The 63,053-nt window shown below is 41.5% G+C and overlaps 3 protein-coding genes across 15 annotated transcripts; 2 read left to right on the top strand and 1 right to left on the bottom strand.

Moving 5' to 3' along the window:
* Positions 1-8,442: 8,442 nt before the first annotated feature.
* On the top strand, positions 8,443-16,564 carry LOC133707952 (stress response protein NST1-like). Its single transcript, XM_062133413.1, has 4 exons — positions 8,443-9,232; positions 10,032-11,603; positions 11,894-13,078; positions 15,562-16,564. Exon 4 carries the CDS (start codon positions 15,573-15,575, stop codon positions 16,449-16,451), a length of 879 nt encoding a protein of 292 aa, XP_061989397.1. The 5' UTR covers positions 8,443-9,232; positions 10,032-11,603; positions 11,894-13,078; positions 15,562-15,572; the 3' UTR covers positions 16,452-16,564.
* Positions 16,565-21,621: 5,057 nt separating this feature from the next.
* LOC133711877 (uncharacterized) lies at positions 21,622-26,526 on the top strand. Its single transcript, XM_062137958.1, has 3 exons — positions 21,622-23,406; positions 23,512-23,850; positions 23,950-26,526. The coding sequence occupies exons 1-3, from the start codon at positions 21,622-21,624 to the stop codon at positions 26,524-26,526; spliced, it is 4,701 nt and encodes a 1,566-aa protein (XP_061993942.1).
* A 10,288-nt stretch (positions 26,527-36,814) lies between these two features.
* LOC133710852 (probable LRR receptor-like serine/threonine-protein kinase At1g53420) lies at positions 36,815-40,780 on the bottom strand. 13 transcript variants are annotated; one of them, XR_009846904.1, is made up of 9 exons: positions 39,993-40,780; positions 39,798-39,859; positions 39,636-39,701; positions 39,401-39,498; positions 39,001-39,216; positions 38,834-38,899; positions 38,642-38,679; positions 37,740-37,835; positions 36,815-37,109 (listed from the first exon to the last, which is right to left on the bottom strand). XR_009846904.1 is itself a non-coding variant. In XM_062136991.1 (7 exons), the coding sequence occupies exons 3-7, from the start codon at positions 39,042-39,044 to the stop codon at positions 36,941-36,943; spliced, it is 375 nt and encodes a 124-aa protein (XP_061992975.1). In that variant the 5' UTR covers positions 39,045-39,216; positions 39,401-39,498; positions 39,993-40,779; the 3' UTR covers positions 36,815-36,940. The 13 variants fall into 13 exon arrangements, 1 of the variants encoding a protein (XP_061992975.1); XR_009846903.1 differs by having other exon boundaries at positions 39,806-39,859; XR_009846896.1 differs by having other exon boundaries at positions 39,587-39,701; positions 39,993-40,779.
* Between the last annotated feature and the right edge of the window lie 22,273 nt (positions 40,781-63,053).

Here is a 63,053-nt window from a genome sequence, read left to right as displayed (position 1 = left end):
TTGTATAGTAAAAATCATTTTACTTACCCATGGACCGTAGTTGATCAAGTCCATATGATTTTAAAACAAATATTTATTCCATAAATATTTTCACGCAATTACGACAAAATAAGGTAATTAAATTTATTCGGTTCGTAATATGAACCACGTGAGGTTTACTCACCTCTAAATTCCCGCTGCGTCTTCTTAACAGCTCAAAAACAACGATCCGAAATCGTTCACCAATCAATCCATCAACCACCTAGTCAAACACGATCTTAACTTAGAAATCATTCATAGACCACACATATACAGAAATCCAACGGTCGGATTCTAATTTAATGATGATCCAACGGTCAGATCAAATTTATATGATGATCCAACGGTCAGATCCTCACGGATCGCCCTTAGGATCATCCTCCAAAATTATCACGAAGATCCAACGGTCAGATCTTCCTGAATCGCCCTTACTAACATCTCCACAAAATTATATGAAAATCCGACGGTCGGATTCTCACGAATCGCCTTCCGAATCACTATTTCTCAAATATACGAAGATCCAACGGTCGGATCTTCGCCCGTGACCTCACAAAGTCACCGGGACAGTCATACGATCATCATATCAAAATTATAGGTTCATCTGACGGTCCTAATTCCACAGATCATAAATCTAACGATCGAAATCGATCGAAATCTCAAAATTCATAACTAATTCATACGATAACCGAAAAATGCGTATAATACGCCGAAATGATCGTATCGAAACATAGAATCATAAAATGGACAGAAACTAAATTTTTGACCTCCGGAGGTGGCCGGAAAGGGCCGCCGGAGTTAGGGACAGAGCCACCGCCGACCACCACAATTGGTATCGGGGCTGTGCTTGTCCCCTTCGTTTTCTCATTCTGGACACTTTTCATAACTAGCACAAGACCAAAAATGACAGGAAGGGATCGAAATGTACCAAAAACCAGTCGGTGGCCGGAATTTTTCCAGAAACCGGCGAGCTCCAAAATCGACGTGAAAATTACAACCTCACGCCTCGATCCCTTCTGGAGAATTGTTCAGAACTTCCTTATGAACTCAACAAGCCAAGAATCACAAGAAACGATCGTGTATAGCTCGAGATATCTTGATCCGAAGGTTGGTTGTTCGATCCGCACGGGTCGAGCTCCGACGAACGTGAAAACGTTCGATCCAGTTCCGATCCTTCTTGGTGCTTGTATAGGAAGATGAGGCGAGCTCAATGAGCCAAGAATCAAGTGAAATGGTGCTCTGTAGCTCGAGATATCGAGTTTGGAACGAAAACGAGCTAAACCGGACTCGGGGTCGCCGCCGTCGCTGCCGGCCGTGCCGCCGCGCAAGGTTACCTCCGGTAGCTGCGCAAGGTCGAGGCGAAGCCGTGGAAGGTGGTCTGAGGTTGTTTGGTGGTCTGTGGTGGACGGTGCAGCACGATGAACAAAGCTCTGTTTTGTTTCTTCGACTGTGACGAGAGGAAACGAGAGAGAGAACGAGAGAGAAATAGAGAGGAAAGGAATTAAGTTTCTGCTGTCGGTCGATCGAGTGTCGGCAACAATTCATAGTGCTCTAATCGACAATCATCATGAAAGGTAAAGAATGAAATGATCATGTTCCTTGCTTTTGATTAATTATAAAAAATCCGGTTATTACACTGTGAAGCCACAACCATTTCTAATCAACTACCATTTCCCACCATTTGTTTTCCGAAAAGCCACAACCCAAAACAATAAAACGCATCAATTCATGCATATTGTTTTCATCAATCCACAACCCACCAAAACATGAATACATATGTATATATATATATCCCATAATATATATATGTACACACATAGTTATCCACTCAGAAATGCCACTAATATCATCTATAGTTCATTTCAAAAGCTAATCAAAATTAACCAATTTAAATCTGTTCATAATTGAACCTTGTGAGATTACTCACCTCGAAACTCCCGCTGCGTCTTCAATACAGAACAAGGCAGCCAAACCACCAAACAACCGTCAAAGAATACTTCCCAAGTACCTAATCACATACGGTTTTAACTTAGTAACGATTCACAAACGATTTAAGTTCGAAACCCCTGTTTTGAACTAAAATCCCCAAAGTGGCGCCAATCGAGGCGAAACCACATCCGAGACCTCCCAAAGTCTCCGGAATACATCCAAGATCGATACGTCTCAACCACAAGTCGATCGGACGCTCGGATCCTCACGGATCGAATAAATCAACCGGTATGAAATCGTAAAAATCATAACAATTTCATACGAACTCCAAAATATGCGTATTATATATCAAAACGCTCGTATCGACGAGTAGAAGACATATAATACCAGAAACAATCCCATACATGGCCGGAACACCGCCGGAACGCCGCCACAGGCAGTGGCGCACCGCCGCCGGCCAAAACTCAATATTTCACAAAACTCCCAACATCAAAGTTCTTCATCTAAGCATGCTTGTGAATTCTCATAACTAGCTCGAAGTCAGAAAACAAGCGTAAAGGGTCGAAAAGTACCTCACAAGCCGTGAACAGTAATCCAATCTGAGTTGAACCGATTTCCACGTAAATCGATCCAAACAAACACTATAGATCGACTCAGACGACCCCCCACGAAGCCAAGGAAGGAAGCTTGGAGCCATGCCGTCGCTAGAGCTGTGTTTTCCTGTCGGGTCCAAAAACACCAACCTGCACCGCCTTCTACCGCCGCCACCACCGAGAATCGGCGCTAGAGGAGACCACAGGGAGGAGCGCACGGAGAAGGCGATCCTATCTGGAAAGTTTCGTCGCCGGAGACCGCCGCAGTTCCCCGAAGAAGTCGAGTCGGATCTCCTGGTTCGGGTCGGGTTAGTCGTGGGTGATGAGAGAGAACGGAGCGTTTCTAAGTTTCCGGTTTTGGAAACTTCTGAAAATAAAAATGGAAATTTCCGAAAATGGAAACCCCTATATATAGAACTTTCCAAATTTTCAAACGCTCATAACTTTCTCATACGAACTCCGATTTCCACGTTCCACATATCGACGAACTCGTATCGACACGCTCTACAACTTTCGTGAAGGAAGTTTTCGGAGAATCTCAACGTATCAAAAGTCAACCTTAGCAACACCCCCCAAAGTCATACTTTTCGAATAAAAATTCATCCGAAACACTTCCGCTCCATCCAAAAGCCACGAAACCGTCCAATAACCACAATTTAAATTCCGGAAAATCCTTAGAAAAGAAATACGAATTTCCAGGGCATCACAATTGCCCCAATAGTCTATTGCTCCTTAATAAATAATATTACGAAAAGTGTATCAATATCAATCAACTGAGAGCAAAGTAATGGCCGGTAGACCTTGAGTTTATATATATATATATAAAACTTTTCTCTTTCTTTCTTTATTGATTAGCATAATTACATAACAACATGCTCCGAAGTTGTCAGAAAAGTCATTATATAAGAAACATATTTTAAAGACCTATAAAGCTCATCCAACAACTATTCAACACTACCTACAAATAATCAGTGGCATAAGCAGTGTGATTACTCTTGGTGATATATCTCAAACCTAAGAACCTACAGACTCCTTACTCAAAAAAAAAAAAAAAAAAAAAGAGTCGCAAGAATTTCAGTCTTCTAAACCCAACTAAAACAATCTAAATTAAAATATAAAAATGCAAACACAAAAATTAGGCCCTAACAAACTAAGGCCCAAGTCAAAGTCCAAAACACTAACAACGCTTGCAGCTAGGGCTGTCAATGGGTCGTGTCGGGTTGGGTTCGTGTCGGGTCAAGATATTTGTCGTGTCGCAAGATACAAACCCAAATCCAACCTATTTAATAATCGTGTCAAAAATCTAAACCCAAACCCAACCTATTTATTAAACGGGTTACCCATTTCCAACCCGCTTAACCCATTTAACCAATAGGTCGTGTCGTGTTAGACAAAATGACTCATTTAAGGGTTAACAATGCAACCCATTTAACTAAAAAAATGCATACATTGATTAAATTTACTAAAAACTCCACAAGACGAAGAATATAAATAATTATATATATTCATAAATAATTAAATCCAATAATTATAAAGCAAAACATTTCAAAAGTCTAATTCTATGATCAAATACTCCCAACGTCCAAAATTTCAAGAAGTATAACATAATCGGGTTATACGGGTTCACTTCGTGTTGGCGGGTTGACCCATGACTGACCCGCTTTTTAATCGTGCGGGTTCAACCCGCTTTATTTCGTGCGGGTTTCGAGTCGTGTTATTGGGTCGTGTCAGAATTGACAGCCCTACTTGCAGCCATCTCCAAGCCACCACTACCCAGACTGCTACCGCCGCCGGAAAGTAACCCAACTATTGCAACCACGATCGCAGTCTACCAACGCAGCCTCGTTCCAGAATCGACCTTCTGTAAATCACCGGATCTCGGTCCGACAACCTCGTCTTCAACCACCACCAACTACTAGGCCAGAAGGCCTCCTGACCCAACTACAATAGAGAGACAGGTCCCTTCCCGCGAGAAGAAAACACAATAGAGAATCTAATAACACAGACTCCATATTCCACCACCAACTGTGAACCAACACCAAGCCATCAGATAGACTGTAATCAAACCCAGTGTCACGGACACAGCCCAAGCACAACCGAAGCCAAGCTTGCGACCATCTCTTCACTAGGTTTAGTCCGATCATGCTCTGCCAAACACTGCCATTCGCTCCATCCCAACCAACGCACCACTTTTGCTCCATCAGTGACACAGTTCTCCTGATCTGATCTCCACATCCCAGGACCACCACAAGCTTCCCTACCATCCCAGCAGCCCAAATCATCGAACCCCGCAGGGCAGTCCACCCTCCCTCCTTCAACGGAAGGCAAGAGACACAAAGAGAAGGCCAAATCCTAAAGGGCTCTTCATAATTTAAAAAAAAAAAAAAATTAAAATAGAAGGTGCCAGATGCGATAAACCACAAGGGTCGGTGCACGGAAACCCTAGGGTCTCGCTAGCCTCGCTGCCGCTAGCTATCTGCTAGCCTCGCTAACATCCTTCCAGCAACCCGCGCTGCATGCCAACTAGCCTCTCCACAGCACCCCTGCGCCTCCAGCTGCTCCAGCGTGCCCCAGCCTACTCCCCCCGCTGCACCCAGCGCCGCACAACCAACGCACGCACGCGGCCTTACGAGGCCCAGCGCTAGCATCAGAGCCGCAAGTATTTGATCGAACTGACCATTTTACCATTTCATTTACGCACAAATTCCATCAATCCCAGTAAAGGTAGAAACAGGAGATTCATTAAAGAGGGGTACTATGTGATTAGACGGTTAGACCTATTCAAAACATAGATAATACTAACCCTTAACAATTGGCTTTTGGAATGGTAAATAACTAGACCTGTAAATGGATTGAAAGTTTTGATCCGTTGATCCGTTAATGATCCGTATCCGTTAACCCGTTTATTTAACGGATCAAATACGGATCTAGGTCGATCCGATCCGTTAATGATCCGGCCTGTTGTTGTAATAATAAAATATTATTTTTTTATTAATATATTATTATTATTTTTTAAAATATAAAATATAAAATATGAAAAATTTCTAATACAATTTTTTTGCAGAAATCTAAGGGACAGTCTATCACCCAAGATTCCAACAAGCATTAAGAATTTTGATAATGTAATTTTACTTTTGGTGATACTTTTCATGTTGTTTTAATATTTTATTAATATCTTATGAGGTATCATGATATAAATTTAATATTACTATTTAAAATTTTAAAATATTTGAAATTATAACGGGTCGGATTAGCGGATCGGGTATCCGTTAACCCGGCGGATACGGATTTGGATCGAGCTATCAACGATCCGCCGGGTTAACGGAGTGGGTTTGGATCGAATTTTTTTTTTAAGTAAACGGATTTGGATTTAGGGCGATCCGATCCAAATCAGGTCCATTTACAGGTCTATAAATAACAGGAAGTACAAACATTTGACCTTTAGAATGGTAAGAGCAAGTTCACCCGTAGTCAAGAAAAGGCAAAGTCGAGAAGTCAAGAATTCGACCAGTCAAGATACTGTTCACTGCCACTGGACATGGGTTTCCACCCGTTTTTTTCTTGACCGGTCAAGACTGTTCATCGTGGTACTGTTCATTCATTATCACTATTCATTTTCACTGTTTTATTCTACTGTTCATTGAATTTTTTTTTGGTTTTTTTTTTTTAAATAAAATATATTTGATGCTAATAATGGTTTTTTTTGTATGTTTTTTAGAATTTTTTACAAATTTTTTTCTGCCCGTTTCTTACCGTTGGCTATATTACATTCATATTAATTCCCTAGCCGTCAGATCTCCTTTTACTGTTCAATCCACGGTCCAGATGTGTTGACCGTTGGGTTCAAATTCCCAAACCAGCCAACGGGTGTGAGCCACGTGCGCCCACAATGGAAGCAGACGCGTCGGCCACATGGCGCTCCCCCATTCGTTCGTGTCTTCCACGCTGGGCCACTACCGCGTCTGTCTCTTTGCGTCACCACCTGACGTCACCCATGTTCTCCAGTGGGCCGAGCTGGTAGCTCCATGACCTTGGGCAAGAAAAATGTCACGGGCTTGCCCGATTTTTTGCCTCTAGTCATGCAAAGCCAAGATTTGGCTGGTCATGCATGGGCCGGTGGAAGCTCAAAATTCACTTACCCGGTCAACACATCAGCAAATCCCTCCCTTTGCCCAGTCAAAGTGCAACCGCTGCACTTGCTCTAAATAGAAGAAATACAGGCACCATTGATGGTGATTAATCACAATATTCTAGAATGGTATATATGATCTCCACCAGAGTGAGAACCGAAAAAATTAAGGCTACAGTCAATGAGATAAATTTCCATGGATCAGAACAGTAGGTGCGTTTGAACTTTTCTTGCCACAAAACAAGTTCTGGGTTTTCCATTGTTACGGTATATGTCGATGACATAGACCTAATTAGAACTCTAGAAGAATTAGAGGAAAACGCAAAGAAACTCAAATTCAAATTTGAGATGAAAGATATTAAGAAGGATGTTTAGGCGCTTTAATAAGTTAAGCTTTTAGCACTCCCATTGTCGTCTGTATTCTTAACCCTAAAAATGATCTGTTTCGTTCCAAGGATGATGACGAATACGTATTAGAGGCTGAAGTGCCCTATCTAAGTGCAATAGGCGCATTATTGTACTTAACACAATGCACAAGACTAGATATCTCGTTCACTGTGAACTTGTTAGCTAGATATAACTCTCCGCCAACGTGACGTCATTGGACTGGGGTAAAAACTATCTTCCGTTATCTAAATGGTATGATAGATGTGAGCTGAGAGAGAGAGAGAGAGAGAGAGAGAGAGAGAGAGAGAGAGAGAGAGAGAGAGAGAGAGAGAGAGAGAGAGAGAGAGAAGGATGATATGATGAAATCAGAGTCATCATAACCTAGAAATGCCGCCACCGCCGCTTCCACTGTTGATTGGTGTCCTACCTCCCTCCACCAAAATCCAAATGATGTTTTGGGAGGTTTTGCTGATGTTGGGTACCTCTCTGACCCATATGAAAGTCCTTCCCAAACTAGTTATGTATTCATCATGGGAAACACCGCGATATCTTGGAGGTCACAAAATAGACATTTGTTGCTACTTCATCAAATCATGCAGAGATTATAACTTTTCACGAAGCTGTTTGTGAATGTATGTGGCTCAGATATATAATTACCATATTTGAAGTACATGTGGTTTGAAGTCTACCATAGATGTACCTACATGAATTTATGAGAATAATGCCGATTGCATTGAACAAATAAAGCAAAATTTCATCAAGGGCGACATCACAAGCATATATTGCCTAAGTTCTTCTACAATTAGTAATAACAATCTCTCCTCAAGATTGAAGTGAATCAAGTCCGATCTGATGATGATGTGGTAGATCTATTTACTAAATCATTGCCTAAATCCACACTCGAGAAATAAGTGAATATAATTGGTTAACGAGAATTATCCGAACTCCCGTGATTGTAGTAATCAGGGGAAGACGTTGACATCTGAGTGAGGTTCAATGTTTACATGTTTATCTCGAAATGTGAATGGCATGTTGTGCTCTTTTTGCCCTTCGACCTTGGTTATTTTTGTCCCACTAAATTTTTGTTACTCGAAAAGTTTTTTAATGAGGCAACGGGAGGAGTTCCATCAATGTTACATGATTTCTTGTTTATACGACACAAGTGAGAGTGTTGCAGGAAATCTAACATTTATGTGCCTAGCCCAAACAGGGTTATTTACCCTAGATATAATAGAAAAGTATATTGTATTAATCTCTTACTTATGTATAGGATTCCTTGCTGAGCAAGACTATTGTATATATAATCCTCTATATTAGAAGATTGTATTATCAATAAATACATCTACTTTCTCACGAAATTCTTTTCTCCACAACGAATTCTTACTTTTGACAGGGAACCAATTGCCAAACTACAAACAAGAGATTATATATTTTTCAGAAAATTGCTCATAAGTGTTACTTTGAAACTTTAATTAGTCATAAGGCCACCTAAGTTTTCTTGTACACATTAGGCCACTATCATATTCAAATTATTTCATCCATGAGAATTGTGCCCCTCTACAAACAAAACAAACCGTCTCTCTCTTTCTCTCTCTGTCTCCCCCCCCCTTACCCGTAACCACAAACCTTTCTCTTGACCTCGCTTTGACCTGAGATAACTGCCACCGGGAGAGAGTGATTGAGCCTCACCACGATTCGAATTGGTCGTCAGGCTACCGGGAGAGTGATTGAGCCTCTCCACTGTTCGAATTAGTCATCAAGATTTCTGATGCGGCCTTGCTAGAGGTGGTGTGCGTCATCAGAGGCAATGGCTTCACCGACCACGGTCGGAGTCTCCTCCATCTTCAGCCTCGACAGGATCATCATCGTTGTCGTCCACAAGATCTGGTATGCCAGCACGGGTCGTGGATCTGGTATGCGAGCTGAGGTAGTGGATCTGGAGCTAGGCTCCGGCGATCTGGAGTGACGCGAAAACGATGTTAATCGGAGGCCAATGGTCTTTCTCAGTTCCCGGTGCTGTGATTTCCGGCAGAGACAGCGTTTTCCGAGGTGTGGAGAAGGAGGCGGAGGAGGGGGTTCAGAGGCCATTTGTTCCGACGAGATCGAACTGCTAGTTATACTGCGATCTGAGCTTTGGTTCGAATCCACCATTTATGGTCAGAGGGCTATCATCCGTCTCGTAAGCCCCTCTGTCTCTCTCAAACGACACCGTTTTTGGTGTGATTGTGTCTTTGGAGCTATTTGAATTGCAATGGTTTATGTGTCACTTTGATTGAGTTGATATTGAGCATGGTTTTGTCGATTTTTCAATCATTTTGAGGCAATGGATGTAATCCGGCGAGATGCATGTGATCTTAGGCCATGGCCTCTTTTTTAACTATTGGGAGTGAGAGGAAATAGAGGAGGAGCTGTGCAATTTAATTTGTTTTTTGGGTAGAGAAAGAGAAAGAGCAAGTGAAGCGGCTTTCCGTGTTGGTGAGATTAGCTTTCAGTGTTGGTAAGTGTAGCTTTTAGTATTGGTGGGAGTAGCTTTGACTTTTGGTTGTAAATTTTGGTATTGGTGAGAGTAGCTTTTTGGTGTTGTGAGAATAACTTTTGAATTTTGGTAGTAGCTTTTGGTGTTGGTGGGAGTACCTTTGACTTTTGGTTGTAGCTTTTGGTATTGGTGGGAGTAACTTTTGACAATTTGACTTTTGGTAGTAGCTTTTAGTGTTGATGAAAGTAGATTTTGTTGTCAGTCATAGCAATTTTTGGTGTTGGGTAAAGTAACTTTTGGTATTGGTCAGAGTAGCTCTTGTCATTGATGAGAGTATCTTTTATTGTTGGTGACAGTCACTATTAATTGTTGGTGATGACGGTAGCTTTTGTTACCAGTGAAGTAGTTTTTTTGGTGTTGGTAATAGTAGTTTTTGTTGTTGGTGAGAATAGTTTTTGGTGCTGGTGAGAATAACTTTTGTGACTTCGCCGGATGTCTTCAGAAATCTCACTGGAGTAGCTTTTGTTGCTAGTGATAATGACTTCTGTGGTCACCGGAAACTTAGTCGGAAGTCGTCAGAGTTCGCCAGATACCCTCGCCGGAGGTTGCCGAAGAGGAGAGAGAGAATGATTGTTGACTTTTTACTTTAGTGGCATTTGTGTAAATATCTTAATTTTATATCCAAAATTTAACACAATATTTAATCTAGTAACCTTATGAGGAAAATAAAATTAGCTGGTAGCCCTATGGCTAACAAAACATTCAAAAATGGCCTTATATGTAATTGATTATTTGAAACTGCCAAAATTTGGACATGCTTAATTTAAAATTATAGGCCTCATATTCTTAACATAACAATCTGGCAATCTAACTACCGAAATAATGGAACCACTACTAATTTCACTACAATTAACGCTAACACCAATCCCAAACTTTGCACCATATTTAGCTATATGTATGTATATGTATGTAATGTAAGTAGATAATATTTAGAAGGGAGTGCGTATCCAGATCCTCTCCTTAGCCCAACAACAGCTATGTATGTTCTTGACGTTTAGTTTCAGTCATCGATCCAGTATCTAAGGGCCTTTAATGAGAGCCACTTCAGCAAATGACATTTAATGAATCAAAATGTGGGCTTTTCAGAGGCTTGTCATCTCCTTCCGTTCATACTCATCGTTCTTCAAACTTTTTTATCTCCAGTTTTGTTCTGTTAACTTCATTCTTTGAAAATTTCAGTCTTATTGATGGGCTTGGCATTCAGATGCCGGAAACAAGAGTAGCTCATAGATTTGTTTCATATTTTTTCTTTATACAAGTAGATTTATTTCATCTTTATAATCTCAATAGATTGCTTCCAGATCTGAAGAAAAATGGATTTATTATGGAATTTTGGTTTCGACTATTATACTTTCAGTGGGTTTTTCCAAATTATCCAGACTTCCTTCATTCCTTTTCATCAATCATTTTGTTCTATGTGTTTTAAGAATGGTGAAACTTCATAGGATGGTCCTTGTTAAAATTTCAGGCTTCTATCAAACATTTTTATCTCCAACATCATCTTGCAATGATCTCTACAGATCAATGAAGTGAACTGTTGGGATACCAACTTATTATACCAACTACTTATTAGTAAAACGCAGCGTTTTGGTTGATATATGCCTATATATACTCTGTTCCTTTCATTTTGTAATTCAACTATCGAATATGTATAAAAGTCTATTTTCTCTTTCAGTTTTTCCTTGTTTTCTTCTCTTTCATTTTTTAGGGTACTCATCATCTGGTATCAGAGACCAAATCGATGGGGGGATCGAAGAAGGTGACGAGTGCATCGTCTTCTTCGTTGGTGGACCCTCCACCATATGACCTTTACTTGCAGGCTCATCGTGAGGAGACGATGCTCCAATTCCAGGAGGTGCGAGAATCTATGGAGAAGATCCAAGCTCAACACTCTTCGTTTCAATCAGAGCTCATGGAGGAACTCCGACAACTTCGTTTGGGCTCCAAAGCTTTGGTGGAGACTAGTGGCGCCGGACCGCCGCCTCAACTGAGTTTGTCGTCGCCGGATGCTTCGGTAACGTGATAGGAGCATTTTAATGCGACGTTTTACTTGCTTTTCCCTACAGTTCTTGCATTATTTCCTTATTAAAACCCTGTTTAGGAAAGTTTCCATTCTTCGATTGGGAAAGTTCCTATTTGTAGAAAGTTTCTATTTTTGTAGTTTCTATTTATCATTTTTAGTAAGTTTCCATTTTCGGTAGTTTCTATTTTTCATTTTTGGAAAGTTTCCATTTTCAGTTTAGGAAAGTTGCCATTTTTCATTTTAGGAAAGTTTCTATTTTTCTTAATAGTTTCTATTTTCAGGACTTCGGAGCTAAAAAGTGGAAATGAACTCACAAATGGAAAGAGGAGCTTGCGAACACCAAGGGGAGCAAAAATGAGATGCAAAGGACCACACAATTGAGCAGAAATGAAGAAATGAAGCTTTCCTGGTCCAACCAGGAAATCCTGTTCGAAAGAGGAAACTGTGTGAAGCAAAACTCTGAAGCCCATTGAGATGTGTGATCGAAATTATGAAGGACATGACGTTGGAGACATCAAGGCTTGAAGAGGACGCAAGAAGGCCCAAGAATTATCAAGCAAGATGGACTTTCGGCAAAAGTGGATAAAGCCCATGTAAACTAGGGTTTTGTGACGTCAAGAGAAAAATGTGGAGACTTAAGAGTTTTGCCGTCCAAAGCAAGAGGAAATCAAGGAAGAGTTTTTAAAAAGGAAAATATATTTTCCTTGGGGATTAAATTTGCCATGTAATACTTAAGGAGAAAAACAAGGTGGCAACATGGGAATTAAAGATGATTGATTGAGGATTTCAATGAGAGATTTTCTTGGGAGACTTTTATGGGAATGAAATATTGTTGGAGAAATAATTTGGTGTGATTGCCAACGTGAAAATCAGAAATAATCAAGGAGATGACGCCAAGAGAGATTCAAGGGAGAAATAAAAGGAAAGAGAAAAAGGTGGAGACCAAGAAAAGCTGAAAACGTGTCTAGGTGCATCCCTAAATTCCCTAAAGGAATATTGGCCGAAATTCATGAAGAAAATCAGAATAATTCCAAGGAAATTCGGCAATTAAATATTAGGGAGGTATTTTAGAGAATTTTGATTGGTTGGAACACATCACACGGATTACTTGGCATTCTATGATTGGTTGGACTACATCACAAAGCTTACTTGGCGAATTCTCATTGGTGGAAGCTATGTGGAAATTTCTGATTGCTTTGTGAACCCTAGCCATGCTCCTATATATACCCACCTCTTTGACGTTGAAAAGGGTTCCACATCCCTTAAAAAAATTCAGAAAAATTATATTGTTGCGGTGAGCTTCTCTCATTTTCTCTCCATCCTCTAAAGCAAGCCACGGAGTTCAAGCAAGGCCGAAGGGAGAAGAAGGAGCCGTGACTATTCCTCCACCATCCACCATTGAAGACTTGCTTTCAAGCTTCAAGGATCACAACGAAAATCATCCATCCTCATATTCCATCCACGGTGTAATTCGACCTCTACTTTGTAACCTTTGTTTGAATTTCGTTGGTTTGCTTTAGTTGACATTCATGATTGAACAAAGTTATTATTTCTGGAATTTTTATGATTAAATGAGAATTTTCAGATTCTATTATTGTAATTCGAGAGTTGCTTATGTGGGTTTGTTTAATTAAATTTGCGTTATAGATAACTTTTGTATTTGAATCTTATGTGGTTGCAAACACTTAGGGTTTCGATATAATTGGTGCTAGGTTTAAGAACATGAAATCGACTTTTCGTTTTGTGTAAACTTGAATCAAAGTAGTAAAAGTTTTGAGCAAAGATCGAATTTAATTAACGAGGATTGCAATTAGGTGGACTTTTCCATACTAAGTTGTACACTTGAGTTGATAGCCTTTCTTTATGTGTAATGCATTAAACATGACATGATTGACTAGCTTTCTAGGGTTTGATTGCATGTTTGATAGGATTAATCTAGGTTCTTTCGCTTAGATTAATTAGCATTGAAAAGTAAAAAATGGGAATTCATTTGCTTTCGAATGTTTCACATGATCAACTCCTTTCTCATGACTTAGATGAACAATATTAGGGTTTGAATCAATTTTAATCATAGTTTCGGTTTTGATCTTTGTTCTCTCATTCCATTCGTATTTTTATGTTTTTGCAATTTAATTGTTTTGTTAACTTAGTTTTATTTTCGAAAAACCAAAAACAAAATCCCCCCTAATTTCGTGTAAAATGTTTATAGTTGTGAATATCTTTGTAAATATTATACTTTGTTTTAATTTTAATTGTTTAATTGTTTGACAATGACAGGTGTACCCTCAATCCCCGGAATAGAACGATCCCTATTTGCTTATACTACTAACGATATTTTCAGGGTTAAATTATGCGCTTGCAAAAAGCGTATCAATTTTTGGCGCCGTTGCCGGGGATTGAAAAATCATTTCTCACATTGTGAATATTGTGTTTTGTTTATATTGTGACCGAAAAAAAAAAAAAAAAATTTACTTGTTAATTAATATTTTGTAATTCTCGAAAATTAATTAATTAATTACTTTGGTTGTTATTTATATTATTGAATACGAGTTTAATTGTAGGTTGTAAATTAAAGAAGGAATAGGTGAAGTCGTGTTTATTAATATTGGCCTAAACCCCTTATTGGTACCTAGTTAAGGTCCCTTAAGGTTGAGGGCGGCCTTTATTAACATTCATTGAACTGTCTTCACACTTAGGACCTTTTATATCCAAGTAAGTATAGCCTATGTGAGATGGTGTCTAGGAAGGGGACAACATTCATAACGGGTTCTGGATTCAGAAGTGCTACAAATGGGCGTAAACCACTATGTGGGAGTAGCCTATGCCAAAATGGATCCTACCTTTTGTGTTCGTCCTCCCCTACCTGGCCATTTCAGTAAGGTTGCCCAAAGGATGTAGGAGGGACTTAGTGTCTAGACGATTATACTTGGGCCGCACGTCCACTTGATTTACCGCTTGGAATTAGATTTGATATCAATAATATTTATAACAAAAGAAAATGTAAGTAATTGTTGTGATACATTAAGGTATATTGGATTAAACATAATCTTGGAATGGTAGCTGTTATAGCCCATTGCACTCCGAGATTCCCTGTTCCCGTACCTAAATGTCGAAAATAATTGTAAATAAAAAGAAAAGAAAAAAAAAAATTTGTGAATAGTGACATTTTGTACATGTGTTTTATGTGAAAATTTGGTACATACTTTGTCTAATTTTACTTGTAAAGAAAGTTAATAAAAAAAAAAATGGAGTTATGAATTTCGTTAAATACTTAATTGTTGTGAGTATGTAAAATCGTATGAGTAGACAAGGGCCCTTTTGTTAATATTGGCCTTAACCCTTCATTCGTACCTTTCTAAGGTCTTATGAGGTTGAGGGCGGCCTTTATTAGCACATGGAGAACAGTTTAAAAAATGAGTTAATTTCCAAGCTGAGTAAGGGGCATTACAGATGGTGTCTTAGGTTGAGACCCTGGGTGATGGGTTCAAATTGGATCTCAGAGATACTAGAGACTGTGCGTAAACCACAATGTGGAAGTAGCCAATAGGGGCGTAAACCTCAATGAGGGAGTAGCCTCCGTAGTATCACTAAAATGAGTCCTCCCTCTCACTTACCTCTTAATCTGGCTATCTGGCCTTCTGAAACAAAGGAAAGTGACTTATGTCTAAGCGACTATCCCTATATCGTAGCTCACCAATAGTAGTGGTTTCTATTGGGCTCGACTTACAACTTGGAATCAATTGAGATATTAACTATGTTTATAACATTTCCATACTTGTACATAACCTTCACATGTAAATTGGTTTGTTTTATACTTCTCTTACTTATACAAACTTTGTAAGTCTCTTTTGTTACATTGTGAATAGTGACGTTTTTCTTGTATGAAATATTAACTTGTGTTTCTTGTATTTTGTAATTTACTAACTTGTGTAAACTTAATGTTGTTCAGGATTTCCATGAATGACCGAGCCTTCTAAAATCCCTAGTGCACGAGAGATTGAAGAAAGACTTGCTCGTTTGAAGAATCCTCCACAACTCGAATACAGAAGACCTTCTCCCTTGCAATTCAAGCCATATACATTCAACGAGCAAGGGAAGAGAATCTTAGATCCTTCAGAGGAATCCACATCACCTACACCAACTCTATCTCCACCACTTTCACCATCACCTTTGATTTCGCCTAACTTACCATCACCACAAATCACCCCACCTCTTTCACCTTCACCACCACCTACACCACCACTTTCACCACCACCTGAAGAAGTCAAAGAAGAGAGAATGGCATCTATTAGGGAACTCTCTAGAGCAACAGTCCAAGGAGGACCTCCTACGAGTATTGTGTACCCTGCCCCTGCTGCAGGAAGGAATGCAGAGTTTGAGCTGAAGAGTGGATTATTGCACCAACTCCCTATTTTCCATGGTCTTAATATGGAGGACGCCAACAAGCATCTGAGAGCATTCCAGGCTGTGTGTGCAAACATGCAACCACAAGGAGCAGATGAAAATATTCTCAAGATGAAGGCATTCCCCTTCTCCTTAGCTGACAGAGCCAAGGATTGGCTATATGAGCTTCCTGCTGGACGCATCACTTCTTGGGACACAATGATGAAGGCCTTCTTGGAGAAATACTTTCCAGCTTCAAAGGTCATCACACTCAGGAAGAAGCTCAGTGGAATTGAGCAAGCCCATGATGAGTCCTATGGTGCCTACTATGAGAGGTTCAATTCCTTACTTGCACAATGCCCTCAACATCAGATGAAGGATGAGACCCTCCTTACTTGCTTTTACGAAGGACTCTTACCCTTGGAAAGGCAAATGCTTGATGCTGCAGCTGGATGAGCTTTTGTGGACAAGTCACCTGCAGCTGGGAGGGAACTTATTGAAAATTGTGCCCTAAACACTCAACAGTATGAGGGTGTGAGACAAACCACTCGTAGGGTCAATGAGGTGAACACTAGTCCTGCCATTGCGGATCAATTGAGCAAACTCACCCTTCTTGTGAACAAAGTGGCGACTACTCAAGGCCATGGAGGATCTTCTGCTTGTGGGGTATGTTTTACCCAAGGACATCCTACGGATCAATGTCCTCAACTAAGTGAGAATGGTGGTTGGGAATCTGTGAATGCCATAGGAGGATACCAAGGAAATCAAGGAGGTCCCCAACGTCCAAGGTATGATCCATATTCGAATACCTATAACCCTGGATGGAGGGACCACCCCAACTTCAAGTGGACCAACAATGAGAATGTTCAGAACCCTCTTGGTGGCAGTTTCCAACGTCCTCAAGGACCTCCCTATCAAAGACCTTACATGCCTCCTCAACAGCACTCAGGGAATTCAAATTCCCACTATGATAAGACGATAGAGGCATTGACTAATTCCACTCAGGCATTGACTAGTGCCACACAGACTTTGCTACAAGGACAACAGAACCACACCAAGGACATTGCTGACCTTAAGAAGCAGATGGGACAAGTGGTGGACTTCATGACCAAGTTTCATGAAACTGGTAGGCTTCCGATCAACACAATTCCAAACCCAAAATGAGGCTTTGAAGGCCCAACCAACTGAGGACGAAAGGAAACCAAGTCTAGGCTGAAAGACTATAAACATTAAGCGCTGCTTGGGAGGCAACCCAATTCAGAAGTAGCTGTGGAGGAGTCTTCAACGCAGATTTTCTTCTTCTTCCCTACTTCTTTATTTTGTATCTTTTGTTTTTCTTTGAACTTTATTTTCGTAAATTTCATCCCTATATGCTTAAGTGTTTCATTGCATGCTTTTAATTGATTACATTGAGGACAATGCAATATTTAAGTGTGGGGGAAGGGATTTATATTTGAGTCTTTTATTTTGAGTCATATATTGAAAAATACAAAAAAATCGAAAAATGTCAGAAAATAAAAAAAAAATTTCGTTGCTTTTGTTTTGTTTTGAGTCATAGGATGCCCCTTCAACTGTCTAGGATGATTCTATATCTCTGAAATTATGGCTAAAAGAGGATCACAATATTGAGATGATTTTAACATGGTATTCTTTGGTTAATTGAGATATATGAAAAATGCATGCATGTGTAGTGGATATGAATTGCATGACCTTGGTACAGAATATGAGCATGTTAAGATGAGTTTTGATTCATAAAGCCCATGTGAGATATTTGAGCCATGTTCCTTTTTCTTGGAGTGAAAATGAAAAATTATATTCTTAATTTCTTGGCGATGTTTTGATGATCTCATTATTCTTTCATTTGATTGACTGCTTGCCATAGATTAAGTTTAATGGACTAGAGAATGCTAGAATTCACTCTTGTGCTTGTTGAGACGTTATATCAATACATGGCCCTGATTCTGGAAGGGATAGAGGCACCCTAGGAATGACCACCACTGCTAAATAAACTTGTGTCCCTATTTGTGCCCGTCGTGGGACCCCCCTAGATAAACCCATTTTGAACCTACATTAAGCATTTTTGTTCATCGCCCTTAAAATCCTTAACCATGAAGCTTAGTATAGTTACAACCTTACCCTTTGTTCTAAGAACTTAGTGGAGCTATCTTTTGAGACATACTACATGGGTTTGGTGCTAAGGATGAAGATTGAGAAGAGGTGAAAGTTCAAGTGTGGGGGTAGACTTGTCCATGAAAAGAAAAATATGTGAAAGCCGTGAAAAAATGAAAATAAAAGAAAAATGTGTACGGCTAAAAAAAAGAAAGAAAAGAAAGAAATGTTTATGGATTTTAGTCCTCCATACTTAGTGATTTTGGAGTTTACTTTGAATTGAAGGCCCACTACAGAAAAATTTGGCCTTTGTCCATTTCACTAGAGTTCAAGGGAAGTTTACAATGAAGATTGGGCCCAACATGAAGATATTTGGCCCTTTTATGTTACCTCTAGGGGAAAGTGACGTTTTTGCAATACCTTGGTGGAATATTTCGAGGTCTCTACATTTACATGTGCTCTGCTAGGTTCTTAGGATATTTTGATAAATCCTTACCTTTCATTTCTTTAAACCTTGAGCCTTGGCCCCATTACAACCTTTGAGAAGACCTTCTTGATCCTTAAGATGGGACAGCCCTTGATGTGGAGATGAGTTACAAGAGTTGAACCTATGGCAGTCCATTCGTGCAAGTAGTTGGTATCCTTCATGAGATCTTTTGAAAGAAAATTATATTCACAAATTAAGTGCTTTTCGTTTCTTATATATGTGAGCTATTTGATTGCCTTAAAATATGTTCTCTCACATATACTTGAGTGATTATAAGCTTCTAAGCATTGCCATGATCTGAGAGAAGAAAGAGGGATATACTTTGTGAGATTTGAATCATACTTGTCTGAAGCATGCTGAGCTTAACCCCATCACCATTGTTACAACCAAGTCCTACTTATGTATGTGCGGATTATATGTTTTAATTAACTCTTGAATGCTTAAACATTGAATCTTGGTTGAGTGCTAATCTTGGTGTTGTGAAAGTAAGAGATTGCTGAGACAAAAAGTTGAAGGGCAATAGAGTCATTATTTTTGTTAGAGTCTTTAAATTTTCGTTGAGTCTTAGTGTGTGTCTTAGTGTGATTTTGCTAAGGGACTAGCAAAAGCTAAGTGTGGGGGAATCTGATAGGAGCATTTTAATGCGACGTTTTACTTGCTTTTCCCTACAGTTCTTGCGTTATTTCCTTATTAAAACCCTGTTTAGGAAAGTTTCCATTCTTCGATTGGGAAAGTTCCTATTTGTAGAAAGTTTCTATTTTTGTAGTTTCTATTTATCATTTTTAGTAAGTTTCCATTTTCGGTAGTTTCTATTTTTCATTTTTGGAAAGTTTCCATTTTCAGTTTAGGAAAGTTGCCATTTTTCATTTTAGGAAAGTTTCTATTTTTCTTAATAGTTTCTATTTTCAGGACTTCGGAGCTAAAAAGTGGAAATGAACTCACAAATGGAAAGAGGAGCTTGCGAACACCAAGGGGAGCAAAAATGAGATGCAAAGGACCACACAATTGAGCAGAAATGAAGAAATGAAGCTTTCCTGGTCCAACCAGGAAATCCTGTTCGAAAGAGGAAACTGTGTGAAGCAAAACTCTGAAGCCCATTGAGATGTGTGATCGAAATTATGAAGGACATGACGTTGGAGACATCAAGGCTTGAAGAGGACGCAAGAAGGCCCAAGAATTATCAAGCAAGATGGACTTTCGGCAAAAGTGGATAAAGCCCATGTAAACTAGGGTTTTGTGACGTCAAGAGAAAAATGTGGAGACTTAAGAGTTTTGCCGTCCAAAGCAAGAGGAAATCAAGGAAGAGTTTTTAAAAAGGAAAATATATTTTCCTTGGGGATTAAATTTGCCATGTAATACTTAAGGAGAAAAACAAGGTGGCAACATGGGAATTAAAGATGATTGATTGAGGATTTCAATGAGAGATTTTCTTGGGAGACTTTTATGGGAATGAAATATTGTTGGAGAAATAATTTGGTGTGATTGCCAACGTGAAAATCAGAAATAATCAAGGAGATGACGCCAAGAGAGATTCAAGGGAGAAATAAAAGGAAAGAGAAAAAGGTGGAGACCAAGAAAAGCTGAAAACGTGTCTAGGTGCATCCCTAAATTCCCTAAAGGAATATTGGCCGAAATTCATGAAGAAAATCAGAATAATTCCAAGGAAATTCGGCAATTAAATATTAGGGAGGTATTTTAGAGAATTTTGATTGGTTGGAACACATCACACGGATTACTTGGCATTCTATGATTGGTTGGACTACATCACAAAGCTTACTTGGCGAATTCTCATTGGTGGAAGCTATGTGGAAATTTCTGATTGCTTTGTGAACCCTAGCCATGCTCCTATATATACCCACCTCTTTGACGTTGAAAAGGGTTCCACATCCCTTAAAAAAATTCAGAAAAATTATATTGTTGCGGTGAGCTTCTCTCATTTTCTCTCCATCCTCTAAAGCAAGCCACGGAGTTCAAGCAAGGCCGAAGGGAGAAGAAGGAGCCGTGACTATTCCTCCACCATCCACCATTGAAGACTTGCTTTCAAGCTTCAAGGATCACAACGAAAATCATCCATCCTCATATTCCATCCACGGTGTAATTCGACCTCTACTTTGTAACCTTTGTTTGAATTTCGTTGGTTTGCTTTAGTTGACATTCATGATTGAACAAAGTTATTATTTCTGGAATTTTTATGATTAAATGAGAATTTTCAGATTCTATTATTGTAATTCGAGAGTTGCTTATGTGGGTTTGTTTAATTAAATTTGCGTTATAGATAACTTTTGTATTTGAATCTTATGTGGTTGCAAACACTTAGGGTTTCGATATAATTGGTGCTAGGTTTAAGAACATGAAATCGACTTTTCGTTTTGTGTAAACTTGAATCAAAGTAGTAAAAGTTTTGAGCAAAGATCGAATTTAATTAACGAGGATTGCAATTAGGTGGACTTTTCCATACTAAGTTGTACACTTGAGTTGATAGCCTTTCTTTATGTGTAATGCATTAAACATGACATGATTGACTAGCTTTCTAGGGTTTGATTGCATGTTTGATAGGATTAATCTAGGTTCTTTCGCTTAGATTAATTAGCATTGAAAAGTAAAAAATGGGAATTCATTTGCTTTCGAATGTTTCACATGATCAACTCCTTTCTCATGACTTAGATGAACAATATTAGGGTTTGAATCAATTTTAATCATAGTTTCGGTTTTGATCTTTGTTCTCTCATTCCATTCGTATTTTTATGTTTTTGCAATTTAATTGTTTTGTTAACTTAGTTTTATTTTCGAAAAACCAAAAACAAAATCCCCCCTAATTTCGTGTAAAATGTTTATAGTTGTGAATATCTTTGTAAATATTATACTTTGTTTTAATTTTAATTGTTTAATTGTTTGACAATGACAGGTGTACCCTCAATCCCCGGAATAGAACGATCCCTATTTGCTTATACTACTAACGATATTTTCAGGGTTAAATTATGCGCTTGCAAAAAGCGTATCATAACGGGATCGCTTGGTGGTATGACTACTATGACAACTACTACGACTGTAGATGCATCTGCATCTGCATATCTATTTGGGTCTTTGCATAGTCATAATGTTCCTGTTTCTAGTGGTCAATTTGTTGGTTCTCAACCTGTGAGTGCTGGAATTTATTCATCAGTGAATGGAGTGAGTGGGTGGTTTCAAACTGCTGGGGATTATGGAATGAGTAATGACCCTAGACTGTTCATGGACCCAAAGTTGAGTAATAATCCCATTTTAGGTTATGATCCTTCCTATTTTGGAATTTTTGAACATGATCAATGTTCTAAATCAGCACCACAAAGCACTCATTCATCTATTCCACTACATCATATGCCACACAACTCTGTGCAATCTCAGTTACCAACTAGTGGATTTCATTCCAATGTGACTAGTGCAATACCAACAGGACCCCAAAGTAGTTCTATGGGTATGAGTGGCTTCCAATCCAAACGGAGCATCCCAACTACTACGCCAACCATTTCTAACACGTTATCATCTCCACCAATCTATTCCACAACTACTACTCCATATCCCCACTTTTTCTATCCATACACCCAATTTCACCCACATAGTCAATTTCATCCATATCATTATCAACATACTCACAACCATGGGTCAAGCCACCATCAAGTCCAGGACCAAAATCTGCCTACCATGAAACAAATTCGGTTGGATTTTCCAGTATTTGGTGGGGAAGATCCCTTGGAGTTGCTTAATAGAGCTGAACAATTTTTTCAATTGTATCAAATTCCAGAAGAGAAGAAAATCTCCATTGCATCGATGCACCTGACTGGTATAGCTGCTAGTTTGTGGCAATTACATTTACAAGACAATCCTAGTTCCTGGTCTGGCCTAGTTGAGCTGATGATGCAGCAATTTGGTGGTTACAATAAGCTTGACTACCAAGCTGCTTTGGCAAAAATGCAACAAGTGGGTACTGTTACAGAGTTCCGAGATCAGTTTACAAAAATGTCTTGCCGAGCACCAGGGTTTTCTCCTAAACTTCGATTGGCTTGCTTCATAGGAGGGTTGAAAGAAGAAATTAGAACTGATGTGAGCCTTATGAAACCTTCCAACTTGATGGAGGCCTTTGAGCTTTCCAAGGCTTTTGAAGCGAGAAATTCAGGACATAAGAATTGGAAACAAAACCAGTCTAAATCTTCTTTTTCAGGTACCAAACAGATTGTTGCACCGCCAGCTCCTGTACAGAGATCACAGTTTGGAAATCAGTCCGCTACTGCAAAACCTTATGGCAGCAATCATTCAAACTTCTCAACTGACAGAAAGTATTCCCAAGCTGAGTATAGAGATCGAAGGAATCGAAAACAGTGCTTCTTTTGTGATGAACCCTACACTTCTGATCATATATGTAACCGAGGCGCTAGAGCTTTACTTATTGAGGGTTTTAGTGCTGTTGGATCACAAGGTGAAGAGCATGCTACAGTTATGGAGGATTTACTTACCGGTGAGACAATGGAGGAAGCTCCACTCATTTCTTTACATGTACTTTCTGATGTCAACAAGCCAGAGACAATGCAGTTGAAAGGCCAAATTGGAAAGAACAGGTCAGTGCATATACTTGTGGATTGTGGAGCAACTCACAATTTTGTTCATCCCTGTTTACTCAAGTATTACACAGGTGTAGTTGACAAGGGTTGCCCTCTGAATGTACGGGTGGCTAGTGGAGAAATAATGAAGACCAGAGGTTATGTTTCAAACCTTCAACTTGATATTCAAGGACAAGACATTGAAGCATATTTTTATATTTTACCCGTCTCAGGATGTGAGGTCATTTTGGGAGCAGCTTGGCTTCGTACTTTGGGGGATATTGTTTGAAATTTTGACAAGCTTACCATGAAGTTTGTTAAAAATGACCTCCAATATCACTTGCAGGGAGTTGAATCTGAAAACATTGAAGTCATAACTTGTGAACAGATGACCAGTCTTTTGGCTAAGGAGAGGGAAGCTATGTTGATAGAATTAAGGCACACAGATGACAATAGGCAAAAACCTCATGTCCATCCTAAACTCAAACAATTGGTGGAGCAATTTAGTGAACTCTTCCAGCCTCCCACTTCTCTACCTCCTAAGAGAAGTCATGATCACAGGATACCTCTACTTCCAGGTACAGTTCCTGTAAATGTGCGCCCTTATAGATATCCTTATTATCAAAAGACAGAGATTGAAAAAATTGTGAGAGAAATGTTAGCTGCCGGAGTGATCCAACCAAGTGTAAGTTCTTTCTCTTCTCCAGTCTTATTAGTAAAGAAGAAAGATGGCACTTCTCGTATGTGTGTAGATTATTGAAGCCTCAATGCTGTGACTGTCAAGGATAAGTTTCCAATACCAGTGATTGACGAATTGTTGGATGAAGTTGGTGGTTTTGCTTATTTTACCAAGCTTGACCTCAGGTCTGGCTATCATCAAATCAGGATGGAGAGTGAGGATGTAAGCAAGACTGCTTTTCGCACACATGATGGTCATTATGAATTTTTAGTGATGCCATTTGGTCTGACCAATGCACCATCAACATTTCAGTCCTTGATGAATGATGTATTTCGAGATATGTTGAGGAAGTACGTATTGGTTTTCTTTGATGATATCCTCATTTATAGTTCATCTTTGGAAGAGCATATTCAACACTTGTCACAGGTCTTTACTCGGATGCAGGAACACAATCTCAAAGTTAAGATGTCTAAATGCACTTTTGGGGCGGATAATGTTGAGTATTTGGGGCATATAGTTTCTGCAAAGGGAGTGGCAGTTGACCCAAATAAAATCAAGAGCATTGTGCAATGGGTAAAGCCAAGAACCATGAAAGGATTACGGGGATTTTTGGGTCTTGCGGGATACTACAGAAAATATGTGAAGGACTTTGGTATCATTGCTAAGCCTTTAACAGATATGCTCAAGAAGGATGGGTTCAAATGGTCTCCTGCAAGTGAGAAAGCTTTTGAAGATCTTAAAGTACCTATGACTACAACCCTAGTTCTGGCTCTCCCTAACTTTACTAAAGACTTCACCATTGAATGTGATGCTTCTGATTTGGGAATTGGAGCAGTACTATCTCAAGATAATCATCCCATTTCTTTCTTAAGCAAAGTGTTAGCTCCAAAGCATCGAGCTTTGTCCGTGTATGACAAGGAGATGATGGCAGTGGTGTTTGCGGTCCAACAATGGAGGCCGTACCTACTCGGGCATCATTTCAACATCATTACAGACCATAGGACAATTCAGCATTTTCTTCACCAAAGAATCACTACCCCAACACAGCAAAAATGGTTGATCAAGTTGATTGGCTATGATTACACAGTGAAGTATAGGGCAGGAAAAAACAATGTGGTTCCAGATGTACTCTCTAGACAAGTGGAGCTCAATACTATTGTGGGAGTATCAAGTCCCATTTCCCAATTCATGTTTGATTTACAGAATGACACTTTGGTAGATCCTGAGGCTGCACAACTGATTCATGAGCTTCAACAAGGTATGTGCTCTAAAAAGGGATATTCCATTATTAATAACAATCTGTATTATAAAGGAAGAATGTTTGTGCCTTTGATTCACTCTTGGAGAGATAAGGTGTTGAATGAATGTCATGCTGGCCTAGTTGGTGGTCATTCTGGTTACCTGAGAACTTACAAGAGGGTTACAAGAACCTTCATGTGGCCTGGAGTAAAAAAATTTGTTAAAAAATGGGTAGCGGAATGTGATGTGTGCCAAAGGAATCACTATGAAGCCATTCTTCCTCCAGGCTTACTCTTACCTTTGGCTATTCCTGAAAGAGCTTGGCAAGGCATCTCGATGGATTTTATAGAGGGTCTACCCAATGATCAGGGAAAATCAGTACTATGGGTAATTGTTGACAGGTTTAGCAAGTATGTCCACTTTATTCCAATTAGCCATCCTTATACTGCTAAAACAATTGCTGAATTATTTGTGAAAGAGATTTTCAGATTGCATGGTATGCCTGAAGCAATTGTAACAAACAGAGATCCTATTTTTCTTAGCCAATTTTGGGAAGCTTTTTTCAAAATGCAGGGGACTAAACTACACAGGAGCACAGCTTACCATCCCGAGTCTGACGGCCAAACAGAAAATCTTAATAGAACTGTCGAGCAGTACTTGAGATGCATGATCACTGAGAAAGATGGTAGTTGGGTTTCATTGATTCCATGGGCTGAATTTTGGTACAACTCTACGTATCATTCAGCAATCCAAATGTCTCCATTTGAGGCTTTGTATGGTTATCCTCCTCCCAAGGTAGTCCCATATCTTCCCAATTCCACTAATGTTCATGATGTTGATGTTGATGTTGCTCTACGAGATAGGGATGAGATTTTGGCAAGATTGAAGCTTAATTTGGAGCAGGCTCGAGCTAGAATGAAATCCTATGTGGATAAACACAGAACTGAAAGGGAGTTTGAGATAAATGATTGGGTTTACTTGAAGCTGCAATCTTACAAGCAACAGTCAGTGAAATGCAGACACTCCAATAAGTTGGCTCCTAGGTTCTATGGTCCATTCCAAGTGATAGCTAAGGTAAACAAGGTAAACAAGTTGGCTCCTAGGTTCTATGGTCCATTCCAAGTGATAGCTAAGGTAAACAAGGTTGCTTATAAATTACTATTAACTCCTGATTCAAGGGTACACCCTGTCTTTCATGTGTCACTGTTAAAAAAGAAAGTTGGTGCGAATACAACTGTTCAGGCACATATGCCACCTTCATTGAACCCTTTGAATCCAAGGTGGTACCCAGCTAAAGTGTTGGGAAGAGGTATTTTCAAGAAAAAGAATGCACCAGTTACCAAATGGCTTATACAATGGGTGGGAGCTTCTATGGAGGATGCAACGTGGATGGAAGCTGATGAAGTTATGAGATTGTATCCAGCTGATTTCAAGGATGAGTAGTTGTCTCTGCAGCAGGGTGGGATGTTGGGATACCAACTTAGTATACCAACTACTTATTAGTAAAACGCAGCGTTTTGGTTGATATATTGTGATGCCCCGGAAATTCGTATTTATTTTCCGAGGATTTTCCGGAATTTAAAGTGTAGGTGTCGGACGGTTTCGTGGCTCGTGGATGGAGCGGAAGTGTTTCGGGCGAATAATTATTCAGGAAGCGTCATTTTAAAGGGGGCGCAAGGGTTGACTTTTTATTCGTGGGTTTCTCCGAAAAATTCCTTCACGAAAGTTGTAGAGTGCGTCGATACGAGTTCGTGGACATGTGGAACGCGAGAATCAGAGTTCGTATGAAGAAGTTATAGCCGTCGGACAAAGTTTCCATTTTGGTATATATAGAAGATTTTTCCGGAAATTGCAAAAAAGGCCAGGTTTCCATTTTGGGAAACCCAGCTCTGTTTCTCTTCTCTCCCGAGCCTGCGTCGCACCTTCCACTTCGCCGGCTTCGTTCTTCCTCCTCCGGCCACCATAGGACTCGATCCAAGGTGGGTTGTGTTCGCCTTGCTTCCCTCTACACGTCTGTGGAAGAAATCGAGGGTGGGTCGAGCTGTAGCTCGTGCTACAACGTCGAGAAAAACCCGAGAAGAGGTCGGAATCGCCTCTATTCGCCGATCTTCGTTCTCCCAGCTCCAGCCACCTTTGGCGGTGGTTCCAAAAGGGATTCTGCACTTCAAGGGATGTAGATCATTTCCCCCAAGGTGGCTTGCATCGATTTCATCTGTGGAGATCGAATTGGAACGAATTCAAAACTAGGGTTCATCGGATCCGTCGGCTTCTAAGGTAAAATTCGATCGATCGGTTCATATTTGGACTTTGGTGTAGTTATGAAAGTTGAAATTGGGGTTGAGATGAAGAACTTTGGTGTTGGGAGTTTTGTCAAATTCCGACTTTGGGCTGGCGGAGGCGCCGCCACTGTGGTGGTGTTTTCTGGTGGTTTCCGGCCACCTCAGGGATAGTTTATGTTCTTGATTTCGATCTACTCGTCGATACGAGCATTTCGATATATTGTTTGTAATTTTTGGAGATCGTATGAGCATGTTGTTATTTTTACGGTTTTGGACCGTTCGATGTTTCGATCCGTGAGGATTCGAGCTTCCGATCGACTTGTGGTTTTGGCATATCGATCGTAGAAGTATTCCGGAGACATTGGGTGGTCTCGGATGTGGTTTCGCCTCGATTGGCGTCACTTTGGGGATTTTAGTTCAAAACAGGGGTTTTGGACTTAAATCGTTTGTGGATTGTTGCTAAGTTGAAAACGTATGTGACTAGGTACTTGACGAGGTATCCTTGGACGGTTGTTTTGTGGAGTGGCTGCCTTGTTCTGTATTGATGACGCAGCGGGAATTTCGAGGTGAGTAAATCTCGCGATATGTGTTATGAGCCTAGTTACCATATTGTCTTGGAGTTATGGGATTAACTGTGACTATTGATGGTATTAGTGGCATTTCTGAATGGATGACTATGTGTGTATATATATATATTATGGGGTATATATATATACATATGTATTCATGTATTAGTGGCATTTCAGTGGATGACTATGTGTGTATATATATATATATATTATGGGGTATATATATATACATATGTATTCATGTATTAGTGGCTTCGTGGTGAATCTTTGTGATGATTGTCATGTAAGGCTTGTGTAGGAATATCTGTGTGATGAATCGATGACATCAATATGATGAATCTTTGTGATGATTGTAATGTAAAGCTTGTGTAGAAATATCTGTGTAGCTTGTGTAGGAATATTTGTGTGATGATTTCTATCTGTGTGATGACTAGCAATGAATGTAGGTGATGATCGCTATCTATGTGATGACCAGCGATATCTGTGTGATGAATATGTGTGAGGATCGCTATCTGTGTGATGACTGGCGATATCTGTGTGATGATTAGTTGGACGATCGCTATCTGTGTGATGACTGGCGATATCTGCGTGATGATTAGTTGGACGATCGCTATCTGTGTGATGACTGGCGATATCTGTTGTTGAGAGAAAATTGTACACAGTGAGCGTAAATGTCACCCAACATAATTTCACTCGTATTCATTTAGTGAATAGAGTTTTAATTATTTCGGGTTCGACCCATTCAAGACAGAATGTGTCTCTTAATTATATTCCCTTATTACAGGGAAACACCCTTTGATTCTATTTATGAATAAACCAATTGTGGATGTGTGTTTGTTTATTTGTTTTTGCGGCTGCACCCGGATATTTGAATGGGTTGCCTACGTACCCTTGGAGAGGGATCAAGCCACTCATAGTTCAAGAGTTCCAATGGGTGAATGACCCATTGGAGGGTATGGCTTTTTTTGGAATAGGAATAGTGTTTGGACGAATTTGGTGTAAGTAAACCAGATATTCGATTTGTTTTTGATTTGTTTGGAAAGGTTGTGACGTTTCCTGGTGTTTGGTGGAATTTGACTGATGAGGTCAGGGATTCAGATTGGATGAACCAGGGAGTCATGGATTTTATTTGGAAAGGCTGTGACGTTTCCTGATGTTTGGCAGAATTTGACTGATGAGGTCAGGGATTCGGATTGGATGAACCAGGGAGTCATGGATTTTATTTGGAAAGGCTGTGACGTTTCCTGATGTTTGGCAGAATTTGACTGATGAGGTCAGGGATTCGGATTGGATGAACCAGGGAGTCATGGATTTTATTTGGAAAGGCTGTGACGTTTCCTGATTTTTGGCAGAATTTGACTGATGAGGTCAGGGATTCGGATTGGATGAACCAGGGAGTCAGAAATTTTGTTTGGACTTGCGATTGCATCTAGTGGGTCGCTAGATTGCCTACATACCCTCGAGGAGGGATCAAATCATTGTAGTTCTTGGAATTTGTATTTTTGGTGTTGGGAGAATTTTTGTGTCGACGGATGTACATATATTTATTTTTTTTAATCCGTCGGATGTATTTCTTATGCAGACACCCGAATTTAATTTGGTTACGCGATGTGTTGAATCTTGTACTGGGCCGTATGAATGGGCTTTTGCGTTGTCGACGAACGAAATTGGCCGGACCCGAACATCGCGATAAACGGGCTTAAAGGGTGGTCTGTATTTCTAGGCCTTTAGCTCCATGCTGTGTCAGGCCCGAATAAAATGATTTGGACACCCACATTTATACTTGGGCTTTAGTTTCTGCAGGCCCGAGTGTGCAAGTGGTCTGTACACCCATGTTTCTTCTTCGGGTTTAGATCAAGCCCAAATGTATTTCTTGTCTCTAGCTCATCAGAGGCGCAGCTGGAACTAGAGAGCTAAGTAGGAGATGGGGATCATCCTCGGTCCAAATTCGGAGAAGGGAACACGTCCCTGTACTCTCCATAAAATGGAGGAATCTTCATTTAATTCTGCTTTGACATTGAGTTCTGCATCACTGTCTATAACGCAGAATCTGGTACTCCACCTTTCTTGAACTTTATCATCTCTTCTTGAGGAGGGGGTCTTGATTAACTAGAATTCTTGACTGCGTACTGACAGAGGCTTCCCAATTTTTGTTGCTACGGGTTCAACTTTCATTGTGGCAATTGGTTGATCAACTGGTGTGCAGAGCTAGCGCTAGCCATCCTTCGAATTCTGGTGCGACTCACTCTGTTGTAACCTTTTGTTCACAAACCAAAACAATCAAACTTGCTTTTGTCTTCTTGCTTAACACGTACAGCACAACCTCAAGCAATTCTTCTTCTAATTAATCACTTAATCTTTGCCTTCATTAATTTGTCTTGTCTACCACACACCACCGCTTCAATTAAACAATCAACTTGTCACATTTTGGTCTTTTTTATCAGACCACCGTTTCAAAAACAAAGCAAAGTTTAATTAATCTTTCCTTTGCTTCTGAGCATCTGGACCATGTCTTTCCATCAATTGCTTTCCATTGATTTCACTCAGTTGTATTGCTTTAATTTAAACCCGGCTTCGGTTACTCCAACAGTCCAACACCACCAAACTCCACCGCCAATTTTGGGTGAGACTTCTTACTTGGTATTTTGCCTATGAGTTTCGGGTTTTGCATGGCTTGTTTTGGAGGTGGTGATTTAGTAGAGGCTTTGACAGCATGGCCTCCGTGCAGATTGTGGCATTGAAACTCGGCCGTTCATGAACGACCATTTGTTCCAATGCTTAGAAATTGCAGCAGATAAGATTGCATTAAGACTCTGGCCGTTCATGAACGACCGTATTCGTCTTAATGCATCGGACAAAGAAACTAGCAGGAGGTTGTTCATGAACAGCCTCTCATTTGTTTGCAGCAAGCTTAATCGATGGATCGGTGCGTTTCCCTGCACATTGAGAGATCTCAGTAATGAAAGACAAGAACATCATGTATACATGAGCTTCTCTCTCAGAGTTTAGCTTCGATCGCGATGGAGCTTTGGGTTTGATTGCTACTTTTATTCCCCTCTTGCTCTCTGTATTTTTTGCTTTGTGCCTCTCCCCCTTCGTGGCTTCAATACTGTTTAAATTATATGGCCACGTCCGTGGTGATCGGATCAGGTTTAGACTCTTATTTGAATTTGAACCTTAGTAAACCAAGTTGATCCTTTTATCCCCCCCAGAGCATCTATATAGCATGACCAGTCAAATGAATTTGAATTTCAAATGGTGCATGCATGTTTCACGTCCCACATCTTATCATAATCTTCCAAATTTGATAATCAAGTTTGATGTGGATAAGAACACTAGCCGATCATCTTTCTTATTTTGTCATTTCCTCTTCATTTGATTTGTTTATGTAGGGACTTCATACCACAAGGAGTCTATCCGTAATAATTGATCGGAAGGCTACGTAATCTGTGGTTCAAGTAAAAATGGAACAATGTAATTTTTTTTATCTCAACATCTGTGTGATGACTGGCGATATCTGCGTGATGATTAGTTGGATGATCGCTATCTGTGTGATGACTGGCGATATCTGTGTGATGATTAGTTGGATGATCGCTATCTGTGTGATGACTGGCGATATCTGTGTGATGATTAGTTGGATGATCGCTATCTGTGTGATGACTGGCGATATCTGTGTGATGATTAGTTGGACGATCGCTAACTGTGTGATGACTGGCGATATCTGAGTGATGATTAGTTGGATGATCGCTATCAGTGTGATGATCAGTAGGATGATGGCTATCTGTGTGATGATCGGTGAAATCTGTGTGATGATCAGTGTGATGACAGCTCGGTAGCGGAGCTGAATTGTTATTAAGTTAACAATAATGGAGATGACTGCTGTGATGGTCGGGGCTACCTACAGACGTCAGAGTGCTGTGATGATTGATTGTTGGTTTGATTTATCTTGAAGACCATAGTGGTGACGATTGTGCTCTGTGTTAGGATAGAAAGGTGATTCATTGTTTTCACCTTTGATGTCATGTTGATGACAAAGGCTCCTAGTGGGGAGGGAATGAGCGTGGTTTGGGGTTCGCCGTAGGGCGTTAGAATGGTATCAAACATTGCTTGAGGAAGTCTTGTTTGATTGAATTTGTGTAATGGGACGCTAGTTGAGAATCTAAGCATGAGGCTGTAGTCACCAGTTGACTTATGTAGGCACGATATGGAAGATTATGGAATCGATGGCTATAGGTGTGAGCTATGTGTATATCGTGTTTAGGTTGAGGTGACTTAAGAAATGTGTTTTGCTTTGTGGTTCTGAGTTTACTCATACGAGCTTCATAAGCTTACCGGGTTTGTTGTGTGGCAACCCGGTTCACTATTCAATGGATTTCTGTAGGGGTTAATCCTGCAGGTCAGGGTAATCGTGGCTGAAGCTGAGGTGGCGTGCTGGCGGCATTACGGGTAGGAAGCAAATTTTGTTGGCTTTGTCATTGTTATGACTTCCGCTATGTAGCAAAACTCTGAGGAGCATTTACGTTTTATTTTGTGATGGCAATTTAATTCGTAAGCTTATGTAATATATGACTCTACGGAGCGGGTCAATATTGACATAGTAGGTTCAGGGCATCAATATGTGTGTAGTTAAAAGGAGAAAAAGTTTCCAGGTATTTTGTATTGATGACTGAACGTTCACGCATGTATAATTATGGGGTTATATATCGATTTTTATTTGTGTTAAAAATCAGGGGCGTGACATATATGCCTATATATACTCTGTTTCTTTCATTTTGTAATTCAACTATCGAATATCTATAAAAGTCTATTTTCTCTTTCAGTTTTTCCTTGTTTTCTTCTCTTTCATTTTTGAGGGTACTCATCATGAACCAAGACCAGGAAGTGTGGTTCCTTTCGGTTTTGTGGCTTTTGAGGTTTCACTAGTATGTCTTTTTTTTTTTGAAAGGAAGACGACAAACTATATTAAGTGAAAATTGAGGATTACATGGAGTGATGCATAAAACATCAAAAGAAAGCAATAAAACATAACAAGATGCACAAACGCATCTGTAATGAAGAAAAAACAATAAAGCATAATTAGATGCAGATGCACAATCGCATCGAGAATAAAAAGTAACCAGGTAACCATGTGACTTGATGCCGTAAGGCATTGCTGCACTGCATATGTCACTGAAGCAGTGTAAATAGAAGAGTAACCGTAACTGTAACCGATGATATGACCACCTAGGAGAGGCGATTCGCTCACCAAGAGATCGAAAGCGACCAAGGGTGTCAGAACCTCGGATTTAGGCAGACGAACTCTGAAGAACCAGAACCAATACCAGAACAATATGAGCAGCTGTTTCGGACCCAAGATCCGAAATAGAATACGACCTGGATCCCAAATGCGGATCCAAATCCGGCCTGAGTCCAAAGTCAAATCTGCCAAAGCAGACTCGACAAAAGCCCAAGCCCATCTGAAGCTGATTTGGACACCCAAGTACATGGGCACCCTATCAGACCTTCTCTGGGGACCCGCACATCTACTCTCCCACTGCAGCCGTCGAATGCCACCAGTGGAAGGACCCACGGCGCTGCCTCCACCATCCACGCACAGCCCCAGAACGCCTCGTCCTGCTCCGCCGCGCCACACCAGAGCGCCTCGTCCTGCTCCGCCGCGCCACCAATCCTTGAGAAGATCCGATCTCAGAACCACGAGCCCATGCCGGAAAAGGCCCTACCCCAACCACTGAACCTCCGTCCCACAGTAATCAGATCCCGATTGATGCAGAGCCGGACGAGAATCCTCATAATTCAGGCGTACAGCCAAGTGCCCCCGCCACCCAACCTCATAGCCAAAATTCCAAGAAATCTTCAAAGTCCCTGGATCCCAGATCCGGATCCGGCCAAACAACTCTGAATTCCCAGCAAAAGGTCGGCGACCACTTGCCCAAGTCGAGCGCAGCCTTGAATCCCAGGCTGTAAAGACCCAAGAGAAAGAGAACAGATCACGATCCGCCACCGCTGGAGGAGTTGTAGACCACTCCTTTGAAAAGCAAACCGGAAGAAAAGAGGAGACGGTATTCACCGCACTCGAGGTATACGACACCAATGGATGTGCCGACATTGATCTCCATCGGAGAGGGAGAAAGTTGCAGAAGCGTCCACCCATCGAGGCGGCGTTCTCTCTTCGCACAAAAAGTACCGAATGTGTATACTTAAAAATTTCACTAGTATGTCTTAGTTCCCAGTGAAGAGATGAAACAGATCAGCCACGGGAATAGAGTAAAATACTAAATTTTAAAAAAAGAAGCAAAAAAAAGACTAGAGAAAGAAATCTTTCTTGATACAGGTGAGATAGTGAAATTTGGAAACAGAGAAGGAAACTAAGAAGGAGAAGAGATTGAGAAAGAGAAGAAGATAATGTCGTTAATCTACAAAAGCCAAATTTTTGGATAATTATTAATCATCTACCGAGGTGTATTATTAATGACCCTTATATTTGGAATCTACAGTTTACATGAAAAACCAAGAACAAACAATAGCCAAGAAGAGAATCCAGATCCAGGGAGTACATGACAAAGATGGAAAATTTTCGTACAATTTGTCAAACACACCTAAGCATAAGCTGCTTGGACGGAGTAATTAATGTTGATTTTTCTTATGGCAATTGCCATATGTCTTTTGATAATTCATATGGAGATGCTATAAATATTATATTTTTCAGTGTAACATTTTAATTTTTATTCATAGATGATTAATTGCTAATGCAAGAAAAACCCCAGTTGTATAACCAAAAATTAGTTTTTTTTTTTTTTGAAAGAAAAATGTTACAAAACAAAACCACAAAAAACACCCATTCCCATCTGGTCAAACTGAAACGCTGAGAACACCCGAAAGGGGTAAGCAAGAAAACTAAACCTTAGGATTCTAATGATTATATACTAAAGATGCTAATTGATCAGCCACAAAATTAACTTCTCTAAAAATATGCCTAAAGATTTTATTATGGAACTATGATGCTAAAAGTTTTTTTTTTTTTTTTTGGTCAATATGATGCTAAAAGTTGGATATCCCAAACCAAAACTTGGATTCTCCAAGAAATAGATGTTTTTCCCATAATATTTGTTTGGCTCCAAAACCAGTGTGGTTAGCAAACTGTCTTTTTTGATTGCGCGAGTGTGCCAACACCTTGCGGTGTAGTCGTCGGGGCGTCCCTTGACCTGACTTCTTCTCAAACGTTGTGGACAAGGAGAGCACCAACCTCGTCACCAGGTTCTTTTCTCTGCCTTTCGGAAAGGACTTCCGCCTTACGGATAAGGACTTGTGGTGTGATCTCTTGCATCATCGAGTCGATACTTAACGTTGTAGGTTAAGCAGAGCAATCGCCGGGAAGTAGGAGAAAGCACGAATTTGCTAAAGCGTGACTTTAGCTTCGCTGGATTGCGAGGGCGTTACCCTTGCTTCGCTGATTTCAACTAGGTTGAAGGTAGGTTTGTTCCGGATAGACTTTGATAATCTGAGAGATTTGTTTATTGAAGAGTTGTGTGTGTTATTGTCCCTTGAAACCTGGTATTTATACCTAGGGTTTCGACTGTTCCTTGCCATAGAAGGATTATTGATTGAAGATTCCTAATTGGTTTACTTGAATCCTATAAGGGCTCGTTTTCCTTATGGACTCCGGAATGGGTGAAGGTGTAACCCAAACTCAAGTAGACTCATTTTTGGGCCGCAAGTATTGGCCCGCTATGCTCAATCCTCTTAAAGGATATTGCCAAAATTACTTTTAGGCTCAAACAATACTATTAATGAGAAGCTTCAATTCGAATCTCCTTCCACCATGATGTGGGTATACTTTTAAAGAAGACCAGTATGCAATCATTTCCTTAGAGAAGTAGCTTCGATCTGCAACTAAAACATTAGTAGAACCAATATTCCTACAAGCAGCAACTAAAGGATTACCATAAGAATTTCTAAGAATAAAACCAATTGATGCATAGCCATTTTTGACAGACACATCAAAATTTAATTTAACAAACTGATCTTAAGGAGGTTGCCATTCACTATACCACAAAGTTAATCAGACAACTGTCGAACGACTGTTGTCTGAATGAAAAACCTGCTGTTGTCTAGTAGCCTGATGTCTGATTGACCTCGTTCAGACAACTGTCGATAACAGTTGTCTGTTGCTCAGTCACACAACACATATAAGCCAAAATTTGTTGTCTGAATTTACCCAAAATCTAATGCGTGTTAACTTAGACAACTGCTTGTTATTTTGGTATTGAGTGAAATGAACCTCAGACTACAGATACTTTTTTCCCTGTTGTCTGAAATATATTTAAGATAACAGTTTGAGAGATGTAAGTATTGTCTGAATGCGTATGAGATAACAATGTGCCGGAAGAATCTGTTGTCTGAAATGAACCTCAGACTACATACTTTTTTCTCCTGTTGTCTGAAATTTATTTAAGATAACAGTTTTCGAGATGCATGTGTTGTCTGAATGCGTATGAGATAACAATGTGCCGAAAGAATCTGTTGTCTGAAATGAACCTCAGACTACAGATACTTTTTTCCCCTGTTGTCTGAAATTTATTTAAGATAACAGTTTGCGAGATGTAAGTGTTGTCTGAATGCGTATGAGATAACAATGTGCCGGAAGAATCTGTTGTCTGAAATGAACCTCAGACATCAGTGATAGTGTGGTCATGTCGTTGCAAGGAATTGCACACAATATGTCCTTTAGTAAAACTGTTGTGTGAATGTTCCTAAGACAATAGGTATTATGTGTGTAAATTTATGTGTTGTCTGATGATATTGTACTACCATATTTAATAGCCTTATATATGTTGTCTGAATTGAATAAACACTACAGGTACTGATTTTAGAAATAGGCAAATATGAAACACAAATTAGTTCAAATGTCATTTACTATAGCACATCATTGTCATACATTGCCAAAACACACCGAAACTAGAAATAGAGTACCCAATTGTTAAAGTATTTCTTACATATCAATTCAAAGTACTAGCTACTGATCCTGTCCAACCAAAACATAACCACAAACTTTGAACTAGGTCTCCAAGAAGTACCAACACAAATCTTACATATATGTTTTAACCACAAACTTTGCCCACTCAGTTCTGACCACATCGATATCAACCTGGGAATATGCTGTTTTACTTCTTCTCTCCCACTGAAACAAAATGGTTTGTACTTAGTAGTTGACATAATTCCTAAAAAGAATCTATAGAACTCAATTGTGCAACAACAATGAATCTATGCAACATATATATATATATATATATATAGGATTTTTCTCAGATAAGGATGTCCTTAGTTTTTCTTATGGAACGGATTTACTGTTTTCACCCACTTTCCGATCACATTTTCACATCTTAACCGTTCAGTTTTTAGGTCCTAATGTATGGATCACCTCTGCAAAATTTCAGCCAATTTGGTGATCGTTAAGGCGTCCAAAACTGCAATTTACATGAACGAACCGAATCTGTCGAACTGGAACCGTTCGTTTACATTGTTGTAATTTGCAGTTTTGGATGCCTTAATGATTACCAATTTGGCTGAAATTTTGCAGAGGTGATCTATACATTAGGACCTAAAAACTGAACGGTTAAAATGTGAAAATTTGATCGGAAAGTGGGTGAAAACCGGAAATTCGTACCTAAGAAAAACTAAGGACATCCTTAGTGTAGCCGGACTGTATATATATATATATATATATATATATATATATATATATATATATAAGCAACTAAATATAAGGACATCCTTTCTCTTCTTAGAAAGCCTTTCCACCAAAGAATACCAAAAATAAGTAGTAAGTATAATGAAGATTCCCCCAACCACCATTCACTGAGAGTTGCTTCTTTTCCGCCACAATTTATGTGGAGAGAGTACCAAGCTAGGAAAGAAAAGCAAAAACAGGTTAGTAGCCCTTGAGAAGGAAAACAAAAAAGAATCAATACTTAAGACACTAATGATAATGACTTCTATATCCCTTTGTTGCAATGGAAAGGCTGGGGGGTGGGGACAACATATACAGGTCGACAAACAAGATTTCCATATACTATATATATCTGAAATAATTATCCAAATGAAATAATGATCAGCAAACTTCATCCTGAAAGTTTACTAAACTAGGCAAAGACTGTGGAAGATGCTACTTGTAGATGACAAGGCCAAATCTTAGGGTGCATAATCAATGTACATTTGATCTTAAAAAGTATAAAAAGCAGAGACTGGTACACTTAAAATATTAAGAATCCATCAGCCTCTTATAGTCTTGTGTATATATTGTCTAAGCTAAGTAAGAAGTTGTTTTGGATTTAACCCTCATCTTCCTCCCACACCCTGATCGTCATAGTTCAATACTTAAGACACTATAGGATTGAAACTATGCTCGTACAGATTTGCAACTTTAACACTAACTTTTTTGCATTGCATATTGTAGTTCTATACTTAAATATGAAGTGTAAAGAGACCAAGTTCTTTATTCACCATTGTTCAGAGCACTGGTAGATAATTGATAATTTTACTTTCTAGTCTTTTGTTCCTTAGAAATTCTGATATCTTTTATAGCTGTTAAGCTTTCAGCCTTAAAAAATATAAAATATAATAAAAATATAAAAGAAAAAAGGAAGGAAGGAAGTGGAAAACAAAGAAAAGGCCATAGACATTTATAAAGGACATATGTGCAACCCAACTTACTTTTTGGACATTTTGCAATTTTCAAACATGAAACAGATCTGCAAACAGAACAATAGAGGGTCCAAAAAGATCAGCAAGAAAACATGATAAACCAACTGCAGTGCAAGTTCCTGTAGTAATTAACATATACTCGTAAGTAAAGTTTTCTCTGCAGAACATGAACAAAATATAACTTAACAAAGATATTCTTACAAGCCGCCTTGTGGTTCACAACTAACAGCTGCTGACTTAGTGGTGAAATCGTTGTATGAAAGATCACTGCATAAAAAGGCTTAAGTAAACTTTTGTTCACCATCTAAAATAGGGAAGAAGAGAAGGAGTAGCATTTGCTACTATAGCTTTTCTAGAAGAGAGCTTACATGTTGTCTCCTTTCAGCCAATCTGGCACAGATCCAGTGAGCATATTTCCAGTCAATAATTATACACGAGGCCTCATTCTGCTCCTTTATTGTAAATCCCCTAGTAATCAGTAAAAGAATCAAGATCTGTTATTCATTGCTTACATGTAATCCACATTTGCTAGTCCAGAAAAGCTGCTTGGAATTTCTCCAGTTAGCTTGTTAAAGTTGAGGTCTCTGCAAAGATTCCAATCAAAGAAATGTAAACATGATGATCCATTATGTATGAGAGCAATGCCATTATGCCAATACAATTATAATCACATATATGTAACACCTACATTACAATTATGACAGTAATGCCATTATACCAATACATTTATCAAAATAGCAAGATTTAAATATCTAATGACAGTAATACCTTTATTTTTTTTCAAGTTTCTCAAAGGAACTGTGGCCCTCTGCTTCTGAGGTCTGAGGCTTTCTCCTCATGAATCATGAATCATACAAAGTTACAAACTGCAATTGAAGAAGAAATCAACATTAAATGGAAACCAAGTTATCAAACCCATTTCTAACTACCCAATCACTCAATCTGTATCATTACCTTTATTAAAATCAAGTAATCAAACATCAATTCATCAAGATCAATATACCATCAGTTAATCAGTATCCATAGGCCAAGCAATTATATCATTTTGAGTCTTTGACTGTCTGCAAATCTGCAATTATACCATCAACATCACTACATCAGTAGCACCAACCAAAATCGAACCCATTGGCCATTACCCATTTCAACTATAACATTACGGCATTACCTATTTACCTTAGTTGAAAACCAACAAGAACTCAGAACTGATACAGATTAAATGGAAGACAACTAGACAAGATCAAATGGAAATCGATTATTTACTAATTAAAACTCATAACTTCAGAAATCAGAAGAGAAGCAGACTAGAACTCTAGAAGGGGAGGAGAAGAAGACGGAGAGGGAGAGAGAGATGATGAGATACCGCGGAGACGGGTTGCTGGTGGGGATCGAAAGGCTGGAGGCGGTGGCAGGTGCGGCTTGGAAGCCTGGACTGCTGGAGGCTGCGCGGAGCTCGGAGACCGGACAACTGAAGACGGGTTGCTGGTTATAAGGCTTCCAGCCTTGCACTCTTGCAGATCGTCGAGCCGGGTGTGCTTTGTGCTCCAAGTCTCCAAGTCGCAGATGTGGGGCTTGAAACGAGAATACGAGATGACTGGTCCAAAAAAAAAAATCTATATACCTAATTTTTTTTTTAGCCCGAAAAGCCCGGTGGTGCTTGAGCCCTACCAAGCCCGTGGCTGGATCCGCCCCTGGCCGAGACCGACGACGTTGAGGAGCGGTGAGAGGAGGCAGTAGAGTTTTCGTCAACGTCTTCGTCGGCGAGGATGGCCTGGCCTTAGCGCATCGAGTCTGACAGTTGCAACAACTCTTCAATCGCCTCCATGGTTGAAGTAGATCAAAGGAGATCTGAGGGAGGGGGCGGTGGATCTAACGGTGGTGGAAACCTCAAAGATTAAGATCGGGAGAGCCGCTGAGAGTGAGAGTGAGGGTCGATGAGGTTGAGAGGGTGAGGGCGATTAAGGGTGAGAGCGATGGTGAGGGGGAGCGCGATACTGAGTCAGCGAGGTTGAGAGCGATGGCGAGGGTGAGCGCGATTGAGGGAGGCCGAGAGAAATTTGGGAGCAGGAAGAGTGACCTAAAATTTTATTGAGTCAGAGGGAGGCCGAGAGCAATTTGGGAGGGAGAGTAACCTAAAATTTTGGCTAAGGGAGGGAAACACGTGTTTTCACAAAGGCTTTAGTGTTTTTTTTTTTGGTAATAAAGGCTTTAGTATTTTGAGTGGGAAAAAAATAAATATAAATTAGTTTTTTTTTTTCGTTTTTCAGACAACAGATATTATTGTTAGTGTTGTCTGAAATCTCTCAAATATACTAAAGGGTTCATGTGTTGGATGAGTAGAGGTCAGACGACAGGTTTAAAAAATCTGTCGTCTGACTAACTCAGACGACAGCAAAAACTCATATGTTGTCTGATAGCTGTCGTGTGATTAAGTTATTCTAGTAGTGATTTAATTTGAAAAAATTTGGAATGTTTCAAAACCATATTTTTAGGATTAGCCTGGTAATGTTGACTAGTAACAAGAGCACATAAAATATTGTTTTAGCAGGAGGTATGTTTAGATTCTCAAAGATGAGTTTATTTCTAGAGTGCCATATAGACCAATGGGAGAATATCACAAATTGTCACTCAACTTTTACCCTATTCGACACTTTGGTCACTCACTTTTTATATATCACTTTGGTCACTCACTTTTTAAATATCACTTTGGTCACTCAACTTTAACTCTGTTATTCACCTTAGTCACTCCGTTAATTTTTTTCCATTAAAAAAAAATTATTTGCCACAATATCAAAGATATTTTCATTCGATCAATTGTGAAAAATTGAGTAGTATGAATTGGCATGATTGGGAGAAGAGATTAAAGTGAGAAAAAAATTCTCCTTTGGTGACTAAAATGATTGACAGAATAATAGTTGAGTGACCAAAGTGATATATTTGAAAATTGAGTGACTAAAGTGTCGAATGAGTCATACTTGAGTGACTATTTGTGAAATTTTCCCTAAACCAATTAAGGATAAGAATGTTAGATGACAATCAGGAGAACAATTAAGATTACTAATATAATCTAACCAATAAATAAAGGAAGGATTAAATTATGTTTAGTCCCTGTACTATGACATTTTTTTCGTTTCAGTCCCTGACATTCTCAATTAATCTGAAAAGTCCCTAACGTCAAAATTTCCGTCTGATTGGTCCCTCCCGCGTCAAATTAGGAGTTGGCCTTAGGTGAAATGTCCAATATACCCCTCTGTTATTTTTTTTTTCCTTTTTAATTTCTTTTTCTCCTTTTTTTTTCTTTTTCCTTTTTAATTTCTTTTTTTTTCCGTTTTAATTTCTTTTTTTCCTTTTTTTCTTTTTTCTTTTTCCTTTTTAATTTCTTTTTTATTTTTCATTTTTCCTTTTTAATTTCTTTTTTTTTCCTTTTTTCTTTTTTCTTTTTCCTTTTTAATGACCATCGTATCCTGCTGCATCGGTAGCGCCACGTCGGCGAACCAATCCAGATCGACCCGAAACCCCAATTCTTGTTCTCCACGCCGGCGACCCTTTTTTTTTTTCTTTTTTCTTTTTAATTTCTTTTTTCCTTTTCCTTTTTTTATTTTTCTTTTTTCCTTTTTAATTTCTTTTTTCCTTTTTCTTTTCTTTTTTCATTTTTCTTTTTCATTGTTAATGACCATCGTATCGTGCTGCATCGGTAGCGCCATATCGGCAAACCAATCGAGATCGACCCGAAACCCCAATTATTGTTCTCCACGCCGGCGGCCATTTTTCTTTTCCATCACTATTATTCTTCTTCACTTCTGGTTTTGGTCAACTTGGCCATCAAAAACCATCATTTCAACCAGACCCAAAATCCAAATCACCATTTTGAGCAAGACCCAAAAACCTCAGGGTCTGAAAAAATGGTAGTTTTCAGTGAAAAGTTTCCAAATTGAGGCTTGATGTGGAGAGAGAAAGTGAGATTTGAGTGGGAGAGAGAGAAGTAGGCTGTGAAAACAAGAGGGAAGTGGTTTAGCGGTGAATTTCCGAGCTGATTGGGATTTGCTTGTGTTTGGGAGATGGCTTCAGAGAAGGTGAAGAAGTGATCAATCGGCTCCTAGCTTCTTGCTTTTGCTCGATGTCCATCTCTGCACCGCCAAGCTAGGTCTTTGCTGGGTTTGGTTTCAATTTGGGGAGAGAAACAAATGGGTTGTGGAGTTTGATAGGAATGGGATTGGTGGGTTGAGGAAGGAGAAAGTAGGCAAAACGAAAAGAAAAAAAAAAGGAAAAAAAGAAATTAAAAAGGAACAAGAAAAATAGAAGAAAAAGCAAAAAAGAAATTAAAAAGGAAAAAAAGAAAAAAAAGGAAAAAAGGAAATTAAAAAGGAACAAGAAAAATAGAAGAAAAAGCAAAAAAGAAATTAAAAAGAAAAAAGAAAAAAAGAAATCAAAAAGGAAAAAGAAAAAAAAAGGAGAAAAAGAAATAACAGAGGGGTATATTGGACATTTCACCTAAGGCCAACTCATAATTTGAAGCGGGAGGGACCAATCAGACGGAAATTTTGACGTTAGGGACTTTTCAGATTAATTGAGAATGTCAGGGACTGAAACGAAAAAATAGTCATAGTACAGGGACTAAACATAATTTAATCCATAAAGGAATCATACCAAGATATATAAAGGATTAGGTAGAATAGTAAGTAACCAAAACCCGATACATTATTTAAATGAGTGATCCACTGTTTCTGTATTACTTTTACAAAAAGGACAAAAATGTGAAATAGAAGGATTAAAAGATGAGATCTTATCTCTTGTTCGAAGTCTATTTCTGATTAGGACCTAAGAGAAGATTTTCATCTTTGGAGGCATATTCAACTTCCACATTTTATTCTAGATTTGGAATGAGAAGGGATTTGTTGAAATTGAAGCCATGAAGCACTTTTAAGTTTTAACAGATACCAGAACTCGAAGGTCCCCAAAACAAAACCATCAGGAGTAGGATAAATAGGAAGAGGAATGGCTATAATTTTGTCTACAATATCTTGAGGTAAAATCGTAAGCAAAACTGATTTATTCCAAGTAGAATGGTGTATAAATCTACCACTGTAAGAGACCAATTTAAGTTAGTTCGATCCTGATCAGGAATCAAGTAGTATAAAGGAAAAGGTAGAACCCAGTTAAAAGTCTAAAAAAGAATGGATTTACCATCACCTACAGTCCATCTAAGTCCTTGAGTAAGGACATCCTAGCATCTAAAATACTTTTCCAAGTCAATAAGTGAGATGCTTTCTTCTGTGTAGTTAAAAAATGTGAATGCTGTAAATATATACTAGAGAGTAGAGACTAATTGAACTCACCAATTATGAGGTTGAGTCATAATTTTTCATTCTAATTCAGCTAATGTAGCTTTATTAAAACACTCTACAGACCTAATTCATAAACCTCCTTTAGATTTAGGTAAAGAAGCCTGAGACCAAGCAATACTAGGTTGAGAATTTCCCTAGAAGAATGAACTACATTCTTTGTCAATTCTATCTGCAAGTTTTGAAGTACATTTAAAATAAGATAGAATATGATTAGGCATCCTTGAAAGATTACATTTAATAAGAGTAAGCTTACCTCCACGAGATAAAGTATTTACTTTCCATCTAGCAAGTTTCTTTTGAATTTTTAGAACAAGTTCACTCAAGTTAAGAGGATATTTCCAAAAAACGATATTATGAACTCCTAGGTATTTACCAATAGAAGTCTTATGTTGATTACCAAGACAAGTGGAAAGATCTCTTTTAACATGCATAAGCTCGAATATTAGAAGAAAAGTAAATAGTAGATTTATGATAATTAATTTGTTGGCCCAATGCTGCTGAAAAAGTATTTAAGGCATTTGAAATGTTCTTAGCTGCAGAATGAGTAACTTTAGCAAATATTAAATAGTCATCAGCAAACATAAGATTAGAAACCTTGAAACCATGAGGAGAAGTAAGTAATCTAACATGATATTTTGAAATAGAAGTTAAATTATTCAAGGTTCTTATAAAAGGTTTCATTGCACGAATAAGTAAGTATGGAGGATATCCTTAACCAAAAATTAGATACTTGGTTTCATTTTTCAAAACAAGTTAAAAACCATAATATATTTTCATGGATTGTTAAATCTAATCAACATGTGGCATCTTTGACTTAAAGAAAAAAAACGTGTGACATGAAACTGAGAAAAGAAAAGAAAAACAAACAAAATTAATTTGAATCACTATCAAAGGTAAGGTAGATTAATATCATGTCAGCCCTTATGCAAGCGATGACATCTTTATATTTTTTTTTGAAAGGCAAGACGACAATCTTTATTAATTATAAGCAAGCTAGAGCATACAATGTGAGGTTACAAAACCCCTAATCTCTGTAGGTAGACAACCATACCACGAGACATTAACTTGACTATAAGAGCTAATTTAGCTAGCTTATCAGCAGCAGAATTGGACTCCCGGAAAACATGGGAGAAAGAAGCACCCGGTAAATGACCCAAGAAAGAGACAGAATCATCAATCACACGACCCCAAGGAGATGTGTCCTCCTCCCCAACATTGATGACTTGAATAACCTGCATGCAGTCCCCTTCAAAACTGATCGGTGCAAGGTGAAATTGAGCAGCCAAGGCACAAGCTGCTCTGGCAGCGAAGGCTTCGGTCTCAATTGGAAAAGAGACAGAAGAGACAAACTTGCAGACACCTCCAACTACCTCTCCATTAGAGTCTCTCACAACCACACCAATACCACCCTTCCCCAAAGTCCCATTGTAGGCCCCATCAAAGTTGGCTTTCAGCCAACCAGGTGAAGGAGGTTGCCAAAGAGCCACAACTCTTTGTGGCCTCAAAGAAGGAGCAGCAGCTCTAGATACAGATTGAAAAAGACGAAATTGATGAGAGGCTTGAAAAGCCAACTGCTGCAGCCCAATAGCCTTGCCATTCCAAACCCTCCTATTACGTTCCTTCCAGAACATCCATAATGAGAACAGAAGAAAAGCAAAATCTTCTTTAACTAGACGCTACGAACAAATCATGAGCCAATCCATTAGAGAAGCTGGAGTAGAAATCAAATGCAAAACCGGAGAAAAAAAACTGGAAAGAACGCAGCACTGAATGCACAAAATAACAGTCCCTTTGCACATGTATGATAGATTCTTCAGCATCATTACAAAAAAAGCAGCCATCCTGCAGAAAGACCCGTCGAGACAAAAGTTGAGAAACCGTAGGGAGAATTTCAGAACACGCTTTCCAAATGTGCACTTTAACTTTGCTTGGAATCTTGGCAAACCAAATCTTCTTCCAAAAAGAAACAGTAAGATCCGATGTAGTAGTACCCATAGCTAGGTCATGCACTGACGCATAGGCGATTTTATACGCACTCTTGGTAGTAAACCTACGTTTTACATCATAATGCCATATCAGCCTATCCTGCACTTGTCTGTTACTAAGTGAAATTGAAAGAATAAGTGCAGCATCATCAGGATCAAACTGAGCCACAATGAGATCCCTATCCCATACGCCAGACGGTAGGATGAGCTCATGTACCCACTTAGGAGCAGAATGGCAACGAAAAAAAGGTCGGAAGGAACAAGGTCGGGGTAACCAAGGAGTATCCCAAACATGAATTAACCTTCCATCACCAACCTGCCATCGAACTCCCTTATTCAGAATCTTTAAAGCCTAAAAAATACCCCTCCAACACGCTGAAGGTGAGGAGGTCAGTTCAGCGTCCCATAATACCCCATTAGGATAGTACTTTGCTATATATAAACGAGCAATAAGAGAATTAGGATTACGTAACAATCTCCACCCTTGTTGTGCCAACAAAGCTAGATTATGAGCATGCAAGTCACGGAAACCCATCCCTCCATTCTCTTTAGGTTGACAGAGCTTATCCCAAGAGAGCCAATGTATCTTCCTCTGATCACCTTTACTACCCCACCAAAACTGAGCACACTTTTGATGAAGAGTATCACAGAATGTTTTAGGCAATAAAAAACAACTCATAGCATACAAAGGCAATGCCTGGGCAACAACTCGAATTAGCAGATCCTTCCCTGCACCACTTAGAAGTTTCCCCTGCCAACCTTCAAGCTTCTTACCGAGTCTCTCAGTGATGTAAGCAAAAGTTTCAGTTTTCTGTCTTCCCACATAAGTCGGAAGCCCCAAGTACTTATCATGCTTAACAACAACTTGAACACCCAAGAAATCTGCCAACACGGCCCGAGTAGATTCTCCCACATTCTTACTAAACACGATACTACTCTTAGACCGATTAATTTTTTGACCGGAAGCACCTTCATAATCACTTAAAACAGATTGAAGGTGAAAACACTCTTCCAAGGAAGCATTCCCAAACAACAGACTGTCGTCCGCAAAAAGTAAGTGATGAATACGAGGGGCACCAGAACAAATAGAAATACCAGATAACTGCCCTTGTTGAAACTTCTTATCCAGTAATGCTGAGAAGCCCTCAGCACACAGAACAAATAAGTAAGGGGAGAGAGGGTCTCCCTGACGGAGTCCCCTAGTTGGTGTGACATAACCTCGGGGCTGCCCATTAACCAAGAAAGAATAACGAACAGTAGTGACACACTGCATAATCATCTGCACCCAAGATTCCTCAAAACCTAACCTCAAAAGCACCGCTTCCAAAAAACACCACTCTATTCGATCATAAGCCTTGCTCATATCCAACTTAAGTGACATGACTCCTTCCCCAGACCGATGGTTATGGATGAAATGTGAAACTTCATTAGCCACTAGAGTGTTATCTGAGATCAGACGACCTGGAATAAAAGCACTCTGATAGGGCGATATAATCTCAGCCATAATACGCTTCAGCCTGTTTGTAATCACCTTAGCACAAATCTTATAAATCACATTGCAAAGAGCAATAGGCCTCAAGTCAGCCATTTTATCAGGAGTTTTAACCTTAGGAATCAGACACACATGCGTAAAATTGATCTCACCCAACATCTGACCAGACACAAGGAAATTTTGCACTGCTCTAACCAAATCTGCACCAATAGTGTTCCAGTACTTCTGGAAAAAAAGCGGGGGCATTCCATCTGGCCCAGGAGCCTTAGTAGGATACATTTGGAACAAAGCCGTACGAATTTCATCCGCAGTGTAGGGGGCATTTAGTTCCAGATTCATATGAGATGTCACCCGGGGTTGAATGCAATCAACAACAGACATCATATGAGCATAGTTCACATCACCAGTGGAAAACATAGCTGTGAAATAGTCCACAACCACCTTCTCCATACCCGAGTCTGAAGTTTGCCAGACTCCATCCTCATCAAATAATCCCATTAGCCTATTCTTAGCACGTCTATTTGAGGCCTTACGATGAAAGAATTTAGTATTCCGATCACCTTGTGAAAGCCATAAAACCTTGGATCGTTGTTGCCAGTAGCTATAATCCTCGTTCAGAAGAACCTCTAATCTGTTAGACAACTCAACACTTTCCTGTTGTAACTCAGGAGTAAGACGCAACATGAGCAGTTCCTGCAACCTACCACGTAGCATATCCATCTCTCGACCTCTATTTCCAAAGGTAACCCTCTGCCAATTAAGCAAGGAGAGGCGGGTATTACAAATCTTCTGCACAACTTGGAACATGGGTCTGCCAACAGTAGCAAAGTTCCAACCATCACTAACAACACCCTCACAGGCCTCATGAGACACCCAAAGACTTTCAAAGCGAAACCTTGGACGCCTACGAGAGACAACAGGAGAAGAAATATTCACTTCCAACAAAATTGGAAGGTGATCACCATGAATAGGTTCCAGATTGAAAACCCTAGAAGCGGGGAAAAGATCAGACCAAGAGAGAGTAGCAAAGGCCCTATCCAATCTGCTCCTTACACCACCGCCCGTCCAAGTAAATGAAGAACCCAGAAAACCTAAGTCGACCAACTCCGAGGACGACACCGCCTCCCGAAATAGCTGCATCTGAGACTCCCTCCGAGTTACACCCCCAATTTCTCGCCGGCATGTAGCAGCTCGTTGAAATCACCCAAAACTACCCATGGCAGCGACGACTCAGCCCCTAACTGACAGAGTAACGACCAAGTAATGTGTCGCAGCGCCGTGGTCGGATGCCCATAAAAACTAGTAAGCCGCCAATCCATCATTGAACCATCTGTTTGGCTCCAAAACCAGTTGGCTTGCAAACTGTCTCTTTTGAGCTTGTGCGCAGGCGTGCCAGCACCGTGGGGTGCTGTCGTCGGGGTAGTCCCTTGACCTGACTTCTTCTTCAAGCGTTTGTGGACGAGGAGAGCACCAACCTCGCCACAGGGTTCTTCTCTAGCCTTACGGATAAGGACTTTCTGCCTTACGGATAAGGACTTTGGGTGTGATCTCTTCGCGTCACCGAATCGATACTTAGTATTGCAGACTAAGCAGAGCAATCGCTGGGAAGTTTGGAGAAAGCACGGGTTGCGCTAAAGCGTGACTTTAGCTTCGCTGGGTTGCGAGGGCGTTACCCTTGCTTCGCTGGTAGTAACGGTGGCGGTTGCGCTCGCAGTCGGCTCGCTGGGAGACTGGGACTGGAAGTGCGGTCGCCGGGTTGGTCTGGTGATGCTGACAGTCGGCTCTTGGAGAGACTAGGACTGGCGCACGCTCACCGGGTTTCAACAAAGTTGAAGGTTTGCTCCGGGGAGGCTTTGTAATCGCTAGGATTGATTGATATGAGAGAGGTCCTTCATTCTTCCTTGAAACCTGGTATATATACCTAGGGTTTTGACTGCTCCTTGTTGTAGAAGGACTATTGATTGAAGTTTCCTAGTCAATCTCTGCTACTTGATTCCAATAAGGTTTCGTTTTCCTTATGGATTCCGGAATGGGCGAAGCTATAACCCAAACCCTAGTAGGCTTATTTTTGGGCCGCAGGTATCGGCCCGCTGTGCTAGATCCACTAAAGGATATTGCCAAAATTACTTTTGGGCTCAAACATTGCCCCCCAGGCCTCGAAATCAGGCTCATGAAAATGCAACTGATTGAAGGGGACTAAAACGACGCGTTCAATGCTTGAAACGATGTCATTAATGAGGGTTGCGTCCTTTCACTCGCGAAACGCCTTTCTGTCGTATCGTTTCCCTCACAAAATCTCTTATTTAAATCCGCAGCCACTTCAGACCTGTCACATCAGAAACTCTTTTAGTCTCCTAAACCCAGAAACCCTCTTTTACACATATCTTCCTCTTCGAAACCCAGAAATGGCTCCCCCGAAAAAGATAGTTATCGATCAAGAAGAAGAACTGAATGAACAAGCCGCCCATTCTTGGGGAGCCAACATCGGTGCCAGCCTGATCCTCCAGACCATTATCCAGAGACCCCTGCTCCTCAGACTCTCGAACAATCATGCCGGACTGGGTCCAACGCCGCGGGATTCTTTCCCGGCCGACGCCATCGCCTTCTATGGCTTACCTGTTCGCCGCCCCATCCCAGTCCTCCGAAGGACTCCTGGGGATTTTACCAGTTGGAGTGCCCCTAATCATCGATCAAAAATAGGGCATTGGCCATCTTTTATCAGTGCGGCGGAGCTTTCCTGGTATCGTGAAGCGCGAGCTCGAGATCTGGCTCGCTGGAACGCAGCAGGTATCACCCATACTATCGATCTTTGTTTTCGTCTTCCGCGCGGTGGCAATCGTTCGCCACTCGCTGCCTTTCTCTGTTTTTGGAACACCGCCACCAACACCTTTGATTTTCGATTTGGCCAAATGAGTATCACTTTATTGGACATTCTCACCATCACTGGCCTACCCATCGACAGCGAGCCTTATCTGCATGGCCAATTCGACTCTGATACCTTTACTTCCACCATGGCCCAAAATGGTCGTAGCGCTCATAGCGGCTCCTATCCGCGGTGGTTGGCTTATTACCGCCAGGAGCACAACACGACTGGCGGGATTGCTTTCTTGGAGTACTGGCTTTGTAAGTTTATCTTCTGTACTTCCTCCTGTAAGCCCACTGGTGCCTGGACCTTGCTGGCAACGGCCCTCTACAACGGCTGCCGCGTGGGATTAGGACAACCAGTGCTGGGTGCCCTCTATCGAACTTTGTACCAAGCCACAATGCATCCCTTCGAGACTGGCATTTCTGGCCCTTTTTGGATTCTTGACTTCTGGATTCAAATTTATTTCCCATATTTTCGTCGCGACGACATCCCATTGCTTCCACCTACTGATCAACTCCTGGGACGATGGCTCTGTCGCGATGAAAGGTACACGTCCCCTCCTTATTCTGAGTGCTTCACATACTTGTATCTTCTGCACGAGATGCCATACTGCGACTTGGTGCTGAGTCGAAGATTCCCGGCTCCGCTTGAACATGGATTTCTTCCTGGCGCCTCTCGCTACAGTGATCGCGCGCTTGGCCTTTCGCCGCGCAATCTCCTGTTCTGACATCAGGATTGCCGCTGACGAACTCAGTTACGAACTCTATGCTCCCAACCACTTCGCTCGCCAACTCGGCCTTGTTCAATTAGTTCCATTACCTCTGTATGATGATTGGAACTATAACACCTCTTGGCGTAGATTTGGGCCTCTTTCTGGGCCTCCGCCAGCACAAAGCACACTCGTACTGGTTGACCTCCCTGACTGGGCTAGAGAGATTGACTCTGTGGATGGGACTGAGGAAGGATACGAGGCATGGTGGGCAGAAGTTTCTGTTAACTGCTGGAGGCAACAGCATGATGAGCTATTCGCTGCCCTTTTCGGGGAACTGCGATACCCCTACCCTGCCGACGTTGATCTACTTGCTCGCGTCCCTGAAGACGCTGCACAAGTTCCTCCTCCTGCTGCCCAGCCGGCTCCGCGACCCGCGCGAGCCCCACGTCAGGCCCAGGCTGGTATTGTAATCCGCGAACCCCCTCAAGAGGTAAATATCCTGACTCGTGTTTTGTCCTTTGTTCATTTGCTCTTCCCTTTTAATTCAAAATTTTGCTATTCCAGGGAAACGCGCCATCCTCTGGCAGTCGCGCAGCCAACGCTTCCCAAGCCACTAGCCAGTCTGGGAAACAAAAGGCAGTAATGACAGAGCCTGAAGACAACGAATCCTCCTCTGATGATGATGACTCGCAGACGGTAAGAACTTTTTGTTTGAGTAAAACATACTTCCTCCACGAATCAAACCTAATCTTCTGACCCCAACAGATCGCTACCCTCTCGGCTCGGAAACGCAATCGCTCTGATCCTCGAACTGACCTATGGGCAGAAGATGAACCAATCGCTGACCGACTGGTAAGACACAAGCCTACTCAGTACTTGTTAGCAATTTCTTTCCATTCTATGCGACCATGTAACAATCCTCATTCGCAGGTTCGCCATAGGTCCTTGAGACACACTGAAGAAGGATCTTCAGCTGCTGGTGAAGGCACATCTGCTTCCCAAGCCCAAGCGCCAACTATTGTGAACAACTCTCCACTTCCTACGGGCGCCGCCAATAATGCACAGTTGGCCTTGATCCCAGTGCAGATCATAGATGATAGCTCGCCTGAGGCCGAAGATAGAGTACCGCTACCGGATGCACCTTACGAGGAACCAAGCGATATACCTGTCCTGGAACAGATAGCGCCTAACTCAATTCCTGTTCCCAGCGAAGCTAACCCAGAGGCAATGCCAGCGGTCGTTGAGCGTGAGCCCCCAGCCGAGGAGGTATTTCCTTTAACCAACTAATTCATTATTACTTCCTGGCTTAAACATTCTATTCTGACAATACCTTCTTCCAGAATCCAAATGCCTTCAACACTGAGGACGCTGAAGCTGTAGAGGCAGAAGCTGCTGAACCCGCTCTTAATATGGTTGGCCAAGAACTTCTTCCCCCTGCCCCCCAAGTCACTGAAGCCGGAGGATTGGGAGACCTTCCTGAACCAATGCCAGAGGCAGCACCTGTCGCTGAACCTCCTGAGGTCCCTGTCGCTGAGCAACCAACTCCCTCCACTCTGGAAAGGTTAGCTCGTGTACTCAAAGTGACCCCTCCTGGGGTCGTAGATGAAGCTAGAGAAGGCCTTCGTCGCTTCCTGGGCCCTGATATCCTGATTCCTGGTGCGCCCGTGAGAGTCTTAGAATATTTGAGGGTACTTCTCCGCGAGGGAGCCATCACTGAAGATCAGTTCCAAGAGGTCGATCAACTGCTGCAAAACCTCCCTCAAGGGCTCAATGAGCGGGCAGTCGCGAGCGCGCAGGCTAGGCAGACCGAGACGCACTATCAGAGCCTCACTCAACAAACAGAGACCGCGCGCGATTTCTTGGGTGACCAAGCTAACCTCATCAGGGAACTGACGCTCGAAAGGAACCACCTGAGGTCCCAGATTCAGGCTCTTCAAGCCCGGTTAAATGACGTTACTACCAGGCTTACTCATGCGGAGCCTCAGTTGGAACAACCCCTCGCTGCCTTTGAGACGCTATCCCAAGAACTGGCTCAAGCTCGCGTGGCAGCCCAGCAAGCCGCACAAGCTGCTGCGGATGCTAGTTTTCGTTTAGATGAACTTTTCCTTCGCCTGACCCATGCAGGCCGCAGACTTTTGGGCCTCTAGAATTAAGCCCATGTTTTGTATGAACAATAATATTATTATTAACTTAATATTTAGCCCACATTGCTTGGCCCAAATACATATCAATTTAACTTCTCGAACTGTTCAGCGCTTTAATTTGTTTTAATGCTTTTAAAACTGTTTGAAAAGATTGAAAAGATAATCTCAAAATGGAGCGGTTACCTCCTCGGAGACTGCCCCGCCTCCCACGCGCTTTCAATTATCTTCATTTCCGAGATCTTAGCATTTAACACCAATTGATACGCTCATTGATGGCAATGAGAATATCACAACCACCCATCGTACGGTCAAGGCCACTGAGACTGGCACTATAAATATCTGCACTCTGGGGAGATGATATACACAACTGAATATGGGTTTCCCAGAGATAGAATCACAATCTCTGCTTCTCTTTCTCCAGTTTCTACAATCTTCTCCTCACGATATCAGCCTTAGCCTCAAATTCCTAGGCCTTATGGCTTAACCTCAATACCTGGGTAGGTCTTATGGCCTAACCTCAGGTCCAACCACTTGTCTTTGGTCTCTGGAAGTCGCGGTGAAATCCACCGGTTTCATTTAGACTGAAGAACATGTGGTGCTCCCGCCGCGGCAGAACCCGATTTTGAGGGGTCCCCTCTCTCAGATTGCCCGCGTGGAGCAGGAGGAAGAAGGGCGGAAGACCAATATGGGTCGCCTGTTCTTGCTCCGTAGTCTACCTCCAGGGTCTGACTACGTGACTTATGTTTTTCCCCTGGAGGTAGATGTGGTTGTGAGTCGCACTCCCTGTGAAGACCATCTCCATCCCGGAGGGTAATCCAACCAAAAGGGTTGCGATGGATTATTTCCTTCCTTTTTCTCCGGTACAGATGGTAACGGCTGCAACTCAGATCAGAGAAGGCATGTGGATGAAGAGAGGGAGAGTATGAATGCCCGAGCACAGCCCCTTCGCTGCCACAAGATCCAGAAACTCTTAGTAGATCTGTAACTTTATGGTTTTCACTCTAAGCCACTTCCGGCCTTGTAAACCGCAAATGTAATTATTTTGATTTGCACTTTGTACTGCTCTTTGGCCGCAAAGCCACTTTATGAATGAAAGTTTTTAACACTTTTTGCAAAATCAACGTATAAAATAAGGCCTCAGGTATAGGCCATTACATGCATTCTTAACACCATAATGTCAAAGAAAAGAAAAATCGACAACAACAGAAATTTGAAATTGTTGACCGAAACTAAAGCCTCAAATAAGGCCTGAAAATAAAGCCTCAGATAAGGCCTGAATGTACAGAGTGTTGCCCCCCTAGTATGCGTAGGTGAAGCAAGTACAGGATACTAAGGCCACAGAAAAGGCCTGAATATGGATGAAGCGAACCTGGGGAGACTAAGGTTGCCCCCCTGTCTGAGAAGAAGGTTGATCTGGTGGATCTTCAAACTCCCAAACACTAGGGTAATTTTTTCAACCTCCTCTTTGACGAGGATTTGAGTTTCTGAATTCATTCTTCGCGGTTCTTGTTTCACAGGCCTCTTGTCAGGGAGTGTTGGTAGCTGGTGGCAAACCAAGTCTGGTGACAGGCCGGGCATATCCTCGTACTTTTCCGCAAAGCAGTCTTTGAATTAAAGCAATAAGTCGATAAGCCTCTGCTTCTCGCTAGGCTCTAGGTAAGCGCTGATAGCCACTTCCATGGGCTCATCTGCTGTCCCGAGATTGACTTTCTCGGTAGGGTCTCTGACTTTGGGAGGCGTGTCGTCCAACGCTGCCGGAGCGAGCTGAATCTCCACCTCATCCTCTTGTTCCTGATCAGAGAGTTCTTCTTCAATGATTTCCAAAGTCGCGATTCGCTCATAGGCCTCTTTTTCCACTAGATATGATGATATTCTTTCGTACAGCGAGTGGAGGGCCTCTATCCCTTCCTCTGGAAGGTCGTAATCCATTAATCGTTTAAGGGTTTAGGCACAGCGTGGCCAGGCCTTTCCAAGCCTTCTTTTGCGAGCGTAAGCCCCCACTGTGCCAGTTCAGAGGCCGTCACCCCTGTGGGGCGGCCTTTATTATCGAGGCCACTGACTTGCAATGGAGCGATAGGCTCCAAATAGTACCTGGCATCTACATAGTTTGCTGATACTGGGAATGGACGAGGATCCGCTTTGATCACCTCAGCTTTATCTGTCTGCCTGTTCCACATAATAAGTTCCTGATGGAGGGTTGACGGAACACAGTAGCTCCGGTGAATCCAGTCCCTTCCCAGGATAGCGCTGTAGGCCGCATAGCAATCTGTCACAAAGAAAGCATAAACTCCCTCTGCTGGACCTACCTTGATACGCAAGAAAAGTAATCCCAAGGTCTTTGTTACAGTCCCCGCGAAGTTCTTGAGAGTGAGAGACGTTGACTGGATCTTCTCCTTCTTGATTCCAAGCAAGTGCATGGTTCTAGTAGTAATGACATTAACCGCAGCTCCAGTATCAACCATGATCTTGCTAACTTTGGTACCGCCAACGTCCGCCGTGATGTATAAAGGTCTCATGTGCTGGACCATAGCAGGCGTTGGCCTAGTGAAGCTCATGAAGAATTCTTTACTGTTGGCGTCCTCTGTTTCCAGACAGACAATCTCTTCTACCGGTGTTGGGACCGCTGACGTGATCTGCAGGGGCTGTGTATTACATTCCTCAGTTTCTACGCATTCCTGAGCCGCGACCGGTATTGCATACCGCGCTGGGAGCACATAAACCATATTGCAGGACGTATCTAATTCACCTATGTCGTCCTCCAGGTTGAGCTTGGGTTCGTTGACAGGGATAACCGTGTTGAACTGTTTAGCCAACCTGTCTACTAAGGATTCCTCAGTGAGGCCCTTTATCTCACACTGCTCATGCTCCTGAACCACGGGAGCGTTTTCAGGGGAAACTGATTTTGGTTCCCTAGCAGAATCTGCCTCTAGGGGGGGCAACTACTACACTCTGGACTTTTTTAGGTCTCCACTGTAAAGTGTCAGTAGTCCTATCCTTGCCCCCCAGTCTCTCGAAAACTGAGGACTTGGCTTCTGGTTCATCGCGAAACACACGGCGCCTGACGTACGGTCGCCTGGACGGCGAGCTCTCCTTTCTGGCTGGCGGAAGTGTTCTCTCTTTGGTAATTCTGCAAAAAACACTGGGCTCAGAAATCCCTATTGCTGAGCTCGCTTGCTTTCGCAAACTACGAGGGGCCACTAATGGCTTGGTAGCAAGTGCTTCCATCTCCCTCTGATACTGCTCAGGCGATTTGACCAATTGTGAAGGTTTGATCAGGCCCTGGTCTAAGGCCTCGAGCGCGCGCTTGGCTTCCCCAAACCTGCGCTGCAGTTTTCGCTTTTTGGAAGGACTTATCTCCACTGCCTTCCCCTTCTCCCTGGTGTACCACTTCCCTTCCTTGATGGTAGCGGTTGAAGCAGGTGGGATGTAGGGTTTTGTCAGAATGTCTTTGTGCTTGTTTGCAGCCTTCGCCTCTGTCTGCTGATCAACCGTAGCTGCCCTCAGCTTCTTAAACAGATTGGAGTCCTTTGTAGGTGACCCCATTTCCTCCCTTTCTCTCGGGCTGGAAGGTTGATAGTTTCGCGATGGCGAAGCCCACTTGATGGGCGGGAGAGAGCCAAAACGAAATGTCTGCTCGACCTCTTCGTGCGACACTTGGATGCCACACTCTTCCTTGCACCGCGAGCATAACACTACGGGTGAGGCTTGACCAAATGGTTTAGCCTTCTTCTGGGCAGTGGCCTCGTTCAGCTCTCCTTCTCGCCCCTTTGTACTCAAATCCAGGGTTGGTTTCCTCTGGTTCTGCTTGGTCCAGTTCACATCGACCATGTTGATCCCAGTATCAGGAAAAGGGTTTAGGTCAACAAGCGCTGCTGCAGTTACTGGAGCCTCCACTTGAAGACTACCGTTATTGAGCCATACCTGAATCTGGTCCTTGAGCTTCACACAGTCAGCTGTATTATGGTTCCACAAGTTATGGAATTTACAATACTTCTTTCCTTTCAGCTGATCTGGTCGAGGGAAAGGTCCAAAGTCGGTCTTTACCATCTTCGCGGCGATCATCTCATCTAGAATCTCGTGTGCCTTGTTGGCATCATATGTATACGCCGCGAACTCAGGTTTACTGAAGGCCATCGATTTGAGCTTGACAGGTTCCTTGGAGATTTTCAGTTGCTTCAAGGCTGGGTTCTTTCTCCCTGTCAGTTCATAAGCAGCGATGTCGCTCTCATCTTCCTCATCGTCCTCCTGAACCAAATCCTCACTATGATAGTTATAGTAAGGATCATACGTAGCCGGCTGGTAGCTCAGGGCCGCTATGGTGCGATTTTTCCCTGGTACATACGTCCCTCTGGACGCGTTCTTCCTGGCATCAGTTTCTCTGAGGAGATGTTCGAAGCTTCCCACCTCTGTGATGAGCTCTCCCATTGACTGAATCATGCTTCCATGCTGCTTCTTTCGCTGGCGCGGCTCTAAGCCTTTGATCGCCAACTTGATCAACTCTTTCTCCGGCAGGATCACATTCAGTTTGGCCTTCTGAATCTGGAAGCGCTGAAGGTAGGCCACAGCGGACTCCGTGGGCTGTTGGGCCATCTGGGTGAGAGAAGCCAAGTCTACCTCAGGCTCTGTGGCCCCAAAAGTCTCTCGGAAGAGCTTTTCCATTGCAGGCCAATCTGCCACAGTTCCTGGTCGCAGTTTGGAGAACCACCTAAAGGCAGCCCCTGATAGAGAAGTACCAAAGATCCTGCACTTGAGGATGTCATCATTCTGGTACTGGCCGCATTGTACCCTGAACCTGGCCAGATGAGTTGCTGCATTCTCGGTATCCTCCCCTGAAAAGGTAGCAAATATGATGTTTTTATAACCCCTGGGGAAAGGCGCGAGCATTATGTGCGGTGGGAAAGGTCCTTCATAGACCCCATCCATCTGGGCCCTAGGGTTAGCCTGTCTGATCATCTCCTCTACCTCATCTCGTCTCACATATTCTGGACCCGGAGGAGGAGGAGGTGGTATTGCCATTGTATGGCGAACAGGCTGCGCAGGTATTGCTCGGTTTACAGTCGCTGTCCCTTCTCCTATCTGCACAACGCGGGTTGCAGCTGGTTGTTGAAGAGTCACTGCTGGCATAGGCATCTCTTTTGCCAAAGCTGTTATCTTGATCGGGTTACCAGCCTGGTCAATCCCATAATAGCTTCCTGGCAGCTCTTGGTATACATTCTCTGCCCCATCGCTGTCGTACTGAATGAACACAGCGGACTCGGACGAAGTGTCAGCATTTTTCGATGCCTGCTGCTTCTGTCTGGCGGTCTGTCCAACTGACGGTGTGGTTTTTTCCTTGCTGCCGCCAATAACCAGAGCTCGTTCCTTATCTCTCACTTGCGTGGTAGCAGCGGTCGCGGCAGGTGTAGCGGTACTGCTGCTACCCTTTTCCCGCTGATTTGGCGGCACATATTTACCCGAACCAGATGGTTGGCCCAGGGAACCAAGGATAGCGTTAGGATCTCCTAACGTCTTATTCAACACTTCTTTAGCTTGGTTCAACTCAGCTCTTTGCATGGCCACCTCGGTTGCGAGAGTTGCTCCATCTTTGCGAAGACCTGCCATATCTGATGCTGTTTGCTTGGTATGATTTGCCAGAGCATCAATGATCTTTTTCTGCTGCTGACTCTGGGCATCTGCGATGCTTATAGCTTGAGCTTTCAATGCATTCTCAGTTTGCGACATCAGTTGCTCAGTTTCCATAGCTTGTTGGGAAATACGCTGGTTTATTTCGTGTAAGATTCTATATGTTTTCGCGTTCTCCCTTTTCAGATCAGCAGCCATCTTCTTGCGATGGTTTTCAATGTTTTCTGAGATGATCGCGCATGCAACCTCGACGGTCGCTCCCTCTGGAATAGGCTTCTCGACGAAATCCTCTGATTCTTCACTCCCCACCGTATTGGAGACAGGAGTAGCGACAGGCTCACTGGACTGATTAGTGATGACAGTCTGACCCTTAGTAGCGGTCGAGTGACTCTCTCCCTGTTCAGTTGACATATCGGAGAATTGGGGATGAAGGGAGAATCTTTGAATCACTTGTTCTTCTCACAGACCACGACAATCCGCGCGAGGATGCGGTTTGTAACTGGAGGTCTTGTGTTTTGAGCAGTTAGCGTAGCCCTTTTTGTAAGGGTTTTCGCTTGACTTCCCAATGGCTAACGTTCACGAAGAGACACTTAGTTGCGTCCCACTGGGCGTGCCAAAATGTTTGGCTCCAAAACCAGTTGGCTTGCAAACTGTCTCTTTTGAGCGTGTGCGCAGGCGTGCCAGCACCGTGGGGTGCAGTCGTCGGGGTAGTCCCTTGACCTGACTTCTTCTTCAAGCGTTTGTGGACGAGGAGAGCACCAACCTCGCCACAGGGTTCTTCTCTAGCCTTACGGATAAGGACTTTCTGCCTTACGGATAAGGACTTTGGGTGTGATCTCTTCGCGTCACCGAATCGATACTTAGTATTGCAGACTAAGCAGAGCAATCGCTGGGAAGTTTGGAGAAAGCACGGGTTGCGCTAAAGCGTGACTTTAGCTTCGCTGGGTTGCGAGGGCGTTACCCTTGCTTCGCTGGTAGTAACGGTGGCGGTTGCGCTCGCAGTCGGCTCGCTGGGAGACTGGGACTGGAAGTGCGGTCGCCGGGTTGGTCTGGTGATGCTGACAGTCGGCTCTTGGAGAGACTAGAACTGGCGCACGGTCACCGGGTTTCAACAAAGTTGAAGGTTTGCTCCGGGGAGGCTTTGTAATCGCTAGGATTGATTGATATGAGAGAGGTCCTTCATTCTTCCTTGAAACCTGGTATATATACCTAGGGTTTTGACTGCTCCTTGTTGTAGAAGGACTATTGATTGAAGTTTCCTAGTCAATCTCTGCTACTTGATTCCAATAAGGTTTTGTTTTCCTTATGGATTCCGGAATGGGCGAAGCTATAACCCAAACCCTAGTAGGCTTATTTTTGGGCCGCATGTATCGGCCCGCTGTGCTAGATCCACTAAAGGATATTGCCAAAATTACTTTTGGGCTCAAACACCATCAGTTGAACGAATCTCCACATCAACATGATGCACTGACTTGGACCGAAAACGAACGTCCAAACCATCCTCCCAGAACAACGCAAGCCCCCCGGATTGTCCAGAGCTGAAAACCGCCTCACAATTGAGGTATCTGATCTGCAGACACAGATCGCTCATATACTCCTTATCAGACACCTTCGTCTCAGAGAGAAAGATGAAAGAAGGACGATGCTTCTGGATAAGCTTCCGAAGCGCCTGTACTGTGGTATTGTTGCAGATCCCGCGACAATTCCAAGCCAAAACCTTCATGATCGAAGACCATAAGGGGGTGCAGAGAACAAACCCTAACAGAGCGTTCTCCCGAAAAAACTCTTATTAAGGGGATGTTAGGATCCTATAGCAATCTTAATGAAGGAGAAGACAGACCGATGACATCTTTATATTGTTTGGACTAAAAAGTATAAAAATTTTCTCAAAAATTAATACATTTTGAAAAAACAAATGGTTAATTGTGAGCACCGAGTACCAAACATAGCATATTCAACACAATTGATGCAGAGACAGTTAATTTTCGGAAATTAGATCGGTAGAAGTTGCGTGTATGTAAATAATTAAAGAATTAACAATTTAATTGATTACCTTCTTAAAAAATATGAGAAAATGTATTTGAGAAATACTACAATTCTACAAACAAATGTTTTACATTTTAAATCATCTATATAATTTGTCAGCGATCACAATCACTATAATATAGTTAGGATTGAATTTAAATTTGACCTTTATACTCTGTTCTACAATTAACTAATTAGAAAAAAATTCCCATGCACCGTTTGATATAATCTTCTTCAATGTTGTTGGTTGCAAGCATTCTTTGACTCTCGGCATGGTTATTTGTCAAGACTCAGATAAATAAATAAATAAAAAAAGATCCACATTGTACACATGAAAAATTGAGAATAAACAAACAAGAGTCTAGGAAGTTCTCGGAACAAAATGTAATCAAATATCTTTTACAATTCTAAATGAGTCTGATCGGTATTCGAAAAATTGGGGGATCAAATCAATTGTTACAAATTTGTCTTTGGATACGTGTACGAGCCATACCAACTCTTAGTTTGTAAGCCATTATGAAAAGTCTGTTCGATCAGTGCGGGTTTGTGAGCCATCGTCATATAATGGCAACTGGCAAGCATGTTCCTAAACATCAATTACCTCAAAAGTCACGTCCTGCAGGGGTGGGTTCGCGGAACCGAAAACCGAAAAAAACCGAGCCGAAAGCCGAACCGAAGCCGAACCGAAACCGAACTGAAAAAAAACCAAACCGAAACAAAAAAACCGAACTGAACTGAACCGAACCGGTTCGGTTTGGTTTTCGGTTTTAGGGGTTCAGGAACCGAACCGAACCGAAAAAACCGAGCTTACTAACGACGTCGTTTTTGTTATATGGATCAGAAAACCCTAATGTCGCGATATAAATAGTTTATCGCAGCCTCACTTTTCACTTCGGTTCCTCTCTCAGACTCTTCCAGTTTAGGCTCTCTTCCTCTATCACGCAAGCACATCGCACCAGATCAGACACCGATCAAGGCCGCCAAACCTTGCCATATGGATGTCGTCGTCACCAGCGTTATCAACTACATCATCTGGTGATGGGTTCGTCAACACCGTCCACTATCGGTTATGGATTCAGACCATTCTCGGCCGACGCTTTAGTCGAGTATAGGCCAGGCAAGATCAGAAGAGTCTCCGGCTTCCCCAATGAACATCTTCGCACAAAGGTACCATCTTATTGAAATTTAATCTGGACCCATTTACAAATTTGATGTTATTTCTTAATTGGGTGAATACCCATTTCTTCTCTTCATCAATCCTCGTAGATTTCTCGTCGTTGTCAAGAACACGAGATCGCCAAGGAGTGGAAGGTCGTCAGTTCTCTCAGTTTTCTCTTTGTCTCGGGTTTCCGCTGCTGCTCTGGTCATCCAGGCCTTCAAGGAGCTGGATTCCGACCGCAAGAAGGTCAAGAACAACGAGCACAACGACCTGAGCGGGACCGATGCTCTGACTGCACCCTTCTTCTTCTTCATACTCTGCAGATCCAGAGCCTCTTTCTCTCCCTATCTCTCTTTGTATCTGTATCTCTCTCTCTCTCTCTCTCTCTCTCTCTCTCTCTCTCTCTCTCTCTCTCTCTCTCTCTCTCTCTCTATCTCTCTGATTCTTGTTGATATTGACAGTTTTGTATTTCGTGAAAACCTAGATGAAGGTGAGACCTCAAGAACATCCTTGGCGCTGGTACGTTTTTGCTTTCGATGGATTTACATTATTATGTGGTGATTATTTGCAACTGATGATATTATTTTGTGGGTTGTTGATAATGGTAGAGAAGATGGAGCTGCTGGCACTACTAAAAAAAATTGCTTTTGCAACGCCTATTTTGCGACGGAAAAATGAGCCTTTTGCGACGGAAATATTGGCGTTGCAATAGGTGGCGTCACAAAATCCATTTGCGACGGTAAAATGCCGTCGCAAAAGATAATTGCGACGGTATTCTCTTGCTGTCACATCAGTTATTGTTTTGCGACGGCTATTTGCTACGCAGGCTTCCATCGCAAAATATCCATTAGGGTAGCCCAGGTGGAGGTATTTGCTACGGTTATGTTGCCGTCGCAAAGTGTAATATTTACAAAATAACCGCTAAACCTTGACGCCAAAATTGAACCGCCAAAATTGATGCTACGGTTAGTTTGCCATCGCAAATATATTTATAAATTTTTATTAAAATATTTTGATAAATAAATAAAAGGATTAAATACTTGTTACTCCTCGTACTTTTCCCTGAAAAACAGT

Source organism: Rosa rugosa, chromosome 5 (genome assembly GCF_958449725.1).
Source record: "Rosa rugosa chromosome 5, drRosRugo1.1, whole genome shotgun sequence".
NCBI lineage: Eukaryota > Viridiplantae > Streptophyta > Magnoliopsida > Rosales > Rosaceae > Rosa > Rosa rugosa.
This window is presented reverse-complemented; position numbering and strand designations above follow the sequence as displayed.

What these genes read in the sequence shown, in the direction of transcription:
- LOC133710852 (XM_062136991.1), bottom strand. Translation starts at nt 39,044, where the DNA reads ATGCTCACTGGATCTGTGCCAGATTGGCTGAAAGGAGACAACAT. An exon ending in TGTGAACCACAAGGCGGCTT is followed by an intron (nt 38,680 to 38,833) that starts GTAAGAATATCT and finishes TTCTGTTTGCAG; the next exon opens with ATCTGTTTCATGTTTGAAAA. An exon ending in GCAACTCTCAGTGAATGGTG is followed by an intron (nt 37,110 to 37,777) that starts GTTGGGGGAATC and finishes ATTTTGTTTCAG; the next exon opens with TGGGAGAGAAGAAGTAAAAC.
- LOC133707952 (XM_062133413.1), top strand. Translation starts at nt 15,573, where the DNA reads ATGACCGAGCCTTCTAAAATCCCTAGTGCACGAGAGATTGAAGAAAGA.
- LOC133711877 (XM_062137958.1), top strand. Translation starts at nt 21,622, where the DNA reads ATGACAACTACTACGACTGTAGATGCATCTGCATCTGCATATCTATTT. An exon ending in TACCCGTCTCAGGATGTGAG is followed by an intron (nt 23,407 to 23,511) that starts GTCATTTTGGGA and finishes TATCACTTGCAG; the next exon opens with GGAGTTGAATCTGAAAACAT. An exon ending in CCGGAGTGATCCAACCAAGT is followed by an intron (nt 23,851 to 23,949) that starts GTAAGTTCTTTC and finishes GTGACTGTCAAG; the next exon opens with GATAAGTTTCCAATACCAGT.